The following is a 70,849-nucleotide window of genomic DNA, read 5'->3' as shown; positions in this document are numbered from 1 at the left end:
AACAGTGTTAAAACATGCTTCAAATGCTAAACCATATGAATATTACCAAAATGCAAAACAATAGCAACTGTGTATGTGTGTGCATCTAGTGTGCGTGTGGTGTGCATAAGGTGTGCATGATGTGTGCCTAGGTGATGCATGGCAAGGCATGGTGAGGCACAGTTGGGCAAAGTATGTAAAACGCACACCCAAGGATCAAAACATGTTAAACAAGTTCAATCAAGGGTAAACCTAAAAATTGGAACTCATTTGAGTCCAAAGCAACTCAAAAATGCCATTTGAGCATTTTGTCAAACACATGGAATGCAACACTACACTACACATATGGACAATGCATGAACATATGAAAATATGCCTAAATACAAGTCCAAATTGCCACAAGGGGCTAACACAGATACAATCAAGTCAAATGGGGCAATGCCCAATCAAGATTTTGAAAAAAATTTGCCCAAAATCAATAAACCCAATCCTTTTTCGAAAATCCCCAATTCAAGACAAACCTAGAATTTTTCTGCATAATCTAGAAAAGAGTGAAAAGATTGTTAAGAAAAATACCTTTGAAGAGATTTTGCAGAGATTTGAACTTGAAATTGATGGGTTTTGAGTGAAAATCAATTTGGGTTTGAGAAAGGTTCGAGTGAGGCAAAGAGAGGGAACTTAAAAGTGTTTTAAAAATCTGTCACATCAGCTATATAAAACTGAAAACATGCATTTTTCGCGGGTTAGATACTCGAGAAATAACTCGCAAAAAACACATCTAAAGCACAAAGCTTTTCGCAGGAAGCTTTTAGTCGCGAGACAATCACAAAAGTCTCTATCTGAAATTTTGTGTTTTCCAATTTTTGCCTTAAACTCTTTTCGTGGGAAGTGCTAAGTCGCGAGTTTCTCACGAAAATGCCTCTAAACAAGTTTTTGAAGAACAACACAAAAATGCATTTTGAACAAAAACTTAAAGCACAAAAGCATAAAAGAACTTTCAAAAATATATAAAATACTCAAAAATCTTTTTGGGCTTGATCGACAAGCAATTGAGCATACACATTACATTTGATCATGTACAATCACACAAATGAAATAAACATTAATTGAACTAAAACTTGTGTGTTATAGGTGAGTATCAAATGTGGAATAGTCCTTAGACCAGAGTGAAGCTTTAATGATCAATTCAATCAAGTCATACACAACCAGTACTAAGTCAAGTGATCTATCTCAATTATAGAAGTAAACATATATGACCTCCCACAAGAAAATGATTACAAATCTTAGAAACTTTTCATTTGGCTTCTATACAAATCATAACATTTGATCATTTTTGAAAAATACATCTCATTTTGAGATCGGTGCTTGAAATTTTTGATATTTCAATATTGAGAATGAGCCTTTGGCTTTTTAAGCACCATACATTTCAATAAAAAGTCGCTTTCCCTTTTTCCTAGTCAAATACTAGTATGTGCAATGGTTTTTGCAGCTCATTATTTCTTTTTCATTTTGAGATTTACATTTGTTGAGCTCTTTAAGCAAAAGCATAAAAATAAAGTGGGAAGAGATATAAGCACAAGTCTATGCAAGTATCAAGACCAGCAAAACTATTGACCAATCATTCGTGACAATCTTGAAGATCGATTTACAACAGTCACACATAAATTTCAAGATTTTTCCTACAAAGATAAATGTGCATACATAACTAGCTAAGCTCATAAATGCACTACACCATTAGTAAGAAGATACTAGGCCAAACTCACATGTAATATACACAACACAATCAATCAAACTTTTTGAAGATTTTTCAATTTTTATGGGTTTTTGAATTTTTCAACACACTTAAAAACAGAACATGTAAAGTAAGATCAACAAAAACAACAAGTACAAAGCAAAACTTGTAAAATAAACATGCTATAAACTAGAAGTAATGACACAAGAGGATTATGTATGTCGTGATGCATGAACCTATGACCTTAAACATCGGAAGTATTAATCCATGGGCATAAAGAGTGATCATGCATAAGTACCCTTCTTCACCCACTCTTTATGAGTGTTTTGGGTGAGAGCCTCAGATGGCGGGGTATGACCAACATAACTTTCAAATCTCAAAGTAAAGCTAGCAAGGTATAGTGATATGTTCTTCAATATTTCCATTACATCTCCAATGAGATGTCCCTTACTATCTCCTTTAGCTTGTGCTCCCTTTGGTCTTCTCTTTGAAATTTCTTGGCCACGCATAGAGTCAGCCTTCTTGAGTGCATAAAGCTTGAAACAATTTGGCCTTATGTGCCCTTGTACGCCACAATGATGACACACATGCTTCACTTGAGGCCCCTTTTGATTTTTGGGTAATGACTTCCCTCTTTCCTTTGGTTTTGCACCAATGGTTCTTTTTACAGCAGTAGGGGTCTCAATTTCAGGCTTCACTTCTTTAAGTTTCTCTTCATTCTTAGCTGGTACGAACCTTACTTCCTTCTTGGGTTCGTTGCTAGAACTTCCGTCTCCGATATAGCCCAAACTAGTCTTATCATGTGAATAGTTTTTAGAGGACAGCACATTGTCAAGTTTCTTGGTGGAGATGTGCTCAACCTTGACATTAGCTTGAATAATTTCAAGTTCAAGAAACTTGATCTTAGAGTAAGCTTCAACCAACTCTCCCTTGAGTCCTTCTACTTCACACTTTGCTTTCTTGAGTTGCACAAGTATACACCTATGTTCTTCTTCAACCTTTTTCACAACAAGGTTCGTAACTTTAGAATATTTGCCACAATCTTCCAGTAGAGAATCATATGCTTCTTAAAGGTTGTTCTCGCCTTCATTTTGGCATACGTCTTCATCTTCCGATTCTTCAATTTCCTCATCCTCAGAAATATTACCAAGGTCATCAACCAAATTGCTCAAATCATCCTTTGAATCAACGGAGGCAATGGCTATAAAGGCCCTATAATTTCCTTCACTGTCACATTCTCCTTCCGTATCTGAATTTGAGCTTTCAGAATTGCTAAGGGTAGTAGCAAACACTTTACCCTTCCCTCTCAAATAGTTGGGACACTCCTTCTTGAGATGTCTATGACCGTTGCATTCGTAGCACACGATTCCTTGAGGGGATTGAGAATCCTTCCCATCTCTCTTCTTGAACTCCTTTATGTCACCTTTGGGGGATGAAAACTTTCCTTTGCTGAATGACTTCCCACTATTTTTCATATTTAGAAATTTGTGGAAATTCTTTGCAAGGAATGCTACCTCCTTCTCCACATCATCTTCTTCAGAGGAGTCATCCATTCTCTCGATGATGGTCTTAAGAGCAAATGATTTGCTCAACTTGTGGGAAGGTAGACCGAGCTCATATGTTTGGAGAAATCCAATGAGTTTTTGGATCTTGATCTTATCCAAATCTTTACTTTCTTCTATAACTGTGACCTTTGCATGGAAGCTCTCTGTTAAGGACCTCAAAATCTTTCTCACCACCTTGGCATCCTCAATCTTCTCTCTGAGATTGAGCTTAGCAATTATGATTTCATTGAGCTTGCCATAAAATGAATCAAATGACTCATCGTCACCCATCTTGAGCTCTTCAAATCTGGTGGTAAGAATCTGGAGCTTTATGTCCTTAACTTTCTTGGTATCCTCATAGGTAGTCTTAAGAATCATCCAAGCTTCCTTAGCAGTCTCCACATGCAATATCCTATGAAATTCATCAGTAGACACACCACAAAATATAGCATTAATAACCTTACTATTTGCATTTGCCAAAGCAAGAGTTGTCTTGTCCCATTCGAACTTGGCTATGTGGGTTTAACATACCCATTCTTGGCGGAGTCCCATACCAACTCATCTATAGCACATAGGAATGCCCTCATATGGACTTTCCAAAACGCATAGTTGCTCCCATCAAAGAATGGTGGAGTATTGAGCGATTGTGATCGGTCCATCACAAAGGGGTCTAGGATCACACTTAGGTAATAAAATCACAACAAGTGTACCTGCTTCGATACCAATTGAAAGCTCAAAAATGTGTTAAAAAACATAAGAGCTATTTAGACCCCCAAATTAAATATTACGGCTCAATTGATTTTACTCTAACTTATACTAAGTGCAGAATAGAGTAAATGCAAGTGGATAAACAATATAACTACTCTAAGCCATAATCATTAAAACACAGTAGTAAAATGAAAGCTAAAAGAGTAGGGAAAAAGAATGCAAACACAAGATAATACGCCGATCTGTTATCGAAGAGGAAACCGAAGTACTCAGCGTAAAAACCTCTCCGCCGCCCTCCAAGCGATAAATCAATCCACTAGAAAATCAATTGGGATACATGAGTAGCAAGAGACCCTTCAAGCCTAATCTACCCAATGCACCTAAGCCCTCCAAGCTCCTACTCCAACAAGGCTTCTCGGAACCGTGTCTTGTCTAGCTCTCCAGTTCCCACAATACGCCCGATTGCATCCGCCAAAGCTTGGCTTCTTCCAATGATTCCCAGCACCATCAAAACCTCACTTGACATTCAGAATGGGTGTAGTAAGTGTTTGGGCTATCAACCTTTCAAAGATATGAAAATGGAAAGGTAGGAGTTAAGGAAAAACCACAATGGATTGTGTAGAGAAATGTGGGTATAACAATCTCTAACTCTCAAGGATAGTGGCTAGGGTTTTCTCTCAGAAGCACTCCTCAACATCTGTGGGTAATGGGGGTATATATAGTGTGGGTACAGATAGTGTGTATCAAATATGACAATTCAACAAAACAAAATGTTTCGCGAGTATCTCGCCCAAAGGCCTTACTCGCAAAACACTCGCAAAAACCAGCTGTCTCCATCCTGTCTTGACTCTTCGCATTCCAGTCATGTGTAGGGTACATGCTTCACTTCACAAGAAGCCTACTTGCGAGCTACCCACGAAAACTGCTTTAGTCTTCAATTGCCTTGAGTCTTCACACACACTCTCTCTCTCACACACACAACCCTTACAAATAAATCCCACATAAAGTACAGGGTATATAAAATTGAACAAAATTACAATCAAATTTGGCACGAAATTAATGCCAACATAAACTAGTAGTAAATTACAACTTTACACAATATTTGGAGTCTTTTTTATATGTGTTGTTGTAGTTTAAACTTGGTATTTGAATTGTTAAATTGTTAATTCACAGTTTCATTGTTCATCTATTAATCATGAATAATAATTGATATGAACTTCACCAACAATTGTGATGAAACCCAATAACAATGATGGTTTGGAACCCCAAGATTTGTTGAGCCTTGACCCGTCACCTAACCAGATGAAAACCAAGACTACGATAGAATTGAAACGCCACACCAAGACTTCCTAAGAATCTCTCAAGAATCAAAGGTGATAAGTTTGGTTGTTTGAACGCCACAAGATTAACTTGATAAGTTCAAGAGTTCTTTTAAGAACCAAGAGGATCACAAGACTCACAAGGAGAATAATTTTCTGAATACCAATCTGTCCTCTTTAAAATTCGTACTACCAGATATATACTTGGAACAACCCTCCAAGAATAGGTAAAAATCATAATTACAACTTCAAAAACAACACAAAAATTAATATAATCAAGTTTCCACGTTTTTTAGTTTTCTAGGACTTCTAAAGGCAATCAAAATAGCTAAAGGACTAGAATTAACATGCCCAGCCAATACCAAGACATCTTCCCATTTAATATCCTTGGAACTTAACAAATTCACACCCTTTTATGGTCAGACCATGCTACCAAGACATCTCCCCATTTAATATCCTTGGAACTTAACAAATTCACACCCTTTTATGGTTAGACCATGCTGGTTGTGAATTTGCATGCATTGGCCTCTTCAATTGCTTTGATGACATGGACTAAGCCTTGATTATTATTTGAGCTCATCTTGGTCTTTTTAGAATCAGCCCAATTCTCTTGGACTAGCCCATTTAGTGCTTCCTTGAAACGTTTGGCTCTAAGTCTTGTAATTGGACCACTAGAAAATGACAAAGGGTCTTGTGCATGTTCAGCTCCATTTCCACTTGTATAATCAGCATGTCCAACTCCTTGGTGTGCATCATATTGCTATTTGCAACCATCATGATATGGTATCAATGATGTGATCATTCCAAAAGCTTTCCTTTAGAGTTTAGATAGAGTCTATTTTATGATTAAAAAAATTTACAATTAAAAGACTTTTGAAATTACATTTTTTTTTTTTTTTAAAGATTATTGGATACATTGGATCTTAAATGACTTCTATTAAACCCCATCCTTTATGGCATCATTAAAAAGAAAACTCATATAGATAGGTATTAAGATATTATTTGGAACTATCATAGTGGACTAATGTATTACACATGGTACGGATCTAAGTGTAACATCTTATGCTATAAAATAAAAATTGGGCCTATGGTTATCTTCTCTTTGCCAAAAATTGTTAAATTCTCATTAATTGTGATAGTCCACTTTTAAGTAAAATAGAAACTCTTTTAACTAAGTTTTAAAAAATTTAAAATTCTATTTCAAAAAAATTTCCAAAACATTAGATTTTATTTTAATTATTTTAATAATTTTATATTGTAAAATAATAAAATTTATACATTACATACAATCATTACTTCAGTTACCTTCTAAATGATGGACGATATGAGAATGCAATTTGTAGATCTAATATCAAGATAACATAGATTAGATTGGAAGTGGATAGTAGATTTAATTGCAGTTGAGTATTGTGTGAAATCATCACCATAGAATAGCCCACGCTGGGATGTATTATGTGGAACCAATGATATGAAAGAAAAAGAATTTTTCTAAACCATTATATTGAACAAAAAATTACTTATTTTCATTCATTTTCAAGTTATACATTTTTTTAAATCAAGTCATAGACCTTTTTTTTTTTTTGATGTGAACTACGACAATTTTAATAAGAAGAAGAAAACATTACATCAGAAGTCACTAAATGCTCCACAAAAGAAGGACAAGATTCTAACCAAACGACAGACTCAGATAAAGACTTTGCATGCTGGGCTAACCCATGCGCTACTTTATTACCACACCTTGGCACAACAGGAAATGAACATTCTCTGAACCGAGTAGCTCGATATACATTTTTTTAAATCAAGTCATAGACCTTTGAGCAAAATATATACTTTTAATTTTTATTTAACTATCTCGTGCATCGCATGGATTAGTGACTAGTAGAGTTTATTCTCAAGCAAATTATCTTTGCTATACAAGTGTAATTTTCATTAAATTTTATTTGTTTAACGTACAACTATTCTTTTTAGAGTAAATTGCAAATTACACCCCTGAAGTTTGGGGTTGACTGGATTTTACACCCCAAAATTTCAAATACTTAGTTTTACACCCTAAAGTTTGGTTTTGTTAGCAATTCACCCCCCACGGTTAATTTTTTCTGTTAAGTGACACATCATCATGCTAATGTGTTCTATTTTTGCCAAATAAGCATCAAAACTACGTCATTTCAACTATGACCAAGAGAAAAGCTAGCACAAATCAAAACTACGTCGTTTCAGCCTAAAGTTAAAATACTATCATCTAGCTTAAACGACACTGTGAAGACCTAACTCTAAAATCCAAAACGCAACCCACGGATCCAGTTCTTGAACTCGGTGAACCCCACAAACCCAGCTCCTTTGCTCTGCAACTTCTACCGTGAGTCAGTCCATCGAAGGCTTCGATAATTATCATTATCAAGGCTTGTCTGCTCTGCAACTCCTCTGCTCTGCAACTTCTACCATTTGTCTGCTCTGCAACTCCTCTGTGATGCATCATTATCAAAGCTTGATCAAGGCAAGTCAAAACCCTTTTAAGTACCCAATATTGCTCCACATCATCTCTCATGACCAAAATTATCTTGAGCACTGAAGCTTGGATCCAAAGGTCTTCGTAGGATCACGTGCATTTGGAGGACTTGTTGTAGATATACCAAGAGAGAGAAGAAAAAAAAAAATAAAAAAAGAAGAAGATAATGTTATCTCATTGGCGTAAAATTTATAGGTTTTTTTTTTTTTCCTCTTTAATGAGTTAAAAAATTTATGGGGAATTCTCTTCTATCAATTGACTGGATGACCAATCACTTAACTTAGTTTAATTTGCATGGTGAAAAAAGAGTGGGATATTTTTCAGTGATAAGAATTTATTTTTTACTTTTTTTGTGAGTAAGAGATTAATGATTGACACCCATATTCACTTTTTTTTTTTTTATAGGGGTGGACTAACTCATGGTAGAAGATACAGAGCAGAGGAGCTGGGTTTGTGGGGTTAAGTTGAAGAATAGGATTCGTAGATTGTGTTTTGGATTATAGAGTTACGTCTTCACTGTGTTGTTTAAGCTAGATGTTAGTATTTTAACTCTAGGCTGAAACGTAGTTTTGATGCTTATTTGGCAAAAATAGAACACATCAGCATGATGATGTATCACTTAACAGAAAAAATTAACTGTGGGGGGTGAATTGCTAACGGAACCAAACTTCAGGGTGTAAAACCAAGTATTTGAAACTTTGGGGTGTAAAATCCAGTTAACCCCAAACTTCAGGGGTGTAATTTGCAATTTACCCTTCTTTTTATCTAAAAAAGGATAGTTGTTCTCTTAGGTCTATCCGAAAAAGATCTCTTAGGGAATGAGTACACGTCCTGCCATTAAAAAAAGTAAAATCAATTCTAATTAAACTCAAAGTCCCAAATTCAAACTCTTAAAACTTAAACTTTCCATTGTGTGTCAACTTAAATTTTAATTGTTGATAAATTATCACCATTTTTTTAGGAACCTAACATTTTAAATATAACATTTAGGTTTGCTGGACTTGAATTTCTTTGTTTTTTTGTTCATGTTGATAAAAATCGTGTATTACAAAAATGAAAAATTTTAGATTATTCATAAAGTGAAAAGGGAAAAAAAAAAAATGTTAATATCAACATTAAGCTTTTGTGTCTTTCCAAAGATAAATAAAGGAAAAGTTGATAAGAATAATTAAATTTTTGTGTTTATTTGAAAATTAGTTGAGGAAAAGTTGATAAGAGCAATTAACTTTTTGTTTCTACCTAAAAATTTCTAAGCCTTTAGAACAATTTGGTGAAGTCACTTGGCTTAACCCATAGCTTCTAAACCCAACTTTTATTATATCTATATTATATATAAGAGAATTTCCTTCTTTCAACTGGACTTTTATGCGGTTCAAAATACCCTCATTAATGAAGCTTAACATTATTTAGAAATAGGGTCATAAATGTCAAATAACAAATTTCATTTTGAATTCAAAAAGAGAACCCCTAAAATTTAGAACTTTTTTCCCTTCACGTTCAAAAAAAAAATTATAGTTATTGCTTATTTTTAAAGTTTATCCTTTTTATTTGTTTGAAAAATAAAAAATATGCATTTCTAAATTATAATAGATGCAAATTATTGACCTTTACTCAAAAAAATAGAAGAGCCTCTAAGCACGCGCAATGTACCATGATTAAAGGCTAATAGTATATATGATAATATGATATGATATGATATAAAATTTTTGAAATTAGTGTTTAAATTAAAGTTACAAATTATGTTATTTTAAATAAACTAATTAGAATTCATCATTTTTTTTTTTTTTGATACCATTGCAGAAACAAACATTAAACAAAGTTAGCATTTACAACTTGGTTCATATGAGACCAACAGTAGTAAATTGGCATTTTGGTGGCCAACCTAGCTAGAAAGCGAACACGACCAAGAATAACCCCAAAAACAAAAAGCAGCTTAAAGACTAGCCCTTTCTGCAGTAAGTGGTATAAATCTGCAATCATGGTCTTTTCTTTCCACTTTGGCTCCCTTTCCATGTTGGAAACCTAAACTAATCCCTTACAACTACTTAAAAACAAAATTTGCTGCAATCCAAGGTCCTTAGCTTTGAAGATAGCTTCCATCAAAGCTTCCTGTTCTGCACTTGAGGAAGTTCAAGCAGCATAGCTAGCAACACCTGTAAAGATAACATCTCCTTGTAGATTTCTGGCTTCATAGCTGTTGACACCGTATTTTGTCCGCCCTCAATTTGCGTGCCGGACCCCAAAAAATCCAAAAATAATATTTTCTCTCCATGGGGCCGCGAGAACATCTAGAATGATGTAGCGCAACCCATTCGGACACTGAAGCTTCCAAAGTGCCTTTTCAGCTAAAATAACCAAAATGCCCCTGGTCAACCTAGGGTTAACCGAAGGTCAAACAAGGTCAAAACCCTCATAAAACAATACTTTTCATAGTTTTACATCAAACGCAAGCTTTTCAGAGATTTTTGGCAACTTTGACCAAGTTGACCCTCGGTGGGCCCTAGAAACTTTAATTTTGATCCAGCCATCACAACGGATTGAAACCAATGTCATTACGAAAATTATCAAATTCTCAATCCAACGACTATTCATGGGTCAAAATCGAAGTTAGAACGGCTGAGATATCATAAAAATTGGAATAACACACCCATCGATGCACCACTAACTTCTGATAGCCATAACTTTTGGTCGGACTGTTGGATTTTCAAGTTCCATACCTTTTTAGAAACAGGAACTTAAGATCTTTCCAGGGGTGTCAAGATCAACCCAATCCAAGACCTTTTGAAGGTGGCGGCCCTTGAAAAGTCACCACCTCGTAAAGCGTGCCAGGGCTATAAAAGGCCCCAGGCACCCGCCAGACCAAAAAAAAAAAAAAAAATTCTAGGTCCTACTCTCTGCCTGGACGTTTTCTACACATTTTTCCTCTCTCTCAAGCACAAAAAACACATCAAAGCCTCTGGATTCTTCCTTCTTCACCAAAAATACAAAGTATTGTTTTTATACCCAATCTTCTTCTCCCTAGTTCTACACCTTGGATTTGGGGTTTAGGGGTGTGGATGTAGCTTTTTAGCTACTATCCACACCCCTAACTTCCTAAATATTTTTCTGGCATTTATCTTGCTATTTTATGACTTAATAACATGATTTATTGATTTCCTTAGCATGTTTCTCACTTTATCTTGCTCCTAGCATGTTCTTAGTTTAGATCCATGTTCTTCCATGCTTGTTTACATGTTATTTGTCTTGATCTACATGCTTTATGCTTTATGCCATGTTTTCCTATGGTTTGTTCCTCTTTTTGTTCTATGTTAATATTAGGTTACATGCTCACATGCTTGCATGATGTTGTTAGCTATGCCTTGCTCGGATCTATGTGTTCATATGTGTATTTCCTTGCTATATGGTTAGATCCTTGTTTTCACATGCTTATATGCTTGGATTCATGTTCTTCCATGTTTATGTGCTAGGCTTGTACATGTTGGTGTGTATGTTTCTATGCGTACTTGTCTTGATCTATATTTTCACATGCTTATGTGCTTGGATCTATGTTCTCTACATGCTTTATGCCATCATCTATGTGCTTGCATGCTTCACGCCATGTTTATGTGCTTAGGCCTAGACCTTGTTTGTCATGTCATGTACTATTGTAGCCCTTTTGTTCCTTTTATCGCATTTTCTTTTGTTTTTGCCTAATGATTAGGACCCGTTCTAGACCTTATGGTCTTTGTCATTGTCCACACACCAAGGCCCACATCAAAAGGGTTTGGATCATTCCTATTTGCATGTCTATGCTTGCCTGCTTGTATGCTTTATGCTTGTGTTAGCCTCTCTAGTTCTAGGCTTTGCCACGCTTAACGCTCTTAGCGGGTTTGTGGTTGTGTGGTTACATTTGACGCCCATGAGGCCTTGTTTGGATGTAACCACTTGGGATGCATTACCATGATGTCAGTTGCTCCGTGCACACCTTTCCCCATTTTCGCTCCATGCAATGATATGCTTGCCATGCTTGTTTGTGCCACCCGTTGGCTTTCTATGCATCTTTACATGCTTGCTTACATATCCATGCATGAGTCTTGCTTGCTAGCATGTCATTCATGCTTCAACACAATGAAGTTATGGACATTTGGTCCAAATCTACATTTGTCCCCTGTGGACACCACCTTTTGTTTGTTTGCTTGCTTTCTTGCCTTGTCGGCTTTCTTGTTTATCTGTTTATCTTGTTGCTTGTCATGTCTCCTACCACCTGCTATGCTTGCCATGTCTATCATGCTTATCTACTTTATGCCTCTTTCATATATTCTTTGCATGTTTTTCCTTCCATTGCTTGTCTGCTGGTATCTTGTCTTTGCCTTTGCATGTACACATATGGAGCGAGGATGCATGGAGCTAGGGCACGATCTCCCAAGCACAAGCAAAAGGGGCGAGGATGTAAGCATGTTGATATAAGCCAAGTGGCAATGTTCAATAGTTTTAGAAATCTAGCCTCTCCCATTTGGTTATGTACTTTTTTAAACCCCCTTCCTTTCTCCCTCCTTTCTTTCTTAGAGGGGTTGTATTAGGTATATCATGTCGTGTATCATTCGTCCTCGTCTCTAGAGTATGGCAACCCCTGTTTACTTTCCTGTACCTATATTTTGGGCCATGCTCTAGGGATGTAGGCGTTTACTTTCCTGCTTTGTGTGCTTGCATTGTGCATGATGCATGTATATATATATATATATATACCTACTCGCCCCTTCCGGTGTGATTGTCACAGTCAATGTCACCTAAGGCGAAGCAATGCCTAATTTTGGCCGCGAAAGTGAGGTGACATGTTGCTGGGTGGATTTTCACCGTGGAAATTGGGTACTTTACTCGAATGCCTTAGGAAAGCATAGATTGGGACCACATCCATTCAAAAGCCAAACCTCAAAACCCCCATGCATGCAAAGCCTCGAAAGCTAATGCCAAAATCATGTTTTTATTGCCAATCTCCAAAAATTAAGGTTTTATCAAAATAAAAGACTATCCTTGGACAGGCATTGTGGGGTGCCTAACACCTTCCCCACATGTAACCAAACTTTCAAACTCAAGAATCAAGATTTTTTTTGCCATCCACATTAGATTAGGAAAAATACCCTTTTTCTTAGCCTAGGATTGGTAATAAAATCAACTAGAAACAGGTGACCAATCACACCTTAGAAAAATCCAATGATTAGTGGCGACTTCACTTACTTTTGGTAATTCCCTTAAAATTTGGCCAAGATTACTACCACACCTCCAAAGGTAGACAAATACCCTCCTCCACCGAGAGAGAGAGAGAGAGCACTTGAAGCTCTGTGTGAACAACTGCACAATCATCGAGAGGGGCTTCCAACGGGCCCCGCACACGTGGGAGCGTCACCATGGCGGGTGGTCGAACGAAGGCTTAATGACGGTTCTCTGTTTCGAGGCCAGGCGTCGACAATAGGTATATGCACTTCTTTTTTCTTTGTTGCCTCTTACTGCTGCAATCTTAATGATCAGTTGCTACTATCCTTCACTTGTATGAATTGGATTTAGCTTAACTAGGGCCATAAATGAACCAAGCTAATCATGAACAACTTGGGTTCAGCTCGATAAAAAGCTTGTGCATGTTTATTTGTTTATAAATAAGCCAAGCTTGAGCCTTAGTTTTAGGCTTGTTTAATAAACAAGCTGAGCCCAAGCAAAAAGAATTGTTCACAAACAAGCTCGTGAGCTATTAGGCTTAATACACAACAATTGAAGCATAGACTCATTTATAAGTTTATATGTGTTAGCTAAATATACTTATTACACATATCTTAATAATGACATGGCTAACATGAGACCACTACCTATATTACCTTAATTTTTTCCTTCCCTTTAAACTGATTAAGAACCACTTTAGACTATAGTTACATTTAAAAATAAATAAATAATTAAGTAGGCCACATATGATTATTCCCTATCAATCATCTAAAGTAAAGTTATGAAACATGTTAGTATTTTCTCATTCATAATAGTTACAAACAAGTATTTTTCTAGTCCTTCACCATCTAACGTGAACGTAAAAATTGTAAATAAGGAATGATGAATAGATGAATTATTCACAATTGTTGAAGCTGTAAATAAGGAATGATGAATAGATGAATTTAGTTATGTAAATTATTAATTTGAATAATGGTTAATCATAAGTAAGACTAGATGCATGATAAAGTGAGTATACTATTTTCTTTTTCCTCTTTCTTAATTTTAGAGATTTAAGCATTTAATAATGTAATTTTTTAGATCTCAAGCTTAATATCTTGACCTAAGCTCGAGTTTGAGCTTGATATTAAACTTGAGTTTGGCTTGACTAATTAATCAAGCCAAGCCAACCTCAAGCTTTTTGGCTTTCCCACGAGCTCAAACTCAAACACTATTTTTAGGCTTGTCACAAGCTTAAGCCAAGCTCGAGCTTTTGATTTTTCCTGACGAGTCAAGCTTGAACATGCATTACTTGACAAAGCTCGGCTCGTTTACAGCCCTATGCTTAACCACCTGCTTCTTTTGAGCCATAGCCTTTGTAAATGTATCCTGGTACCTACAAGATAAATTTTAAGCAGTTAAAATCACTTCCATTGCGTTAGGCTGATTTCCTTCATAAACCACCAAATTCTTGTGGTTCCATATAGTCCATAGGGTGGTGAAGATGGCTTGGAGGTAACCCATTGAGTCATGCTCCATCTTTCTATGTTTGAGCAATAAGTTTCCAACCCAACTCTAGACAGTTAAACTGTTTAGTGCAGAAGTGTGAACAGCCAACAATGTGCTATGCCAAATAGCTCAAGCAAAAGGACAATAAAGAAAGAGGTGTGAGGTGGATTCATCCTCTGAACTACACAGAGGACATGTGCTTTGGATAGGAATTCCTCTGTTTTTAAGAGCCAAAAAAGTAAGGATATAGTCATGCATAAGTTTCCACACAAAGTTTCCAATTTTTAGAGGTTGTTTCACCTTCCAAATGAGTGTCCAAACATCATGAGAGATAGAATTATATCTATGTTGGTTTGAATAGGTTGAGTTATAATCTTTCTGAAGCAAGGAATAAGCTTTATGAAATTTGAAATCCCCTAAGGTGGAGTGTTTCCACAAAAGTTTATTTGATATAGTTCCTGTCCTCGAAATGGGGTAACTCAAAATCTCATTGCAAGAGGGGTATGGGTAGAGGGCTTGAACCAAATCTAGTTTCCAAGATCTAGAATTTTGATTGATGAGATCAGCCACAGTACTAGTTTGGAGCCCAAGGTTATTCGGATTTTGGTTTAAGTATGGAAACCAGGCATGATGTGTGAGAGGTATATTGATACCCCTGCCAATCCACCACCTGCATTCTTTTAAGTTTTGGATTTTCCAATTTAAGGATACTTCTCCATAACTAGGAGTGGTGAGGTTTAGGGGAGCAATCATGAATAGAACATCTAGGGAAGTGTTTAGTTTTGAGAGCTTTGGCTAGGAAAGATTAAGGGTTATGATTAATTCTCATAGATTGATTCATCAAGCTGAATTTCTTTAAACCAAGGCCTCCATCTCTCTTGGGTTTGCAAATCTCATCCTAGTTCAATAAATGAATTTTTTTCACTCCTAAGTCATGACCCCACCAAAAAGCTCTAGTAATGAAATCCAACTTGTCACATGTGGTTTCAAGAACTTTAAAACAGGAAAAAGTATATAAGGGCATGGATTGAAGGACAAAGGAGATGAGAGTGGTCCTGCTAGCCTGTGACAACAATTTAGCTTTCCATGCTTGGAGTTTTGAATTGAGTTTATCCACTAAGAATTGGAAATCAACTACTCTTTTTCCCCTCAATTTGAAATCAATGCCTAGGTATTTACTAGGAATTTGTACCAAATTAACCTGTAGGGTTGAGGCTAGAGTTTCCTGATCATCTTTGGGCATATTAGGTGATCAAAACAAATCAGACTTGGCAAGATTAATACATTGTCCTAATAGAGAGCAATACCAATTCATAATATTCTTGACATTTTCAATGGATGTGTTGTCCTTTTTGAAGAACATTATTTAATCATCAACAATCAACAGATGAGTGAAAGAGATTCCATTTCTTCCTAGTTTGAAACCCTTAATTTCCTTATTGTATTAAGCTTTCAGAAGTGCTAAGGATAAAATATTAGCACACATGAGAAACAGGTGGGGGGACAAGGGGTCTCCTTGTCTGAGGCCTTTATTGGGTTTGAAGGATTGGGTGATACTACCATTGACTAGTAGTGTGTATTGAACAGTGGAAACACATTCTGTAATCCAATTCACCCAATTAGGGCTAAAATTCATGGACACAAGGACTACTTTCAAAAAATTCAAATCCACTCTATCATAGGCTTTGCTCATATCTATTTGTAATGCACTAAAGCAATTCTTTCAGCCTATTTTTTTCCTTAACATATCAAGAATTTCATGAACTATCAAGATATTGCTAGTAATGGTTCTCCCTTGTATGAATGCATTTTGAAAAGGGGTGATGAGATTATTCATAAAAGGTTTAAGCCTATTGACAAGGATTTTTTATATGACTTTATATATGACATTACAAAGACTAGTAGGCCTAAAATGTGAGACATCATCAGGGAAGTTAACCTTTGGAATGAGAGTAACATAAGTATGGTTAAGGGCTTTGAGGAGAGAACCTGAGTGGAAGAAGGCATGAACACTGTTGAGGATATCATTCTTGACAACGCTCCAATATTCCTAGTAGAAAAAAACAGGGATACCATCAGGTCTAGGTGATTTGTGAGGTCCCAATTGGAATATAGTATCTTCAATCTCCTTATTTGTGATTGGTCTATTGAGCAGGGAGCATTGCTAAGTAGATAACTGAGGAATAGGCAAAAACCTTAGATGTTCAAGAATACAGTCAAAGCCAGCAATGGTGGATTCCTCATATGATAGCTTGAAGTGATTCACCAAAATATTCTCAATCTCTACTAGGTCTTTAGTATTGTTCCAATCAATTTTCTTAAGATGCAAAATTTTGTTTCTAGCTCTTCTCTGTTTCACAACAATCTGGAAATACTTAGTGTTTCTATCCCCCAAAATAATCCAGTCACTTCTAGCTTTTTACACCCACATCACCTCCTCCCTGAACATCAAGGTCTTGAGATCATCACGGATAACTCTCTCCTTTCTAGCATCCTTCACATATCTAATGGAGTTTTGAATATCTTGTAATTGGACAGTTTTCTGCTAAATCTCCTTCTCCACTTTTCCAAAAACTTGCTTATTCCATTGTACGAAATCTTTCTTGACATTAGAAAGTTTGTTTTCCAGCTGATATGCTCTAGAACCAGATGTGTGAATACTCCAGGCTTGTTGGACCACATTCTCACAAGTTGGATGAGTAGTCCACATACACTCAAACCTAAAGGGTCTTCTGTGAAAAGGAAGGTGGAGCTCAAAATCCAGGATGATAGGCCCATGGTCCGAATGAATAATAGGAAGATTTTTGAGTGCATAATTCGGGTATGTATCAACCTAGTATACACTTGCAAAGGCCCTCTCCAGCTTTTCCATCACAAAATCCTCTTCTTCTCTATTGTTCATCTAGGTAAACCTCTATCCCTTCGCCACCAACTCACATAACTCCAAATCAGAAATTAGTTGTTGGAAAAGTGTAGCTCCTGTGATTGTACCTTAAATGAAGGAAAGCTTGTCTTCCTTGGTGAGGATTTGGTGAGCCACTTAGGATGAGCCATCAATTTTAAAGTCCTTATTTTGTTCCAAACTTCTTCTTTTTTGGATTGATCGAGTTGTCCATAAAGAAATGTGGTCGATAAGGGGTTACCTTTATTATCTAGCAAATCAGTGTGCACTAGATGCTTGGATTCATACACAATCTAGAGATTCTGTCTAGGCATCCAAGCCAACAAAAGACCACCACTCAACCCTTCTCTTGGTAGTTCCCATCACTTAATAAAACCACATTTATCCCAAACCTGTTTTCCTTTATCTTTTGGTAACAGAGTCTTCATAAGAAACATTAAATCTAGTTTGGACTTGTGGGCCTTTTTTTGACATTGTAAAACTGTAGAGGATTTGCCCAAGCCTCTACAGTTCCAATTCAATATCCTCATGGCTGTTAAGGAAGTTGTTGGGGGCCAACTTCCCGTTGCCCCCATTTGGATTTTCAGAGCTAGAGACTTCCAATCTATCTTTAAAGGCCAGTACATTACTTCTCGCAGTTTCTCCATTGCCATTGATGCTCACTTGAGTTCTACCAATATCCTCCTTTTGAGGGAAAAAAAAAAAAAAAAAAACCAGCAAAGTCTTTGGCGAATGTTTCTACCCAATCTACCTATCTCCTTTCTGAACCTCTTTTTAGAAGCCACCCTTTGAGTTGAGGGTTTTGAGATTGCTTCCCACAATTCATCGCAATGAGAAGGAGGTAAAGGGCTTGGGTCTAACTTAGATGAATTCAGGGAGGATGGACTCGGGCTAAGAGTGGGTAAGTCTAAGTTGCTGCATGTACCCAAATCTAGCCTTGAAGTGGAGATGGGCCAGAGAGCTCACTTGTTTTAGGCCCAAAGGGAAAAGGGACTAGCTAATGTGCACGGCCCACAACCCGTTGTTTCATATTGTCCCTCAAATGGTTAGCTTCATAAGTTTGGTTTTGTGTCTGAGTTAACCAAGGCCCATTGATGGAGCTCCCAAGTTCAAATCTAAACCGACCTCTATTTACCCTTTGAACTAGATTCTCTATGAAAGAGTCAGGGGATTCAGGTATTTGACCTCTAGCCCAAGCTGATTTGAGCATGACTTCAGGTTGTTTAACATTTAGGTTGTCAAGATTGAACATAGTAGCTATGAGAGAATCACTTTCCGTTTTTGATGATGATGGATGTGTGTCCCTAATTTCCCTTTTAGTGATGAAGGGACCTGACCCTTTACCCAAGTCTATCTTAAGGTAGAAGACTTTGGGGTATTCCATGAAGGGCGTGTAGAGAAAGAGGATTATGGTGTATCATTTTATGGAAGGGGTTGGCACGAGGTGGTAGGTTAACTGTGGAGTTAGGGGCACTTGTGTTCATATGGTTAGGGGATGAAACTGGAGTGTTAAAGGGGATGGAAGGGATTGAAAGATTACCCAGGTGTAGGGAGTGAATGGCAGAGTTAAGGATGGAATGATCTGTATCAAGTTGGATGTTTGCATGTTGGGTTGGATCAAGGTTTAAGTTGTTAAAAGTACTATGTTGGAGTGTATCTAGGTTTGGGTAATGAGGATGAGGAGATGCTTGAGAATGGGATGAATTGGATGGAGTTGGTTAGGATTTTGGTTTGGGATGGAGGGATTATGTTGCACTGCGCTTGGATGTGGGTTGTGTGGGACATGTTGGTGTTGTTCAAGATTGCCAAATCTTATCTAAGAGGTGCATCTCCTTGTACGATTGTAAAAAGCTCTAAGCTCATTAGTAAATTGTGGTTCCAAAGCATCAAAGCTGAATTGTACCTGGTGGAGGTTCTAGATGCGATAGCATTGACGAACTAGCATCATTTCAATGTCATCCATGCATTAGGTGCATTGACTTCTGGTATAGCCAATTAGACCACATCTGGTACAAAGTTCATGAACTCTCTCATACCTACACCTAGAAAGCACCGACGCGGCTCCAAGGTCGTTGCACCGGAGTCTGACGCAGCCCAATGCGGCGTCTAGCGTCCAACTCGCCGACTCTCCCTTTTTTTTTTTTTTTTTTTATTTATGCTGATTCGCACCGATTCGGCCAAATTCTCGCCGATTTGGGCCAAAACGGGCTGATTCCGGCAGAAACAGGAACCGATATGACCGATTTCGGCCTAAACAGCCACCGAAACAAGCCGAAATAGGCAGCGGCTGCCATTCTTCTGCTTCATGTGGCCTTGTGAGAGGAAAAAAAAAAAAAAAAGGAAGAAGAAGATGAGAAGACACAAAAATAAAATGGATGGAAGAAGAATAAAGGTATGGAACAAAAGAATATAAATTAAGTAGGTGGGAAAGTCAATTATTTAATGTGGGTGGGCTTGGGAATTGGAAAATGAGTAAAGAAACCTACTTGAAATGTGGTTTTTTGTTTACAATTACCAAAAGTATTGATTTTATTAAAAACAAATCATAAATAATTGTTTTTTAATAATAAATTCTACCATTTATTTGAATTTTTTATATAAAAATATTAAATTCACTATATAAAAATATTTTTAATAATTTTTTAATTATCGAGTCCCGCCGCACCCGCACCCACCTTTTTCAAAAATTATCGAGTCCCGCACCTGCACCCGAGTCCCAAAACGCACCCGTGCTTCATAGACCTACACTGAATCCACACTTGGGAGCCATCATCCAAACGCAACACAAAACCAACATTTACAGGGAGCCACAGGTCCACGCGAACTCTAATTCGCATGAAGGGAATGTTTCTAGGCATTCGATCCTCCCAGTCTACCCGCTTAAATATACCTATGGTTGGCCCATTCTTTTAGCTAGCTCCAGATACTGGTACTCCCAAGGGAAGGCCATGCAGATTTAATTAGAAAAGAATTTAACTTTAAACAGATTTTGATTATATTAGGTTTGAATTATCCAAAGAAATTCTAAAAATTGTATTTGATAAAAACTTTTGTACAAATATGGTGAACTATAATAACTTTTTGACATCAACATGTGGTTTCTGTTGCAATGCTGTCATCGTCATCATATTTGTAATCACCATTGGCCCATGCTGAGTCACCACTCCGATACCATTATCATCAAACCAGCCACCACGTTGCGCAATTTGCCTTTTATGACCTCTTATTATTATTATTACTACTACTAATTAATGGGGTTTGGGCAAGAAGTTATTATGTTACACTTATACACCTTTTGTATTACACTAATTAAGTAGGTATCATAAAAAAAATTATGATTATATATTATAAAAAAAAAAGTAGATATCATATTATTCCTTATTAACAATTGGAATTGTGATTATCTATACCATCTGTAAGAGGATTCTCCTCTTTGAATTGAACTTTTATGTAGTTCAAAAATACTCTCGTTAATGAAATATAACTTCTTTTAAAAACAGGGTCATAAATGTCAAATAACAAATTTCATTTTGAATTAAAAAAGAAAACTCCTAAAATTTAGGATTTGTTTTCTTTACTTTCATCTTTTTATTCCCTAAAATTTAGCTTTTTTTATTCATTTTTCATTTGAATAAAAGTAAAAAAACCCCATTTAAAAAATTAAAGTAACCACTGTGCACTCTTGTCGCAATAGTCACTCCATAAGTATAAGTACTTGAGGGATGTGGGAGGTAAATGCCAAGGTTCAAGTTTTCGAGAGAGAGTTTTACAAACATATACACTTAGATTAGGCTAAAGTGGAATTTTTATCTTGTATAATATATATATATATATATATATATAAATATAAAAAACTAAGAAAACTCCTAAAATTTAGCATTCTTTCCTACTCAAATTTATCTTATATTTCCTATCCAAACTTTTCTCTATAGCAGTATATCACTTTCAAATACACGTTCAAAATATCTCTAAAATTTATCTTTTTTATTTTGTTTGAAATATATATATATATATATATATATATACATACTAGTATTATGCCCGTGCAATGCACGGCTTAATAAAAGAATTATATATAAATTTTAATATATATTGTGGGGGCCAATTAATCAGGAGGTACTATTAAGGCTGTGCTAACTGGGCCTATGGCCCAATCTGAGGACATCAGATCATCCGAGGAAGTCCAAATAAGATTATAAGGAGAACGGAGTAAAGAGAAGAGTAGAAATAATATGAGATAAGTCCAACGAGTGTTCGAGGATAAAAGCCATCTCGGCAACAAGTGTCCGAGGTCGGTAAGAGTGCCATATCATCATGGGTTTTCTTCGAAGTTACATCATCACTAAGAGTTAGACGTTGCACAAGGGATAAGAAAGGAGAAGGGCAACAAATATCTTCAAAAAGCTGCTACCTCCGCATTAAATGACTCCCAACCAACTCTCTGGCCGCATTAATGTGAAAGTGATGCCTGAATAGTGATCAAGCAGCCTTACAGCTACTAGTTGATGGTTCTGGGAGGTGTTGGATGGGACAGGAAGGAGTTCCCCGAATCTAACCTACACGTGTGTGGTAGGGATGATATCAAGATCGTAGTATATAACATGGGAAGATGTAATAAAAAGAAGGACCAAAAAACAATCAAGTAATTGGATGACAAGATTGTGAACCTTAGTATAATTTTATGGTTCAAGAAGACAATATAATATAAACTCCTCGAGTTACTCCGAGGATGGATTTTCTCATTCTACTTGTGTCTAACAGTCTTTAATTACCAAATTTAATCGTTTTTCTTCTGGAATATATCTAGTTTTTTCATTCACGCTCTACAAATTTATTGTTTGGGCCGCTTGGGCTAGAACCCAATCATATTTCGGGTCCAATCCCATTTTAGTCCTTACATATATATATATATATAAAATTAAATTTAATAACAAATAAAATAGTAAAAATATTTTAAAGATCACGGCAAGTTTTAAATTTCTAAAAGCTTTTAGTAGTAAACGGGTCGGGCTTTGCATAGTTTTGGTCATAAACTTATAACATGAATAATTTTATTGATAAACACTAATTAATGATTGAGGAGAAATGCTATACCCAATTGGACTAAGAGATAACTTTTACTTATTCAAATACCAATTAAGGTGAAATTGGGTGAGGAACAACAAATAATATTATAACATACCGGCATAATAACATTTATATTTAATTGAAATGAAGCACTTGCATCTCAAAGTGTCAAATTAATATCAACACTAAACATGCTAAGATGTTTATGTTAATTAATGTAAATAAGCATAAAATTAATATCAACATCTAACACCCTACTATTGCATGAATTATGATTAAAATTGACCTAATCTTTTTACTTTAACTCCAAGCAATCATCCCGAATTTACAAATTAAAACTACCCAAATTTATAAGATTAAAAAAAAAAATTGAAAGAAAAATTCACAATAACACACATAAATAAATAGACACAAAGATACTCTAAATTCAATAATTACAAAGAATATTAATTTCTAAACATTAAAAAAATCTGGAATTAGAGTTAAAGTAAAGATACTCACATGAAAATTGAATTAACTTTGACAACAAGGGGGAGGCAGCGAAGTCATGGAGATTTCACATCACCTTAAATATCCATTGTTTTTACATCACCTTTTTTATATTTAATCAATTTTCTGTCTCCATTCTTTGTGCAGTGGTGTTCATTATCATAGTTTTGGATGCTCAAATCTTGGTCTCATGGCTACCTGTGGGATCTAAACATATTGGAAAAACAAATCTTTCAAAAAGTGAATAAGATTTTTGTTAAAATTAATTTTTTAGTTTTCATGGAAGATATACAATTGATTTTGAAGACCATAATAAGCATATAAATTAGATCAAAGTTAACAAAAATAACTTAAACAAAAGGCCACCTGCACACAAAACATATTCAATTTGATGAAAAAAAAAATAAAGAAGGGAATTTTATGAAAAAACAAAAGAAGAAGGCAAATACATACATGCAAGTTTCATAGGTAAGGTAAGGATGAGAAGGAAAGAATACATCAAGAAATCGTATAGTAGGAAAAGGGAAAAATATACCAAATAGTATATATACCCCCACTTTTATATTAGATAATTTTAAGTTGTGAAAAAATTGATAACTTAATAAGAACAGCAAGAAAAATGAGTTTACGTAATTAAGAAGTTTATGTTAATTACATATTAGTTTTTTTTTTTAATCCCAAAAAAATAGTTAATGTTATTAGATTGTTATTAGATTTTTTTTTTTTTTTAGTTTACGTTAAAGTTAATAAATATTAGCTTTTTTTTTGTTATTTGTTACAAAAGAAAAAAAAATTGAGAAGAAAAAATAATACTTTTAAATTAGTTACTTTATTATTAGGAAATAGATGATGTAGGATAAATGTTTATTCCAAAAAAAAAAAAAATACTAACGTAAGCCAGTAAAATTGTTACTTTATAAATTTTATTTTTATTTTTTTTAAAGAAGAAGTTCATTAGAACACTTATTGTTAATTTATCCAAAAAAGTTGATAAAAAAAATTGTTTTTATCTAAAAACTTAAGTGAATGAATTTATTGAAAAATCTAAAAATATTTCTGCAATTTGGTAAAGTCACTTGGCATAACCACAACTTCTAAGTCCAACTTTTATTATATAGTGTATGATACGATATATATATATATATTTATATATATATATATATATATATATATTTATATATATATTTTTTTTTTAAATTATAATATATGTAACTTTTACCTAAAAAAATAGAAGAACCTTTGAGTATAAGTAATGCATACGCTTAAGAGGCTAGTATTATATAGGATTGTGATCATATCAAAATATTATAGGATTGTGATGATTATATTAAAATAATGGTAGAACTTTCTCTGGCTCTTCTATTTTTGGACTTAGGGTGCAATGATCGTTGACATGATGTTGTATTTGCGGCTAGCGAACAAAGAGATAGGTGTTATATAAATATATATAGTTTACCAATATATATATATATATATATATATATATATATATATAAAGAAAAAGAGACCTTTTCAACAATATCATGCATCAGTAACTCGGTCAAAACTTTTGAATCCCAAATTTAGGTTTTAGCCATATCTATCTTTGATAGAGTTTAGGATATGTTTGAATACAACTAAAAATGCTGAACCATGACAACTTGGCAACAGGCAAATACTTAAACAAGGCGGATAAGATTAGCATTCCAAGTTTTTTTTTAAACAAATTGTCAACTGAAAAACAGGATTAGTCAAAAGTTCTTATCTTTTTTATCCATATTGTGTATGGTGGTGACCCTAATATGTCATGTGAAGTTATTATCCTTGAAAATAATATAGAATCAACACTATTTAAAATATATATATATATATATATATTTTCTTTAAAAATAATAATAATGATTGTGACAAAATCTAAGCCATTCATTTAATCTTAGAATTGTATTTATTTATTTTCATTTTGGGATAGGACGTTAGCTTAAGAATTTTAGAAGGTTAGGATCAACGGTGTGTACATTTAATTGTGTAATCTCTTCTTATCCACTAACAAAATTAGAGAGGATTGGCAGTGTGAACCGAAATCTCTGCTAAATTATAGGAAGAAAAAAGGAAGATAATTTAGAGGAAGAACACAACTGTGAGAGAATGGTATTTGGTTTAGCATTAGAGAAAGAGAGGGAGAGAACAGCAGAGCTATGTCTAAATATATCCATCCGATTAGTCTGTTTAAATCATCGTAACCAATATAAATATCTCTGAAGCTGAGGAAAGAAGCATCTATTTTGCAAAGATAAGGATTTCTACCCGCTGGCGCTGGCATTAAAGTGGCGGTGTCCTTGTTTCTCTATTCTCTATTTATTTGTTTGTGTAAATCCTGGTAACGTACTACCAAAGATTCCATGAAAATGAATATGTTTTTATATGCATTAAATTATATGATAAATTAAATAAATACATATAGTCAATGTATGTTATTGTCATACACATATTCTTATCTTTCCTACTACTTTTGTTTTACATATGTAGTGTAGTATAATCAATCAATGGGTTTGAAATTTTAAATACTAACATTTATTGAGCTTTGTTTCTTTACTTGACCTTATTTGATTGATTGACTCTAGCTGTGATGTTTTTTCCTAGCTGTCAGTGTTTATATAAACATATATATTCTGAACTTTTCTGTTCATTTAAAAACAGATTCTTTGCAAAGATAAAGATCCTCAAGAAACTCTTGAGAGATGGCAGGTGGATTTGCGGTAGATCAAAGCGCTCTTAAGAGGGCCCATCTGTATGAGTACAAAATTACTGGATATTTCGTCTTTGCTTGCATAGTTGCAGCTCTTGGAGGGTCTCTTTTTGGGTATGATCTTGGTGTTTCAGGTGAGTTTTTTTTTTTTTTTTTTTTTTTTTTGTTCTTTCGTTTCATTGACTCACGATTTATGTTAAAACTTTTGGCCTGTTCTTTTGTTCTGGGTTTTCATTCTTATATAACATACGGGTTATGTTGTTTTTGCTGTTGATGATATTGTTTGCATTATTGTTATTTTTATAATTAGAAAGAAAAGCACAGAAAAGAGAATGATAATAATTGTAATTAACATCATGATATTAGTCAATATCACCCAAACAAATCATAGATTTTTAAATCATATAAAGGTTGGTGATACTAGTGAGATTCATTTGAAATTTTGACTTGAGAGATTTGGGAAAAAAGAAAAAAAAAATTGAGCCTCCTTTTGGTGTTGGAGGCACATGGTGGGGTGAAGAGAGAGAGAGGGGAAGGAAAATGGAGCATGAATTATGTTTTTCTTTTCTCTCGTTTGGTAGAAGAGAAAATGTGGGTAAAGAAAAATGGTAGTGCCTAGGATTTTCCACCGGAACCCTTCAATGTTTTTTTTTTTTTTTTTTGGCAAATTACCATTCTATGAATTAGTTCCAATTTTTTTTCACTGAAGTTGCTCTCTTACAAGTTTTTTTTTTTTTTGCTACATCATTATTATATATATATGTGTGTGTTGATCCAACATAATAATTTTTATAATTAATATTTTACATAACTAATTATGTGTATCTATGATTTTAAAAATATTTCATGATTTTTCTTTTAAAAAAAAATTATTGTGCCTATCCATATAGGCATATACTACTAATAAAAATTAATTCCTTCAAATATTTTCTTAAAAAAGAAAAAAAAAAAAATTCTGTGATATGGGCATAAGAGTTAATGCATACATTACAAGCTACCTTTTCTATGGTCTCATTTTTTTAAACCAAAATAAATAAATCATATTAATTATCAGTAATTCCATTTTTCCATCTTCTGAACCAAAACCATAGGAATATTAATGGAACACACATGGCAGCTACATTATGATCTCATGGATTCCATTTTCCAGAAAGTAGGTTTGGAATAGCTAGTTCATGTGTTAAAGACCTTCAAAATAGCTTCATGACGTGCAGCCTCACCTACCGTTGCACATATCCCTTTTACTGAATTCTTTTTTTATCAAAACAAACAAAACAGATCTATAAGAATCTTTATTTCCCATGCTTGGGGAGATAGATACCACAATCTCTATTGTATGTGAATGTCATTATTTTCTTAATTCCTATTTACAAAACAGAAAGAAAAAAGATACTTTATTTTTCAGTTTACAACATGAGGGGAAAAAGGAAAAGAGGAAAGAAACTCTTCCCATATAACATTAGGAATTGAAATGCTTTATGCTGATTTCAGGTGGAGTAACTTCCATGGATGATTTCCTTAAGGATTTCTTCCCTTCCATTTATAGAAGGAAGCAAAAACATCTCAATGAAACCGATTACTGTAAATATGACAATCAGATCCTCACTCTCTTTACATCCTCTCTATACTTTGCGGGCCTAGTCTCCACATTTGCAGCTTCCCATGTAACTAGAACATGGGGCAGGAGAGGCAGTATCCTTGTTGGTGCAACCAGTTTCTTCTTAGGAGCAGTAGTTAATGCTGCTTCAGTGAACATTGCAATGCTGATAATTGGTAGAATCTTACTTGGTGTTGGCATTGGATTTGGAAATCAAGTAAGCCTGATTCTCAACAATTAACAAAAAATTTTTTTTTTTTTTTTAATAGAAGAATTAACAAAGAAACTTGAAATATATATATATATATATATATATATTGCAGCAACTTCTCATTCACAAACTGCTTTCTTCCGATGGTACAGGCTGTTCCCTTGTATCTTTCAGAGATGGCTCCTGCAAAAGTCAGAGGAGCAGTTAATCAACTGTTTCAATTAACTACTTGCTTGGGGATTCTGATTGCAAACTTAATAAATTATGGTACTGAAAAGATCCATCCATGGGGCTGGAGATTATCTCTTGGTTTGGCTACAGTCCCAGCAACTCTTATGTTTATTGGGGGTATTTTCCTTCCTGAGACCCCCAACAGTCTTGTAGAACAAGGCAGATTAGAAGAAGCAAGAATTGTATTGGAGAAAGTCAGAGGTACCAACAAAGTTGACGCAGAGTTTGCTGATCTCATTGATGCAAGCAATGCAGCAAGAGCAGTGAAAAAACCATTCAGGAATCTCCTAGCAAGGAGGAATCGTCCCCAGTTGGTAATAGGGGCTTTGGGGATCCCAGCATTCCAACAACTCACTGGCATGAACTCTATCCTCTTCTATGCACCTGTCATATTCCAAAGCTTGGGTTTTGGCTCAGATGCATCTCTATATTCATCCATTTTCACCAGCGGAGCACTTGTTGTTGGTGCACTTATATCAATGGCATTGGTGGATAAGTTTGGTAGAAGAGCTTTCTTCCTGGAAGCTGGTTGTGAAATGATGATCTGCTTGGTAATTGCACTTTCATGTTTTTTGTCCCTCAACTCTTTTCTAAGGAAACTTCACTGGCATAAGTACTCACACAAGTGTGTTTGATCTCTGCAGGTGTGTGTGGCAATAACTCTGGCTTTGAAGTTTGGAACAGGAGAAATCCTCCCAAAAGGAATCGGCATCTTTCTTGTTCTTGTGATCTGCTTGTTTGTCTTGGGTTATGGAAGGTCTTGGGGACCTCTCGGGTGGCTAGTTCCTAGCGAGCTCTTCCCGTTAGAGACAAGGTCCGCTGGTCAGAGTGTTGTGGTCTGTGTCAACCTCTTCTTTACAGCATTGATAGCGCAGTGCTTCCTTGCGGCACTGTGTCATCTGCAATATGGAATTTTCTTACTATTTGCTGGATTAATTCTCATCATGAGTAGCTTCATCTACTTCCTCTTGCCAGAAACAAAGCAAGTTCCAATTGAGGAGATATATCTTCTCTGGAAAACTCACTGGTTCTGGAAGAATATAGTAAATGAAGGTGAGGAAGCCACAGACTTGAACGGAAAATCTGGAGGACAAGTTTAAACTTTTATAGGAAAATGTTTCCTGATTTTATTGATACAAGTTGTTTCTTGGAAGCATACTTATGTATTTTGAATGCATTAATTTTTCGTAAATTATGTAAACCTGGTGTTGAATTTTGAATTTAAAAAGTTTCAAGGATCGAATATCAATGTGTGTATGTAGGACCTCTGGGAGATGTCTAACACATATATATAAGACTATGTAATCAAAATTTTCTGGTTGGTTTATTTTTTCGTCCATTCTTTCAAATTTGGATCGAGCAACAAAATTTATGTAATTTTACATCTCAGAACACACCCTTTATGCCAATAGTTTAGCAAGTTCATCTACTCTTAAGCTTCCATGTGGTACTACATCTTGATAAAGTTCATCAAAATCATTGTGTCTTTTGACATTAGAACTCTTGTTCTCGCTTTTTTTTCCTGAGGGATCTCGTATGTTATTCATCACTTTCAAATCTCCAGTTTCTTGTCCCACTACCTCCTTCAGCTTTTGAACTGCTACCTTTCTTGGTCGATGCCTAAAAACAGGACCAGGTGGGGCAGACTTGGCAAAGGTAACTGCTGTTTGATAAATAACATCCGCATCCAAGGAAGAACCATCCAAAATAACTGCACTCCCATTTTCAACAGCTTGCTTTTGCAGTAGGAGAACTCCCGCTATGCAGGGTGCACTCAACCTTGCAGGCTTATTGAGATCAGCCTCTTCTGAAACATCTAGCAGGCTGTCATGAGTAGTAGCATCCACTAGAAGGGCTTCCACCCTACTTCCAGTGATCCCTAAGGTTCCTGCATTGATGCCATATCCCATTGTTATTGTCTGAAGTCCTTTGTAAGTGCAGCCTGCTTTATCCAATATGGCATCACTTCCAGATTTATTGCTCATAGGCTCTGAATTATCATCGACATTGGTGGAAACCAACATGGTTTCACTATTGCAGCCATTCCTCCTAGGTTGTGGTCCATCATCAGAACAGCAGCCTGTGATATTGGATAAGGTTTCACTTTTATATGTGTTCCTCACATCTGAAGCCGCATCAGCACCAACAGATGGCTTAACATTTTCTATTGAGGATAGATCCTCACTTGCCTCTACAGTGTCCATTGGTGACATGCTGGTTTCAATTGTTTTGAGACTCACATCTTTCAGTGAGATTGCTGATACCTCTTGGCCCTCATTGACATTGGATTTTTGGGCTTCCTCATGATCGTTATCTAGTTTTGGAAGGGAAGACTTCCAATTTCCTCCTCTCCACATAAGTATGTGCTCATGTTCAAATGAGATAAGCACACATGGGACAAGATCCTGCAGTCAAAAAGAATTAAGGGAAACATTTTTAACCTTTTTGAACTTTGATTAAAGAGCGAAGTAATATAACAAAGAAAAATTTCCCAGACCTTGAGTTTAGCACCTATTCTTCGGTAGTCACTCCCATTCACCCCTTGACAACTTATACGCACTAGTTCACACTCTTCAAATGCCTCTCTGACATTTTTTACTAGGTCACAGTACACACCATTTTTCCCTGCGAGCCATACAAACCAAAAATAAAATTCTTACTTTACTGGGGAGCAAAAATGAATGTTTATTATTATTATTGTAAAGTGTAAACTGTAAACAACAAAAGACTCACTTGAGTTGGGAGAGAAGGAAGATACCTAGTTTGCATATTGGAATAAGTTTCCGTCCCTTTTTGCGCATTTCAGTTGCTTCTTCGAGTGTTAGACCCGGAGGAACCCGCTGAATGAGCCTTGGATATACAGGGGGAATAGGTTTCCACAGCATGAGAGGAAAGCGGGGACGAGTTCTATAGTTGTAGTTTCTTCCTCGGAAAAGGTATATCACCCCACCTTTACTAGAAATAACCTTCCCCCAGCTTCTTTCCTGTCATTCATAATTAACAACTCAAAAGAAGATTGTACACAAATTAGTATTGACAATCACACACATAATTGTAATCGAGGAAAGGAAAGGTTTGAGAAGTAGAAGAATCATGAAAAAGCACCTCCAATTGGTCGCGCACATTGTCCATGTCGACTGTACACACTCCCTTGCATTTTATCTTGCATACTCTCCGCCGCTTCCAGTGAGCATGTATGTTATCCAACATGTTATGTGTCAAACCATCTCTCCCTAACAATAATAACAAACAACTACTTAACAATATATAAATACTACTAGTATTTTAATTTAATTCAAAGAATTAAAAATACCTATATTCAATTGTCGTGAGGTTTTCATGCACCGATTCACCAAATCGTTGATTTCCTCTTTACTCAACGGCTCGCCCAATATCTCCTCCCTGGACCTGGGCTTGACGTACCGGAGGAGGGGGGGACCCGACCCAGCCAAGAATGGGCCGGGCGCCTGGACCGGTTTGACGCCCTTCTTGTGTGGCGGAGGAAGCTTGAATGAATCAAACTCCTTGAGCTTCTTCTTGCTTGGTGGCAATGGGGCCCGCCCAGTCCACGGCCGAGGCATCGTGCTGGGCCCAAACGGCACATACGGCGGTTCTCGTAGCTTTATAGGCTTCGCTTTGGGCGTCTCGGTGTAACTGTACTTGAACTCAAACGGAGCTCCGTCTATGATATATGAAACGCCGTCGTCTGCGATGGTCACATTGGCTTTGGCTTTGGATTGTACTGGAAGTGGTAGCCTTGGATTAGTTGCTCTGTGGATTTGGCGAAAGGCAGGGTGGGAATCGGAGGAGCTAGGGTTAGGGTTAGGGTTTTTGGAGTACTTGGATTTTTTTCCTGGGATGGAAGGGGAGGAAGGAGAGGAAGGTGTGCCAATGGATTTGAAAGTTTCGTTGTTGCTAGTGGTAGTGGCAGCTTCGTGATTATTGGTGATTCGGCTGGCAGAGTTGAAGCGGCGCTGGAGGCGGATATCGTCTTCGATTTCCTTCTGTGCTCGACGCCGGTCTTCGAATTTATCGGCGTTGGCGTTGTTCCAGCGGGAGAACCTCACCTCCGTGGACGGCCGGTGGTTTTCCGGTGGTGGCGCCAGAATTGGGAACAGGAGGATAGGACATTTTAGCGCCATAATAATAATAATAATAATAAATAATAACACTTAGTTACTACAGTACTACTAATAAGAGAGCGAGTGAGCTGAGCTGAGCTGAGTGCAGTGCAGGGAGGAAACAGTCTTTTTGGTTTGTGTCAGTGGCTTCGGCGTAATATTCTGAAACAACAAGGGTACTTTCTTTCTGGTAACTGTAAAAGTAGACAGACAGAGACAGTCTTCACTTGAGAGTTGAGAGTTGAGAGTTGTTACTTTCTTTCTTCAGTAAATATAGAATTGCAATGGTAGTTGGGGGTTGGGTGAACCATGAAGATTAGTGAAGAAGGCCCTCCTCCACAGCCACAGCCACAGCCACAGCCACAGGTACTTTTCTTGATTCCCAACTTTTCTTTATGAAATAAAATAAATAAATAAATGGTTGTAATTGTTTCCTTGTCTAGTAAGCACCCACTTCTGAAATGTTTGTGCTTCATTGCCTTTGCCCCATTGTTCTGTTGATTTTTATTATTGGTTTTACAAATCATATGTGTATCACCCAATCATTGTGGAAATGAATATAGACATTCCATTGTTCAATTTGGAAATGCAAATGCAAATGCAATGCATGATTGGCTAATTAATGTCGGTTTTATTTATTTATTTATTTATTTATTTATGTTGTTAAAGAAAGACGACGTGCTTAGGATTTTTTTTTTTTTTTTTTATATGGAATTTCACTTGTTAGTTTTTATTCTACCAATCTTTTAAATTTGTTCTTCTGTTCTGGAAAGCCCTATTATGATTTTTACTAGTATTAATTTAACTGCTTTTGCTTGATTGATATCTGATCATTCTGCAATCTAGTGAATTGAGCTCAAATTCTTATAATATATGGATATTGCTGTCCTTGCCCAGAGGCAGCGGCGGCTATGTCACTTAACGATCTGGAAACTTCTGTTGATCATTGGAATCGTAGTAATTGCTGGTTTGGTCGTTTCTCAGTGTTTTGCTTTTGCACTTCTCTATGGCAGAACATTTTCTTTATATCCCTCTAATAAGGTTTCAGTAGTTATGGGGGTTCGCAATGCCACAGTTTTAAGCAGTTCACAATCAAATAAATCTTTTGTTCTTGATGATACTTCTGGTAAAGAAACTGGGTATGAGAAAGAAACAAAAGAACCAGATAAACGCAATGATCCAGCTTCAGTTGACAAGGTCAAGGATTTCAAACTTGAGAAAGATGACCCTAAAGCAAGCACAAAGCTAACATTGAGCAATGTTCAAAATCAAGCTGGTATCTTGTCAATTGTATCACAAAGAATTTCTACAAAGGGCATGGGAAGCTCTGATGCAGATTCAAGGACTTTAGACTCATTAATTGCTGACAAGAATTCTGTATCTTCAGTGTGCAACGTTAAACAAACTGAGGGATGCCAACCCAAGGATAGAAAGATGAAGCCACTGCAACTTGTTTCCATCACCTTCAACAATAATTCTACAATGACAAGTATTTCTAGTTCGGTATTGAAGAGGTGGGAGAAGCCGCCAATATCCATATCTCAGATGAACTCAATATTGCTTAACGGTCATGTGTCTTCTCATTATGCGGTATGGCACTAGCAATGAGGTTTCAATATGAACAGTGAATTGGTTAAGTTTTCTAGATTTTTTAACTTAAATTCTTATTATTGATAGAGACCAAGGTGGTTTTCTGTACGTGATCGTGAACTCCTATCCGCAAAATTACAGATTGAGAATGCTCCTGTGATAAGGAATACACCAGGGCTTTATGCTTCTCTTTTTCGAAATGTTTCTATGTTTAAAAGGTATATTCATTTTTATTTATATATCTTTAGTATATAGTATTTTCTATTATGCCTAATTTTCTTAAATTTTAGTGAATTAGGCGTACAGATTCATTGATGTTTAAACCAGACTAATACTTTATGACTAGTTGTAAACCAGATTAATGCACCGATAAGAAAGAGTAATTGATTCAAGTTAAGAGAACAAAAAAAGTTAGAGGAAGACCAAAAATAACATTAGTTGAAGTTGTTAAAAAGGAAATGTGAATTAAGGAAATAACAGAGGCTATGACTTCGAATATAATAGAATGGAATGTAGGAAAAAATATATATTTGGCTGATCTGAACTAATCTGTTGAGGATCCGTAATTGACCCAAAAAATTTGGGACTAAGGCTTTGTTGTTGTTTTGGGGTGGGAGGGCTCTCTCTTAAACTCAGAGCATTATCTGTTTGTGGGCGGTAAGACCAACAATATCTGTGACAAGCACTGAGAAACCAATAATTTCATTCAATAGTTTTGATTGTAGGCTTAAGAAGAAGAAACTTAGCAGAAAAGAGTCTTGTTCCCATAGACAGGTTCTTCCATTTCATTCAATAATTATTACTGACTTATTTATTTTTTTTATATACAATTTGAAGAATGAAGACCACCGATGACAGATGTACCTCTGTGAATTGTATTTATGTCAATGAATCAATCCTTTCTTTACAACTCCAAGGACTATGCTGAATTATAATTGAACGAATATTTATATTTTGACATCTTGATAATTTTCAATCCATTGAAAATGTTGGTAATTTTCTAAACTACTTGAAAAAATCACTAGGCACCACCTGATCGTACTTATTGACTGAAGAGACACGTTGTCTTGTGCCCTCTTTTTATAAGTTCATCCTTTGAAATTAACCAAGCTAAATATGTTATACGTCCAACTTGCAGGAGTTATGACTTGATGGAACATACACTCAGAATTTATATCTATAGGGAAGGAGAAAAGCCCATATTTCATCAGCCACGGATGAGGGGAATTTATGCCTCAGAAGGATGGTTTATGAAACTGATAGAGGGAAATAAAAAATTTGTTGTGAAGGACCCCAGAAAAGCTCACTTGTTTTACTTACCCTTTAGTTCACAAATGCTGAGGACTGAACTTTCTGGAAAAAATATACACGGTCAGAAGGATCTAGAGAAACATCTGAAGAACTATATAGACTTAATTGCAGGAAAATATCATTTCTGGAACAGAACTGGTGGGGTAGATCATTTTCTTGTTGCTTGTCATGACTGGGTATGCTTTCTGTGCATCATTTATATTTTATAGTTTTGTTGGATAATATTGTATATGGAGAGATTGTTGTTGTAAGGAGAAGTAGCTCTGGGCCATGGCTTGCTCATTTTATGCACCTTGTAGTTTGGTCTAGGCAGGACATTTGATTGGGAGCAATGACCAGCACTGGTCAAAATTACTTCTCAAGCCATGAGCTACCCTACCTGCTTTACAGATTATGCCTTAATTGGAATGTTGAGGTAATAGGAATTTTGTGTAAGATTTCCAACATAATGAAGGCCCCCAGATTTACCTCTGGTTTACTAAGAAAATTATGATAAGCATGAGCAGTACTGAATTGTTCCCTGCTATCCTGATCCTAATGAAGCCCCTTAATATTCTGACTAATAGATGAATTAATGTATCATATGAAATTTCAGGCCTCCCAAGTCACAAGGCAGCATATGAGTAATTGCATCAGATCTCTTTGCAATGCCAACGTTGTGAAAGGCTTTAAAATAGGGAAGGACAGTACTCTGCCAGTTACATATATACGTTCTGTGGAGGACCCAGTAAAAGATCTTGGAGGTAGACCTCCTTCACAAAGATATATTCTTGCCTTCTTTGCAGGAGGCATGCATGGTTATGTTCGACCAATCCTGCTGCAGTACTGGGAAAATAAAGAACCTGATATGAAAGTTTTTGGTCCAATGCCACGTGATATCGAAGGCAAGAAAATCTACAGGGAGTACATGAAGAGCAGCAAGTACTGCATCTGTGCCAGGGGTTATGAGGTTCATACACCTCGAGTAGTTGAATCCATTTTTTATGAATGTGTCCCAGTCATAATTTCTGATAATTATGTGCCTCCTTTCTTTGAGGTGTTAAACTGGGAGGCATTTTCAGTGTTTATTCAAGAGAAAGATATCCCAAATTTGAGAAACATTCTGTTGTCAATCCCACAAGAGAATTACCTTGCAATGCAGTTGAGAGTAAAAAAGGTGCAAAAGCATTTCCTTTGGCACAAAAAGCCTGTGCAGTATGACCTATTTCATATGGTGCTTCACTCAGTATGGTACAATAGAGTTTTTCAGATAAACCCCAGGGGATAGTGTGACAAGAGTTCTTGATATTGGAAAAGAAAGAAGATAAGCCCAATTATAGATTAACTGGTAAGACCAGGGCAAAACAAGACAAAATGCAGAAACATGGGATGTAACTCAAGTATGCCAATACAACCACTTCTATGCCATTGTGATCCAAATGAAACTGACAGTTGAAATGTACAGAGCTTATGGCATGAGCACCATCTTTGTGTAATCTGCCTCTTAGTTGCCACTCTTTGATCAATTTTGTTAAAAGCTTGTTGCTATACTCCTGTTAACTCATATTTTCACAATGCAGCCACAGGTGAGTTGGATATAAAATTCTTAGCTCCAATGTGATTCTACCAGTGAATTTTGGTATTTCTATTGATTATCTAGCTAGGTTCCCAGAATCCAGATTGGTTGTAATGAGTGAGTTCTGATACATACCCTAAATGGTACACCTGTAGCTTTGGGCTGGGCCTGGGGTATGTCAATGATACACCATATTCATAATGTGGAAAATTGAATGTGTGCATTGTGTTTTACATGATATTATGTTCAAGATAAAACTTAAATGAGTTCTGCTCGTTCTTTTGTTGCTATCATGAGCTGGTAATCATTTGAATATTGTAAAGAGTCCATATAATGTTATAGATGGTCAGACCAAGAAAAAAAACGATGAGAAAAGGATGAAAACTTCACTGATCTCATTAGACCCTTGACCCTCATGTCCATTGACTACTGGATAGAGTCTGTATTTTTTTGATTCATGCAACCTAACCAACAAGTGAAGAAAATAAAGCATCTGTTCAAGATCTCTGGTAATGCAAAAATGCAAAATCAAGACAGTTGCTGCCTTTTCCAATAGTTCTGTGGCATTGCCTTCACAGGAACAAAAAGAACTGAAAGATTTATGCTTTTCATACCCTTTTAATCTTCATCTTCATCTTCATAATAGTTGCTTTGATTCCAACTCCGAGCACTCATCAAAGCTCCCATGATATCATGCCCTGAGGACATAAAAGTCCAATCAATCTGCCTTGCTGTTGTATGATACGCATCGTACGAAGTGACAATTGAAATGGGGATTGCCAATAGGTCACGAGCCACCCTAGAGAGGATTGGATATTTTGAGCTCGAGGCTCTCCACCAACTAATAATGTCAAAATCCTCAATCCATGGTAGGACAGGTTCTTCCAAATAAAAATCCAGTTCTGACTTTGGGTGCTGACCTTTAGGTTGAATGAATTGTTTGTATTCAAGTTAAATAATGATAGGTTGAATGATAGAGTTTGCATTTAAATAATGGATAATGTTATTAAATAGTGCAAGTTAACTTCAATCATTGAGAAATGGTAAAAATTGGATTTTTTTTTTTAACAGTTACAACATGCTACTAAACCCACGACTTGAATCCTTTCTTTTTAAGCCTCTGAACACTTTGTTCATAGAAAGTGCTAATTAAGCTACAAGAATTGATTATGCAAACCAATATATTTTTTGTCAATTTATCAAAAAGAGTCAAAACAAAATAATTGTGGCTTTATGAAAATGAAAAGGTTTACACATAAACAAAAAGTTTGAGACATGTTGACGTGTGATTAAAAAAGTTACGTTAATAGTTTGTTCAAATGAAAACTAGTAAAAATTTACCGTAAAAAATATTAACAAATATTTTTTTTATACACAGTAATTATCTAGGAAAATTGTAATATTAATAGGATTTTACATTAATAAATCAATTTAGGAAAAATTGTATGAAAAAATAACTAACTATTTTGACAATTTTTCGTAAACTATTTGAACAAACCCATATTAATATGATGGGCTCCCGTACGTGATCCAGCGCAAAATGTCAATCCCACTCTCAGAGTTAGTGGCACTCTTTTGAAATTAAAAACAAAAAATTAATAAATAAATAAAAATTGCTAACTAAATAAATAGGAGTAATAGAAAAAGAGAGAGAGAGAGACAATCCTTTTGGCCATCCATCAATAATGGCGGTCAGAAAGCTTTTAGGACCATTTGTTTCTTTTTTATTGGTTCAATTTTCTTTTCTCTTCTCTTCTAACTTCAAGAGGCAATTCTCCAGCTTAAAATTTTTTTTATTTTTTTCTGTTTGGCTTATGAGAGAACTTAACTTTGTAAGTCTTAACTCTCCAGTCCAGCGCATGCAGAGTTGTTACAGCGTAGGTGAGTTCTTTGTTTTTTTGCTGCTTTATCATTGAATTTTTTGGATTAAACTTGAACTGTAGCTAGAGCTTGAGCTAATGAGCTATTGCTTCAATTTGGTTTTGAGTTTGTCAATTTTCCCACTTCGCTCTTTCTATTGTCTCTATTAACTATCTAACATTCCCATAATTTGGTTTTCTTTTTTTGGGGTGTGGAAAGGGTGTTTGGTTATGTGTTTTGTGGCTGCTCTAGGAACTTAACCAGCATTAAACGAAAGGAGATTGTAGATTGAAATAATTTGTGCTTTGTGGCTGAATTTTAATGCTCTGGGAACTTAAGCAGCATTGGACAAAGGGAGATTTAAGATTGAAATAATTTTGGCAAAAAATGATACGAGTAGCAAACTATATTTAATTGGGTTGTGGGTGCATGTGCATTTCCTGGGATGGACTCATTTCAGTTTCATAAGCTAGTTCACAATAAAAAGCAGAGATGGGTTTTCATGGTGGTGGTATTGGCTTTTACTTATCTATTGTTTCAGTCCCTGCTGCTTCCATATGAGAAAGCTATTCGGTCATTGTTGCCGGATGATGAGGTTCCGATAGGTGGTGAAAGTAGCTTTCTGAATATACATTCTGCTGCCAAGTCTTTGATGGTTCATTATCCATTACTGGTTAATGCATCGGAGTTTAGTACTGATTTGATGTTAGTTGGGGTGGTGAAAAATGAGGATAATCCTGATGCTGGAGGAAAAATTGGGCATGGTGGTGGGGTATATCACAAGGCCATTGATATAGAGAACGGTTTTGCATCTGAAGTGAAAGGCATATATGATGGTCGTGAACGTGTTGTGGATGGAAATTTAAATGGCGGTTCTCCATCTGAGGTTTCTGTATATAACAATGAGAGTTTAGCATTGCATAATGTTAAAAAACAGGAAAGTATTTCAGTTCTGGATGAGGCAAATGAAGGTAGAAATGGTGTTTCTCTAGAGCAGTTTGTGAAACCAAATGATGGGGTTTCTATGAGCAAAAATATAGAAGTGAATACAAGTCTGGCTTCAGAAAAATATGAGGGAATAGATACAATCATCCAGTCTCTTCCATTGGCACCTCCTGTAACAGCTTCACCAATCACCATCACCTATCTAGAGAACGTGGTATCAAATGCAACCTCCTCAATTGGTTCTGCTGTTCGGCCGGGTGATGGTGCAATTTCGAAAAATGATTCTGTAATGACGAATAGTACTGCAAAGAAGGAATTGAGGTGTAACATGCCACCAAAGTTGATAACATCAATATATGAGATGAACCGCATACTAGTGAGGCACCGAGCTTCTTCACGTTCAATGGTAATGAATATTTGTTATTTTTAATTAAACTTTTCACCCAAAACTTTAGTTCTATGCAGGAAACGTTTACTTCTTCTAATTGATTTTGTAGAGACCACGACGGTCTTCTATACGTGACCGGGAAATAGTAGCTGCAAAGTCACAGATTGAGCATGCACCTGTTGCAATAAATGATCCAGAACTTTACGCTCCTCTCTTTCGAAATGTTTCCATGTTCAAAAAGTAAGCCTAATTTAGTTGTATAGGATTGATACAAATATTAAGGTTGAAAGGTAGTTTTCCATTTTCATAAATGGGTTCTGGCAAAAGTTTTGGTTATCATCACTTACAGGGGCGGAGCTACAGCAAGGCTTGGGGGGGCCATGGCCCCCCCAAAATTTTAAAAAATTATTTTATATTATGTATAAGTATTAAAAAATTTAAATATTTAGCTAAAAAATAGAAGTTGGCCCTCCCAAATGTTTGAGTTAGTTCAATGATGCTCTTAAAAATCAATAGAAATTTTCAATTGATCTAGTAGTTATAAAGACAAGGTAGTTTTTGTTTTCTCTAATTCGTTTTTTTTTTACATGTTTAATATCAAACTAGACAGTTTTTGTATAGTATTGGAGTTTAAAAGATGATAAATTCCCCTAAAAAATTATCTTGCGAATATACAAATGTGAAAGTTATTAATTTTATATACAATATATTTATAAATTATGACATACTCTAGTATCAAAATATTAATGTATGTGCGTTTATGCCTGAGTGTGATGGTTTATCTTGACTCGAAACTAATATATTAGTAACAAAATTTGGCCCCCCCAAACAAAAAATCCTAGCTCCGCCCCTGATCACTTAGTACACGCTTTACTTTCATGAATGATGTGTAATGAATATTACTTTAGGACATTGCTTAGATGTAGAAAGAGAAGAGATAAAACACCAAAGAAACACAACTATACTAGTCAGTCATTTATGCAGTGGCCATAATCATGGTAAACTTATTGTTATACAAATTTCACCAAATGAATAACCAAATCTGATAAAAGAGACTCAGTACAGTGAAATAAGGGGGTCCAGCTGATTCTGTTCAGGCTTCTTGACATTAACAGATGTTGAACTGCAATTGTATTTTTGACAGCTCTTTTATATCTGTGCCTAAATCTTGCAGCCAGCTTTTTGAAAACAAGTTAAGCCTACTGATGGTGCTCTTTTGAAAAATGAGTTTCATTTTCAAACTTCCATTCGATTTCTTTTTCAGAAGTTACGAACTCATGGAACGCACACTCAAAGTGTATGTCTACAGGGATGGGAGCAAACCCATCTTTCACCAACCAATACTAAAAGGATTATATGCCTCTGAGGGATGGTTTATGAAATTGATGGAGGGAAATAAGCGTTTTGTTGTGAAGGACCCTCGAAAGGCTCACCTGTTTTATATGCCATTTAGTTCGCGGATGCTGGAATACTCCCTTTATGTACATAACTCTCATAACCGGACAAACCTACGGCAATATTTGAAAGACTACTCTGAGAGCATTGCAGCAAAATATCCTTACTGGAACAGAACCGGTGGAGCAGATCATTTTCTTGTTGCCTGTCATGACTGGGTATGCTTGCTGTTTGACTTTCCTTTCTCTTGTTTTCACTATTGTACTAAGATAGTTGAACGGTAATATAAAAGTGGTCTAAGTTTGACAATTCGATGGTGACATTTTTCATGTCAACTATCTCCCATCACATTGTATCAATTCAATGCCAAATCACAGTATTCGCTTTGCTTTAATCATTAAAATGTGGAGATCTGATCTGGTGAACTTTTTTCAAAATGGTATGTATATAGTGAGTTATGCAACAATTGTGTATACTGTATACTAAAGTAGCTCATATCACACCACTTTAAGTCTATTTAAAATCAACTAAAAACAATATGGGTGTTTGTGTGTTGGTTTGTGTTTGCACATGTATATTTAATATGATTCAATATTGGACTCTTATAGGCTCCATACGAGACAAGGCATCACATGGAACATTGCATAAAAGCCCTCTGCAATGCTGATGTGACAGCAGGCTTCAAAATAGGAAGGGATGTGTCTCTTCCAGAAACCTATGTCCGAGCCGCCAGAAATCCTCTTAGGGATCTTGGAGGAAAACCACCATCTCAGAGGCACATTCTAGCCTTCTATGCTGGGAATATGCACGGGTATTTGCGTCCTATCTTGCTGAAGTACTGGAAGGACAAAGACCCCAAGATGAAGATATTTGGTCCAATGTCTCCTGGTGTTGCAAACAAAATGAATTACATCCAGCACATGAAGAGTAGCAAATACTGTATCTGCCCCAAGGGTTATGAGGTGAACAGCCCACGCGTGGTTGAAGCCATCTTTTATGAGTGCGTGCCTGTGATTATATCTGACAACTTTGTGCCACCATTTTTTGAGGTTTTGGATTGGGGAGCATTCTCATTAATTCTTGCAGAAAAAGACATTCCCAATTTGAAAGACATACTACTTTCAATACCGGAAGAGAAGTATCTTCAGATGCAACTTGGGGTTAGGAAGGTTCAAAAGCATTTTCTCTGGCATGCTAAGCCCTTGAAGTATGATCTTTTCCACATGACTCTTCATTCAATTTGGTATAACAGAGTTTTCCAGATAAAACTTCGATAATGATGTGTTTTTCTGATAAGCATTTAGGATGTAGAGCACAGATAGAGATGCTAGACCGTAACCCATGAAGTGGGAACGAGGCTGTTAATTACCATCTCCTTTTACATCCTTATTGTGAAGCTATAGAAAGAGTTTCTGTTTGCGTTGGGAAGGAACATGTGGATCACTTGTAAATGGATTGTCACAATGATGCTTTTGTATGTGACTTGTAACAATGTTTTTAGTGAGATTCAGAATTTTTTATTAAAAAAAATAAATAAATAAAAAGAAAAGAAGAGAAAATTCCTGCATTCCACCAGACCAATACGTGGTATCTTACCATTTTCAATTGCCCAGCTCTTTTTACCAAATGAATCTTTAATTGACTTAATATCTATATTTCATTTAGAATTTATAAGGACATACCAGAGAACCTGAATCTGACTGAATCCTACTTAAATCACTGAAGACGATATGAACTTGCAGCAGTTTATTTTATTTTACAGTTTTCTATTGCAAGCATAAGCATCTAGTTTGATCATTCAAGTACTTCCATTCCTCTTATTTTGCTGCATTAAACCCGGTGTTCTCCCTTATATTGATAGTAAACCATTTTAGATGATTTTAAAGTAGAGATGGTCTATTGATGAAGACATTGTAGTTCACAAATATAGAAGTGAATATAATGCCACATAATTTAAAATCGGTTGCCATTTCGTTTACTACCATGTACAACTTAGATGCGTGGAAACTAAATTTTCACCATGGAATGTACCCTTTCCATTTTAAAACAAATGAAAAGGATCTTAATCTGTTAGAATAAGTTATCAATGCAGCAAGTGAAAGTGGAGTTGTGCATATACAATCCTCCAAAATTCATGTTAAATTTAAATACTAGCTGCTATAGTTGCTTCCACAGCCTCCCAAAGTTTCAACTTTATGATGGATGCACTAGGTAAGTATGGCGAATTAAAAATTCTTCATAGGATTTCTAAAGTTGGAGTCTCTGCAAATTAGCAAGTAGTTTTAAAGCTGCATTTATTTATATATTTTGTGTATCAGCATACCCAATAACACATATGTACATGTAGATACTATTTACATGCAGCAGACAACATTGGCTGCAAAACTGAAATTTGGCGAAATGAACTTTTATATTCAGCATTATGTATATGGATTCATTATCATGCCACATTTCCTGATGACTCCTACCCAGTGACTTCCAACAAACCAACCAGAAAGCAAAACACAGCCAAATTTTTAGGATTTTTTTTTTTTTGGGGGGGGGGCGCTAAACTGAGACTTCCTTTAACCAGCAAAAGAAACAGCAACAGGGCAATCAACTTTGCAAGCATGAGAGGAGGGGCATCATGCTTATTAAACCTGCACGCAAGTGACGGACGGATGATGAGAGCAAAAAATTTTACAATCTAATTGTTTTCCTTAATAAATGTTAGCTTGGAATATTTAGGCAAACAGAACCCAGAAAACAAAAAATAAAATAAAATTTAAAAAAGAAAATGACAGAGAAAGAGGGATGCCTTGAGACTCTAGAACATCATATGGCTATTTAAATAAGCTAAAAGATTGCAGGAAAAGGCTTCCCCCGTATAAACCATAACAGCGCCAATCAATTCAATATTTATGTATATCTAAAAGCAGAAACGTAACATTTATCGTTGCTATATTCCTGTTGAGCCACATCAACAGTCACATCATCTGTCTATTTCTCATTTCTCTCTACTACTTCCAATCATAATTTCACTTTTACCTTTTCATCTCTCTCTTCCATTCTATACATATTTTCTCACATGAAAAATGTTATTACTCTCTCTCTCTCTCTCATATGTTTTATTTTTGTGTAAATTATTTATTTTTTTTATCTCTACTTTGGATTGATGAATTTATGCGTTCTTTAAAATTTAACTTTGGGTTGATGAAGTTTGGATTTGTGTTTTTAAGTTATTATCCTTTTTTTCCTATGATTGTTAAATGTTATTCTATTGCTTTTAAAGATAGTACAAGAATGTTATGTTATTCTATTATATAGTATGACTTGGACTATTTGGTGTTTGACTTATAACTATATATATATTACTCTTCATTTTCTCATTTTATTTTCTATCTCTCTAAAAGAGGTGATTATTCTCTCTCTCTCTCTCTCTCTCTATATATATATATATATATATATATATATTATTTATTAATGTTTGCAACTTTACTTTAGGTTGATGAATCATTATATTTTTTTTTATAATACTATTTTGGGTTAATACAATTTGGTAGTGTGTTTGATTTTTTAAGTTTTCCATCACAAGTCTTCTCTTCCTCTCTTATAACTTTTGTTTGATTTTTTTTGGACATAATACTTAGTTATTTTGGAAGTGATATTTTGAATTTATATCAAAATACAATCTTAGCTATGTATTTAAATGTGTCTATCAACTATTAAAACCGTTCAAGATGAATATGTATATACAATATTTTTGTTTTAATTTTTCATTAATTTATTATTTAGTTATGACATTAAAATTAAAGTAAATGAATATGTACAGATAAAACTACTTAAGATGAATTTATAAAGCCAATATAGTTATGTAGGGGCAAGATTTGGAGCTCAAGCCCAAATGTATGGAATCCTGGTCTAATAAGCCCAATACAATGAATTTTGTAGAGTATGGGTCAAAGAACTAGGTCTAGATGAGTTGGGCAACAGCTAGCATGAAGTTAAAGATCAATCAAACACAAATAAAAGCCATTGTTGCCAAAGGATATTCGGTTCGAGGAGACCAGAATTTCACGTATACAGATCACAATATTAAGATTGTTTAACATGCTACAGTATTCTCTCTCACTCCTTTTCTGCCTTTTCTCTTCATGGGAGCTCTTCCACATTATATAGCTCTCTTCTGATCATCTGGACCTTACACTTGTTGATCATCTAGATCCCCAGTTGAGTACCCATCCCATCAGACACCCCTTTCACCCATCTGTAAGTTGTGGCAGCCAAGGCAACACTGTTCAGGGGTCTTCTTCACATTAATGCGGTCAGAAAAGTAGCTGCAGTGCATTTAATGTGGTGGTGGCAACTTTTCCTTAGATATTTTGAGTTTTCTTCCCTCTCACGTGTTCAGGGGGTGCATCTCAATTGCTGGAATACCCACCTGGTCTACGTTTGTCGTGTTTGAGGAGGAGTTACTCCTCGGACCTTCTTCCCTTTGTCCCCCACTGAAGAGACTTGTAATGTGGATCATCTAAGTTGTATTCTCCTCCTCGGACTTGTTAGTGTCCTCGGACTTGTTAGTGTCCTCGGACAATGCCCAAGGCCCAATACATTATTTTGGGCCCTAGCCCCTACAATAGCCCCTCAAAACTCTGATTTTTCTCTTCCATCTAAGGAGGAAAGTGGGGTTTTGATTTTTTAAGAGATAAGACCAACTTATTTTTGGTTCGTATGTGTGGGAGTGATTACTTCTGTCACGTCATAGTTCACGAGGCGCTATTAATTACTTCAAGCAGCTTTGTGTCCCCCACATCCAACGGCAAAGCGCAGATCCAACGGCTGGCGTTCCTTCTAGTATTTTGAGCAGGAGTAATCTCTTCCATCTTCTCCTGCTATATAAGGCCTTGGAGGAAACCTCTTTGCCTTTCTTTTTTACGAATATTCAAGAACTTCATAAAACTCCAGCGCCCAATCTTCAAAAAACGCACCAAACTCTTGAGTTTTCGTAATCATTTCCTATAAGAAGCTTTTCTTCAAAAAGATCTCTAAAAGTTTCAGGGATTATTATACAAGTACCCATAAGTTCTCATTCCTTCATATTACCCCTTTTTCCTCTCGGCCTTCCTCCTTGGACTTTCAGTTCATCTAAATGGGTAAATTCAAGCGTTTAGTAGATACACCAGCCGCTATGGAGGCTTTTAGAGCTAGGTACCGTATTCCACATGGAGTGGTTTTAGATTATTGCCCGCCGGGCCGAGTACTAACCGATAGAGAAATGGGTCAAGTCGTCATTCCCATAATCACCTTCATAGAGGGAGGAATGACGCTCCCCATGCGTAGGATTACCCGAGACTATTTGATTAACCATAGGTTGACCCCTTATTAATGCGCCCGCAACCTATTTAAGGTCTTGGTTGCATAGATGCCCTGAACAAGCAGATGGGCTTAGGGCTCACATGGCACGATGTGGTTCACATGTACGAGTGCCACAAGCTTGCCAGCGCGGGGTACTACCTTAAATCTCGATCCGAGGTCGTTAAGCTAATATCCTGTCTTCCCAAGTCCAATAAGGGTATGAAGGATGACTACCCGATTGCCTCGGGGGAATGGAGCGACAGTCTTCATTGTCCAAATCAGGCAGGAGATCCAGGTGTGGTACCTTTAGGATCAGTCCCCTTGGAAGGGGATTTAACCTTTTAGCTTTATTCCTTTTGCTTGGCGCTTCATTTTTGTTTTGGTAGAAAATATCCTCTTAGCGATTTGACCATAATTCTCTTCTCGGCTGTTTTGTAGATAAAGCCCACGTTGCTCCGTAGCTCAGTCATACCAACGTTCAGGCCCTTAATTACCTCTTGAGGTCGGAGATTTTTGTAAGCGAGGACAGATAATTATGTGCCACTCATCTGATCTTGGGTTATGAGCCCCTGTGCCCGCGTCTTTTTGGATGTCGGCCAATCAATCAGAGCTGGTAGTTCAAGGTTGTCTCAGATCGACGTTTCTAAGCCGGGATTTTTGGCTCGAAGGGACCTTCCGCTGATTACCTTGCCCATTCCACAGAACCTTCCACCAGTTGCACAACCACCTCCCTAAGACCATCCCAGAGCCGCAGCATCTACTAAAGAGGAGATTGAATCGTCTCTCCTTTCATTAGAGGAGGAGATAGACGAGTTCTATTTTGAGGAAGAAAATCCAAAGGCTCCTCTGATTAACCTCTCGGACGCCGAGGGTGAACCAGACAAAAACTCCGGCATTTGCACTTCTCCTTTTGTGATCACCTGCCCGAACGATTCCTCTGACAAAAAGGTAGATAACATGGCTTCGAATAAGGGCAATAAGAGCTTAAGGGAGCTTATGGCTGCTCAGGGTAAAGGGTTAACCTCGAAGGCACCCACTAAGTCTCAAGCTCCTTCCAACCTTCCTCCTACCCCTCCACAGGTTCCCACCGACCTTGGCCTTAGTTAACCCTGACTTGAAGAAGAAGAGGTCAGTCGAGTCGCTTGAGGAAGGCGAGGTGGGCCTTTGTCATGGTGCAAAACACCAAAAGGTGACCCGGGAACCTCGGGACAAGAGGGCCCCGTCGGTGGAGAGTCGTGATGAGCTAGAAAGGGTTGAAGTGTATGTGCCACAGCGAACTTGGAGCCCTCGGCTCGAGGTGGATGGGTCACCGATTCCTTGGAATGCTTCGGTCAGGGAATACCAGAGGGGCCGAGCAGGGTACATCACTAAAGCCCTGAAGCAGCCCATGCTTCTTCCTAGGAACATGGATGCTTACAAGCACTTCTCGCAGAGCGAACTCTTCCTGTCCCTGAAGAGGGACCTTGCGATGATAAAGCAACTTATCCCTTTACAAGCATAAATACCAAATCATATTTTGTTCTAACTTATGTCGTTTTGTGATCTTTGGGTAGATTACTCAGCAGGTTTTTATGGCCGAGGAGTGGTATCACGATGCTCCCAAGCTGGTTGACGTTGAAGCCCTCTCTCGCGCTGAGATAGAGAAAACACTAGGGGCTATCAAGCAAGAGCAGTATGAGTTGACTGAGAAGTTGAAAGAGGCACAATCAGGGCGTCTAAGCGCTGAGGCTAGCCTGAAAAATGCGGAGAAACAAGCTGAAGACCAATGCCAAAAGTTGCACGTGACTGAGATCAATCTTGCCATTGAGAAACAAGCTGTCCTAGATCTCAAAGCCGCGTTACAGAAGGCCAAAGAGGAAACCCAGCTGGCCAAGGAAGCAGCCGAGGCTGAGAAGAGGGCTGCCTATCAACTTGGCATGGAGGAGACACAAGTAAGGCTTGCCGAGGAACTATCAGAATTATGCAGTGACTACTGCAGCATTTCATGGGATAAGGCTCTCAGCATTGTGGGTGTCCCTGCAGATTCTGCTTAGAGGCTGCCTGATAACATCTTCTACCCCCCAGAGATCCAAGAGGTCCCTGCTGATGCCCGTGAAACTTCTGAGCAACCTGCGGCTATCCCAGATGCCATCCCAATAGCCAAAACTACAAAGGGACCTAGCCAAGTTACCGACCAAGGCGAGGAAGCCGAGGGAGAGAAGGGCAGAGGCAAGGGCAAAGGGAAAAAACCCTCTTCCAAATCAAAGGATCCTTCTAAGGAGAAGGTTGCAGAGGCCGAGGGTCATGGGGTTAACCCCCAAGCCAAAGACGTTCCTCCTTCTCAGCTAGAGTAGAAAGAAGATCCTCCTGCTGAAGTTTAGCCCCTAGGTTTTTTTTTTTTCTTTTTTTTTCTTTTTAGTATCATTTTGAAGTAGAATTGTATTTTATTTTGGTTTTCAAAGACGTCTCGTCCAATAGTATTGTATTATCTTTATCTCCTAATGTGAATGCTCTTTCTTTCATTCTTTGTTTGTTTGTTTGTTTGTTTGTTTTTTTTTTTTTTTTTACCTAATTTTGTTTGGATTTTATTGCATTGTTCGGAGTAAATGTAACTGTGCCTTCAGTTAGAGTTTACAATAATATTTTGCCAATATGACTAAATGTTAGGAGTAAAACTGTGCAATGAATCTTAGGTAGTGAAGATTGACATGCCGACAGTCCGTATACTGCACGTAAGTATAGGTTTAAATTTGTTTTGGGCCTGTTTAGGCTTCAAGTCCTGTTTAAAAATCAACATATATGCAATTTAAGATTATGAAATGCACCCACTTTAAGACCCGTTTGAGTTGTTTAACACCTGAATAGATATTATAAGTTATTAATTTTCCTTAAGCCTGTGGTCCGAGGAGCCATGCAAGACTTGGGTTCTGTTTAACACTTGGATAGATGCTATAAGTTATTAATTTCCCCTAAGCCTGTGATCTGAGGAGCCATGCAAGACTTAGGTTCTGTTTAACACTTGGATAGATGTCATAAGTTATTAATTTCCCCTAAGCCTATAGTTTGAGGAGCCATGCAGGACTTAAGTTCTGTTTAACACTTGGATAGATGCCATAAGTTATTAATTTCTTGTAAGCCTATGGTCCGAGACATGTATTTAATATCGAAAGCCCCTAGAAGTGTGTTCCACATGGAAATTCTTCCTGTGTAATTGGCACTCCGAAGTACCGACCTAAGGGGAAGCTAAGTTAGAACAACGACTATGTGCGCCTGGAAGTAGTGAGGGAGTTTTCGCGTAGTGTGCACTACTGCCAAAATCGCCTTCTCTAGTGGTAAGTAACATACCTTGGCCTCATATAGCGATTTACTTACATAGTAAACTTGCCGTTGTATGCCATTGTCAATCCGTATTAACACCAAGCTCACAGCGTGAGGGGCCACCGTGATGTAGGCGAACAAAACCTCGTCAGCCTTAAGGCTAGACATGATGGGTGGCTGCGACAGGTATTCTTTAAGTTGCTGGAAGGCTAAGGCACAGTCCTCAGACCACTCAAATCCTTTCCATTTGTTCATCAAGGGATAGAAGGGCCGACATCGGTTTGCAAATTGGGAAATAAACTGATTCAAGGCCGCGATCATTCCAATGAGTTTTGGATTTCTTTTGGGTTCTAAGGAGCTTGTAAATTATGGATCGCTTTGATCTGATCTGGGCTCACCACAATTCCCCTGTAAGTTACCATATAGCCTAAAAAATTTGCTAGACCTGACACTAAATGAGCACTTAGAGGCATTGAGACATAGTTTGTGTTTTCTTAAGATGCCAAAAATGACTTCGAGATCTCCCACATGCTCGGACACCACTTTACTCTTTACTACCATGTCGTCTATGTAGACTTCAATACTCTTGCCCAGATGCGGTTCAAACATTCTAGTCATCATTCTCTGGTAGGTAGACCTTGTATTCTTCAAACTGAAAGGCATCACTTTGTAGTGGTAGTTTCCAATAGGAATCATGAATGCCGTTTTTTCTTGATCACCCGAGGCTAGTGGTATTTGATGATAACCTTGAAATGCATCCAAGAAGCTCATTCGAGGATGGCCTACAGTTGCATCCACCAACTGGTCTATCCGAGGCATTGGGAACGGGTCTTTTGGGCATGCCCTATTCAAGTCTGTGAAATCTACGCAAACTCGCCACTTCCCACTCTTCTTTTTTACCACTACTGTATTGGCCAACCACTCGGGGTAGAAGACTTCTTTGATAGCCCCTGCCTTTTTGAGCTTTGTTACTTCGTCCCTAACAGCATTGGCATGCTCTTTTGATGGACATCAGGGTGGTTGCCTTTTGGGAATGGCAAATAGGTTAACATTAAGGTGGTGGCAAATGAAGCTCGAATCAATCCCTGGGGACTCGTAGGCGTCCCATGCAAACACGTCGACATTTTTTCTAAGAAACCCAATCAGTTCTTCTTTCTCTGAGAGGGGTAGTTTTGAGCCAACTTGAAAGAATTTCTCTAGATCAGCATCAACAATAATCCTTTCTAGATTTTCGCATTTCACCTCCTCGGCTGGCTCATCAATGGGTATTGCCAAGGTGGTTGATTGCTATAAGTCCTTTCTAATAGAGGCCAAGAACTCTGTATTAGATTGGCGTGAGATGGCAGCCACCATGCACTATCTTGCCATGGCCTAATTTCCCACAATCTCCTCGACTTGGCCTTCCGACGGGTATTTCACCTTTTGGTGAAGCGTAGAAGAAACGACTCCCAAGGCGTGGAGCCAAGGTCTGGCCATTATAGCTGTGTAAGGCGAATAGGTATCGACCACAATGAAATCTACCTCCACCACGTCTAAACCGGTCTGTATGGACAGTCTAATCTGTCCCCTCGATGTAACGGTTTTCCCTTCGAAACTCACTAAAGGGGAATCATACGCCGTTAGGTCTTTAGGCTTTAGGTTCACCCCCCTGTACAGGTCAGGGTACATTACTTCCACAGCACTGCCCTGATCTACCAGTACTCTCTTCACATCAAACCCCCCAATCCTGAGTGTAACTACTAGAGCATCGTCATGGGGTTGGATGGTTCCGATCTTATCCTCGTCTAAGAATCCCAACACAAGTAAGGCTCCTTTCTTGGACTTTTTGGACTCCCGATCGTTGTCCTCGGTGGATAGCCGAGCCACAGACATTACTCTAGAGGGAAAAGAGCCGGTTCTTCCCGAAGCGGCAAGGATGACATTTATCGAGCCCATGGGTGGTCTTAAAGATATGTCTCTCCGGGGTTCTTGGTTTGTCTAACCCGGATGACCACTAGAAGGATGTAAAAGGTGTCTCAATTTCCCTTCTCGTACCAACTGATCCAAGTGGTTCCATAGGTTCTTGCAGTCTTCGGTAGTATGTTCGTGGTCTTTGTGGTACTAACAATACAGACTCTGGTTGAGATTTGAAGAGTCTCCAGCCATCTTATTTGGCCACTTGAAGAATGGCTCATTCTTGACTTTCTCTAAAACCTGGTGTATCGGTTCTTTGAATACAGCGTTAACTATTTGCGTGTTGGTTGATCCTAATTGGCCTGCGAAATCTCTCCTTGGATGGTTATTGTTGTATCGTTCAGACCTAAAATCATTCCTCTTATGAGGGATGATCTTTTCCTTTCCTTTCCTTTGTAATTGGTCCTCTTCCACCCTTTTGTATTTGTCAATCCGGTCCATAAGTTGACGAATGCTGGTAACAGGCTTACCAGTCAAGGATTTCCTCAAATCATGCTTAGTGGGGAGACAACTTTTAAATGTGCTGATGGCGACATCGTCATAGTTGTCGTCTATCTCATTGTACATTTCCCAATATTTGTCCGAGTATGCTTTTAAAATTTCTCCTTCGCGCATGGACAATGACAACAATGAACTCAGAGGCAGAGGAGCCCTGCTATTCATAATGAAACGAGAGCCAAAGGCTTGGGTGAGCTGCTTGTAGGATCTATGGAGTCTATTTTCAAGCTGTTGAACCACCTCATCGCCACGAGTCCTATGCTGGATGAGAAAACCTTGCACATCAAAGCCTCATTTTGAGAATGGATGGTCATTCTTTGATTAAACTGGCTCACATGCTCCACAGGGTCCGTTCGGCCATTATAAATGGTGAACGTAAATTGGTGGAAATGCCAAGGTAGTCTAACTATCTTGTGCGTGAAGGGTGACTTAAAGATCTGATCCAGAGCTTTATTCATGGCCTCATTACCTAGGCCCTTACCAAATGGGCTCTTGTGTCTCCATCTATGATGGTGCTCGTCTTCATAAGAGAAGGTTTCGTTTGGGGGAGTTCTTGATCTCCGCCTATAACTAACATCCTCCTCATCATTAGAGAATATGTCGGAGCTGGAAGGGGACCGCCTTCATTGTGCATGGCGCAGTCTCCTTTTCAAGTCGTCTATCTCTCGCTGCATGGCCTGACAGTTGTTTTACCTCTGGAATATGTGACTGCCCACCTGAGAGGGGCTTCTGTTCATTTGGGTAACATGCACACTCCCCTCTAGATTTCTTTCGTTTTCCCGATTTAGTTCAATTTCAGGGTCAGGGGAATTACCCTGTTGTTGAGACCCCATGGGTTCTATTCGTTGGGGACTTGCCTGGCGCGGGTTTTCCTAGTGTAGACCTAATCCTACCATGTTTAACTATTGCACTCACTGGCACACAAGTTCCTCCCCATAGACGGCGCCAATTGTAGGGGCAAGATTTGGAGCCCAAGCCTAAATGTATGGAATCCTGGTCTAATAAGTCCAATACAATGAATTTTATAGAGTATGGGTCAAAAAACTAGGTCTAGATCAGTTGGGCAACGGCTAGCATGGAGTTAAAAAGATCAATCAAACACAAATAAAAGCCATTGTTGCCACAGGATATTCGGTCCGAGGAGACCAGAATTTCACGTATACAGATCACAATATTAAGATTGCTTAACATGCTACAATATTCTCTCTCACTCCTTTTCTGCCTTTTCTCTTCATGGGAGCTCTTCCACATTATATAGCTCTCTTTTAATCATCTGGACCTTACACTTGTTGATCATCTAGATCCCCACTTGAGTACCCATCCCATCAGACACCCCTTACACCCCTCTGTGAGTTGTGGCAGCCAAGGCAGTACTGTTCAGGGGTCTTCTTCACATTAATGCGGCCAGAAAAGTAGCTGCAGTGCATTTAATGTGGTGGTGGCAGCTTTTCCTTAGATATTTTGAGTTTTCTTCCCTCTCATGTGTTCAGGGGGCGCATCTCAATTGCTGGAATACCCACCTAGTCTGCGTTTACCGTGTCCGAGGAGGAGTTACTCCTCGGACCTTCTTCCCTTTGTCCCCCACTGATGAGACTTGTAATATGGATCATCTAAGTTGTATTCTCCTCCTCGGATAAGTGTCCTCGGACAAGGCCCAAGGCCCAATACATTATTTTGGGCCCTAACCCCTACTAGTTACATATTTAATATTGTCAAAGAATTAAAAGTTAAAAAATAAATAATAAAAAGAATAATGATATGGCCAATGATGCGGCGGATGTGAAGGCTCAATAGTAGCGTAGTAACAAAAATGCAGTATGAAGATCCAGTTAAAGAAAATTAAATCTTAATAAATGAAAGTGTATGTAGTAAAAAAAAAAAAAAAATGTTAGATCACGCTCTCTTTATATTGTTATACAAATTATTTTCTTTTATTTCGATAGGTAAAGTGTTCAATTTCAGACATAAAGTCTACTTTTTTTCCTACATATTATTTTAAATATTAAAATTATAATATGGTAAATCCTTTTCGAAATATCTAAGAAATATGCAGTTCCAATTTCATGTATCTATATTAGTAAACAAAACCCAATCAATAGTTCGAAACTACTCCTACTATAAGAAAAATTATAAATATAATAATCTTTTTTTAAGAGAATGAAAATTTTGAATAATATATTTGAAACTCAAGCAGTTTAGTTGTACAAGAAAAACAAATTAAGAAAATATAATGCACAATAACATAATTTATCAAAATATGGACCGCCTAAAAAATGAATATTATCAATAAAAAAAGTCCAAATAATAAAATGATGATATATTTTTTAAGATAGATAAATGAAAAATATTTTTAGAAATTCTTTAATTTTTTGGAAGAACAAATTATTTTCTACAAAATTTGGAGAACAAATTAATTATATATTATACCATAACTAAAATATAATTATTTATTCTCACGCATCGTGTGGGTCTACGACTAGTATATATAAAAGTGGAGACCTCATGCACTTTGCATGAGGTCCTGCTCTCATTAATCTCTCATTGTTTGTTTGAGCTTATACCACATGTTTCTCTCTTTTTCATGTCTTTTAGCATACCCACCATTTTAGTATTAGAAACAAAAAAATAAAAATAATTAAGGACTAATAGTAACAACTAACCAGACAAGGCACTAGGGAGAGATAGAGAAACACGAAAATGCTGTGGGCTGTTAAATGAAACGCATTATTTCACTATTACCAAAATAAAAGACCTGAGTTTAACAAAAAATTTGTAAGAGAGAGAAAGAGGAATTTGAGGGGCCACCATCTCTTTCATATTGGCCTCCCACCACCATCAAGCCACTGAAATCTCTACGCATAATATTTTTTAACCATGGTTTTAAATCATTTATATGGCACATGCATAGGCATTTGCTCACACCATATCTTAATGTCGCACTATCGATGAGTGGAAGGCTCGAAGAGAGTTGGTCATACTTTCATTTCATGGTATGCAATATGTGAACACAATACAGATTAGTTGATTTTCATGGTCCTGTTACTCTTTTGCATTTATTTTTTATTTCATGATTTTTTTTTTAAGTAAACTTACCTTGAGAAGGCTACAAATATGCAATGAAGCTACTAAACTAATTTTTAATATCTCAAAATTTATATATTTCTTTACTCAAATTTAGATTTTTTTTTAATAATTATAATATATGTACAACATTCCTCAAAACTGTTTTACATTAAATATTACAAAACTATCCGTGCATCACACGGGAAACTTACTACTTTACTAAAAAACCTGTCTCATTTCTAAAGCCATAACCCAATTACTGCTCACATTTTCTCATTTAGCATTACCCAATTATATCATATCTTTTCCAAATAAATTCTTCACCTACACACCACCACCAAATTGGAAAATTAAATAAAAGTGAAAAAACCATTTTGATCGCTACATTTTGGGGTCATAATAAATTTGGTCCCTATATTTTGGTATCGGTCAATTTGGTCCCTACTATTTTAAACTTGCAGTCAATTTGGTCCCTACCATTAACTCACTAACGAAAAATGCTTATGTGCTAAAAGTTTGTACAGATGGCATAATTAATATTAAAAATTTGAATTAGATGATGACGTGTCTAAGTTCAAGTGGCCATTTCAACACTTAGGTGGCAAAAATAAAAGCCACATAAGCTTTTATATATATATATATATATATATATATTTTTTTTTTCTTTTTGTCTTTTATAAACCTATAATTTCACAAAAACAAAACTGAATCTCTCTAATTTAGAAATGTTTCATCTCTAGTAATATTTCATCTCTCTCTTTCTTTGTGTGATAATTCTTGTGATCTTTGATTCATGGCCAAAGAAGCCAAAGCCAATAGCAATCGTTGTCATTCCAATGCTATAGCCAATCCTCCAACTCAAATTCTATCGCTTTGACCAACATACATGTGTGATGAGGAGCTCGCAGGACCTTGTTGCTGCACAAGGCAACGACGATTTGAGGCTGGATCCATGCTGGTCAAGCTTGAGACGAGGAGATTCGAGTCAGGTGGGTCGGGATCGATTGGATCTAGTTTTCTTTGGGGTTTGTGGCCACAGATCGAGCTTTGTGGTGGATCTGGGTTTAGGATGGTGTTGAACGATTGAGGTTGTGGTGGTTTTGGGTTTGCAGGCGAGGATTTTGGGATTAGTTTGAAACTTTGAATTTGGGGCTTTTGTTTGAAATTTCTAGAATTAGTTTGAATCTGGGTTTGGTGGATCCTGCATTTGGGTTTTCTTTTAGGAGATGATTTTGGGGTTAGAAGATTTAAGATTGTTGGACTAATTTAGGCCCCATTTGGGAGTTTATAAGGGAAGAGAATGGAATGGAATGAAACGATCATAAGGGAATGAAAAGGAATGGAATGGAATGGAATGTATTTAAGTAAGGGAAAGGAATGGAAAAGAATGGAATGGAATGAAATTAAGTAACCTTAATTGGATGTTTTAAAATAAAGGAATGAAAATGAATGAAATGTAAGTAATCTTGTTTGGGAGCAACATGGAGGGAATGGAATAGAATCATTTTATGACAATATTACTATTAGACCTCTATTTTAAAATAAAAATTTAAATATATAGCGGTATTTTGGGAGTTTTAGTAAAAAAATCATTAAATCTAATTCCATTCTCTCTCATTCCTCCCAATTTTGGGGAGAATGGAAATTTGAGGTTTTAAGGGAATAAAGAGGAATGAGTGTTCCCTCCAATCCATTCCATTCCTTCCTACTTAAACTCCCAATCAAGGGAATGAGCTTTCCATTCCCTCCATTAAAACTCCTAAACAAGGGAAGTGAAGAATATTCTAAAATAATTCTTTTTATTCCTTTCCATTTCATTTCATTCCCTCCTCTCAAACGAAACCTTAAGGTTGATATAAGATTGTTGGACTAATTTAAGATTATTGGACTAAATTATTGTTTGGTTACCAAGAAATTGCAAGAAAAGGAAATATATATATATATATATATATATATCAATTAAAAAAAATGAAATTATGTCAGGTTAAGAAAATTGTGAGAAAATTAGAAAAAAAAATACAAAATAGAAAAAATTGGTAAAGAAAAGAAAAATATTTTTTAAAGTTAATGTGGCTTTTTTTTGCCACCTAAGCGCTGACATGACCACTTAAACTTAGACACATCATCATTTGATTCAATGTTTTAATATTAAATATGCCAACTGTACAAATCATTTGTCACATAAGCATTTTCCGTTTGTGAGTTAACTGTAGGGACCAAATTGACTATAAGTTTAAAATAGTGGGGACCAAATTGACTGATACCAAAATATAGGGATTAAATTGACTGTGACCTCAAAATGTAAAGACCAAAATAATATTTTCGCCTTAAATAAATAAAACTAAGATTGGGGATCACAACCCACGTCAATCACAACACATGATAATAACTCAAATGTCAATAACAAAAAGAAAGATTTGAGTAGCCTACATTTATTTACTTATTTTTTAATTCTACTTTGATGGTTGGCCTCCTTTACAATCATCTCTTTCTTGTCTCTTAATGTAACATTTTTTTTTTTTAATATAAGTTAACATAACAAAGATTGAGTTTTTGTTTTTTGTTTTTTTGAATTTGCATAAAAGATGGAACATGAGGATTTTTTATTTTTATTTTTTTATATATATACAAGATAGAATTTCTACTCTAACTTAATCTAAGTGTATATGTATGTAAAGCTCTCTCCTAGAGACTAGAATCTTATCCCTTAACCCCCACACCTTACAAGCACTTATACTTGTGAAGATAAGGATTGAGATTGATAGAATTAAGATAAAATTGTATTAACAAATGATGATAGGAAACTGATTGTAGGTGTGAAACATGTATGGAATCATAAAAAATTTTGTTTTGTTTTGTTTTTTTTTTTTTTTTTTTTAATTTAGCTAAAATTTAAGAGTTTTTAAATTTGTAATTTTACATGGCTTTTATTTAAGTTTTATAAACTGGTATATTTTGAAGTATTTTGAACATTAAAATTGAAGATCTCAAAATAAGAAAAACTTAAAAAAAAAAGAAAAAAAAAGAATGAAGCCTCTTAAATAATAGTATAAATAGATAAATTCACCGATATATCAATTATAAAAAAGAAAAAAGAAAAAAGAAAAAAAAAGAATTGGGTAAATTATGTTGCAGGCCCTCCATTTGTCAACCATATATCTAAGAGATGATTGCCAAAACACCACAGGTATCCCGTATTGAAAGCTAAGCCTAAGCTATCCAAGAATATCATTAATTGGCCAAAATGGGAAATAAACCCTAATTTTCAAACATTATAATTAGTAGGCCACGTTTCCAAACTATATTTTTTACTAGCATCTTGAGTCTAAGAGACTTGATTTATGGCCTATAAATCGAGTCTCAAAGACTTGATTTTCATGGGTTGATCACGTTTGATGTGGTATTTTTTTCCACATGGCGTCTACCTGGAAATCGAGTCTCTAAGACTTGATTTATAACCCAAAAATAATTACAATCATTCATACTCAAAAGACCCAAAATGCAGAAATGGCAAAAATGCAGAAAGAAAGAGAGAGAAGAAGAAGAAGAAGAAAAAGAAGAAGAAGAAGAATAAATGGAGATGCAAGCTCAAGATCTGAAGCCATCCACCCGAGCTAAAGCCATCCACGCCGACCTAGGCCATGCGACCCTAGGCAGCGCAGCCCTGGGCAGCGCGACCCTAGGCAGCGCAGCCTCTCTCTCTCCTATCTGATCTAGGTCTCTAGATCTTTCTCTCTCTAATTTGATTGTGCTAAGATTGTTGTGTCTCTGATCTGATTGTGCTAGATTGTTGTGTTTCTGGTCTGTCTCGGATCTGATTGTGTTGGATTGTTGCGTTTCTTGGATTTCTTAAAAAAAATTTGGGTATTTCTGGGAATGGTTGAGAGACTTGAGACTTAAATTTTTTTTGGTTTATAAATTGAGTCTTAGAGACTCGATTTCCAGGTGAACGCCATGTGGAAAAAATGCTACATCAGACGTAATCAGACCATGGAAATCGAGTTTTTAAGACTCGATTTATAGGCCAAAATCGAGTCTTTAAGACTCGAGATGCTAGTAAAAAATATAGTTTGAAAACGTGGCCTATTAATTATAATGGGGATATTTGCAGAGTAGCTATGTAAAGGTCTACAATGTAGTGAGTTAATACGCGTTTGAAATGTATAAACAAACTAGAAAAACACCAGAATCGAAGAAGAACCGACGATGAAGAACAGACCTGAAGAACAGAGGAAGAACAGACCTGAAGAAGAACCAACGATCTGACGATGAAGAACCAACGATTTGACAATGAAGAACATAGGAACGATCTGATGACGAAGAACAACATCAAAGAACAGAGGAAGAACAGATCTGAGTGGGCGATTGGACGATCTGAGTCTGATCTACACGAAGAACTCAGAAGATCGTGAGGAAGAAGAAATCTGAGCTACCCACTTGCTTCAATTTCGTTTCCATGTTCTTCATTGTCATCATCCCAACAAGTTATTGCCTTTTGCCGGTGGAGGCAACGATAGTGGAGCTAGGATCGGACGTGGCGGCGGTAATGGAGGCTGGAGTTGGTGGGTGTCACTGCTTGTGTTCTTGGAGATATACTGAAAGAAGAAGACGAAGGCTGATCTGAACAAAAAAAAAAAAAAAAAAAAAAAAGGTGGAACTCGAGTTTATAAAACTCGAGTTCTATGTGGAATTTTTTCCACATCAGATGCCACCGGTTGGGTTTCCGCTTGGGTCTCGAGTTTTAAAAACTCAAGTTCTAATTGAACTCGAGTTTTTAAAACTCGAGATGCTAGTTTTTCAGTTTGTTTTGCAACCTAACAACTAACGATATTCTTAGAAAATTAATTCCAAATGGAAAAAAAAATTCTAATTATAATGTTTGAAAATTAGGGTTAATTTCCTATTTTGGCCTCATTGACTACTAGTTGGAGGGTCCCACACCCGCAAGTCCATAGTTAGCCAAGAATCCACCACGTCTGCAAAGCAAGACTTCTTCGTTCCAATTTGTCCCCTCAATCTCACTGCTTCAGGAGAGGGACTAGGGAGGGAGGACGGCCTCAATTTCTGGTTTTCACAGTTTCAGTTCCGAGCCACCGATTTTTCCCATTTAATTGAAAGCTTGTCTTTTTCTATTAAAAAAAACACCTCATCTAATTAATTTAATCAACTCCTTATCAGTCCAAACAAAAGGATAAACTAAAAGAATAAAGAAACAGACTTTCTTGCTGTTGAAACTTCACAGTGAACTTTCTTGCTATTGAAAAAAAGAAAAAAGAAAAATCACTTAATTAGGTGGGCCATATACAACAGACTCATTCAAAAAATAAAAAGCAATTGGATAATGTTCAATGATCATCTAGAGGTTGTTTGGATGAGTGAGTTTTGAGTGATATGATTCTGTTTTCATCACTCATCATCCAAAATTTGTGGGACCCACGGAAAACATTTTGTTTGGACACCATCACTCATGTTTGGTCATCCGGTTTTGGTGATTCTATCACTCAAAAAACTGAGTGATGAAGACCAAAAAGGAAAACACATTTTCCTTGTTTTCAAAACTCATCATCCATGACTCAATGGCAGTTCCGTAATAAGCTATCTCAGTGGGCCCCATTCGACCAGTGCATTGTCCCATCCATCTGACCGTTGGAGCTTCCCCTGTTACTCTGCATTTCTTCGAAAATTTTTTCCTAAAAAATTTCCCTCTTCTCACTTCCCTCTCATTTTCACTTCCCTCCTCATCCCCAGCGAGGTTCAAAACTCATCATCCATGACTCAGTGGCAGTTCCGTAATAAGCTATCTCAGTGGGCCCCATTCGACCAGTGCATTGTCCCATCCATCTGACCGTTGGAGCTTCCCCTGTTACTCTGCATTTCTCCGAAAATTTTTTCCTAAAAAATTTCCCTCTTCTCACTTCCCTCTCATTTTCACTTCCCTCCTCATCCCCAGCGAGGTAGCTCCATGGCACCACAATCCGTGTTTGAAGACTGAACCAGGCCTGAGAAGATCGTCCGTGTTTGAAGAACAACGCCTCATCGAAGCTCTGAACCAGGCCGGAATCTTCACCGGCGAGTGTAGCTCTCTGTCACCGTGTCCATACCTCTCTCTCCCTTTCCCAGGTGCAATATTATCTCCCAGGTGCAGTAAATCTCTCTCTCTCCCTCTCCATTTTCCATGTCCCTGGTCTGGTTTGGGTTTTTTGTTGGATGTGAAAGGGGTTTTTGATTTAAAGTACTGATGTTGGTTGTGGCTTGTGAGACATGTTGATTGAATTCTTCTCATATGGATTTTTAGGGAAAATTTGTATTATCTTACTCTAATACCATAGGTCCAAGACAGAGCATGTAAGTGAAAAAAAAAAAAAAAAAAAAAAAAAAAAAAAAAAAAAACAAAACAAATAATCATTTGTATTATACTCTTAATAACGTATAGAATGAGCTGTTATTTAGATTATTTGGACGGCTTGTTTTTTTCAAACTATATTTAGTCTTAAGTGAAATTTCTCTTGAAGATTTTGTGATTGGAAGCCTAAGAATGCAGGAGTTTATATACATTGTTATTTTTATTAGATGCATTTTATCCAAAAAAAAAAACAACGTATGACCATAGCAGACTTAGAAGTACTGATTTAAAGGGCCGGATAATGCAGATGAGCAATATTCATGGGGTTAAGCTTACCATTCTGCCTTGAAGAGAAATATGTGATTTTTCTTTTTTTACCTCCATTCTAATTAGTGCAGCATGTTTTAGTTGATTTTATCTGCAAATTATGTCACTAGCAATAGGTAGTATCTTTTCCTTTAATTTCTTTACATCTTAGTACGACAGCTGATTGTGAAACTGGCACTTGAAGAATTATGAAATAAATTGCTGTCTAAATAGGTTTTTTTTTATCTTCTTCACTTAAGTTGAGTGGTTGGTTAGAGATTCAAGTGGCCAATTCATAGAACTATGTATATACAAATATTAACATATGCAATTGTGTTGGGAAACTTGTATTAGATGGCACAAGAAACACAAGATGTTGACGAGAAAAAGTGGCCTCCCCACATTAAACATCTTTTCATTGACCTCATGGTCGATGAACAACAAAAGGGGAACATGGAACATGGTGTCTTTAAGCCCAAAGTTTGGTTATCAATTACGAAAACCCTAAATGAGCAAACTGGGAAGGGTTGCACCCCTAAGCAAGTGAAAGACAAGCATAATAGGCTTAGGCAAAAACAAAGAAAGTGGGGCCAGCTTTTGAGGCATACCGGGTTGGGGTGGGATGAGACAACCCAAACGGTGACTGCTTTTGATGAGGTGTGGGCTAATGTGATTGCGGTATGTTATATTTACTATCCTAATTCTTTGTATATTTGTTTGTAATTTTCTATTTCATATTAGCATGATTTTGATGTATATATTGTCATTTCAGGGGGATAATAAGGCAGTTGCATTACGGAAGAAAGGGTGTCCTAATTATGAGAAGCTTAAGCAACTTTTTGCCCCTAATACTACAACTGGTTCCCTTCAAATTTCCTCAAACACGCCAGCCCTAGATAGTGATGAAGAGTGTGTCCTGGAAGAGGAACTTGCCAATGAGGCACGTGAGGCATATCGTACCTAGTTGGATGATGATGATTGCTACAATCCCAACATGGAGGGCATAACCCAAGACGATCCCACTGTTGATGAGCAAACCCAACGTGCGGACAAACGTCCCATGGAAGAGCCTACTATCAAGGGGAAGAAGGTTGCCAAGAAGAATGATAGGGCTAGTGAGATGACCATGGCTCTTCAAGAGTACACTGCCTTGGCAAGGGAAAGGTTTTCCAAAAAAAAGGGAAAGTCTTTTGGTAGCTCTGATCATGTTGCACAATTTGCCGGTGGTGGCGATCCTTGCTCGCTTGGGAGAGCTTTAGAAGTGCTGAATCAGTATACTGATCTTGATGATGACACCTACCTTAATGTCGCCAAGGCTCTCCAAAAGAAGGAGAAAAGAGTGTTGTTCATGGGCCTGCCCGAGCAAAGGAGGAAGAGGTTTATGGAGCGCCACGCTCAACAGCCGGATAATTAATGGGGATTGCTTTTGTTCTACCTTTTGTTATGTGACACTCTATGTGAATCACTTGGTTTAGTTTTTTTCTTTTTGAGAAAACACTTGGTTTAGTTTTTAAGTATCATTTAAGGACTTTATGTATGTGTGTGTGCTTGGACAATATTCGACGTTTGGTTTTATTTCTCTTTGCTATCAATTGAACACTTTTATTTAATGTAGTTTTATTGTAATGTTAAAGTGTTGTGAACTATGCTTGTGATTATGGTGTTACTTAAATTAGTGTGTGGGCTTTGTTATGTACTTGGTGTTTTTTTATAGTATTATATATATATATATATATATTAATATTTTTATTTAGTTCATGTTACTTACATTGTAAGGTGAGTTCAGCTAACATTATTGCAATTCTCTTGGTACTTTATATTAATTTTTCCGTTTATATATTTCAATATCTTTGGTTCTAATGCTTTGGTTTTTTCAGGGTATAGGTATAATGGTCTCCCCCAGTGATTCTTTCTGGCAATATGATTTTAATAATGCTTATTTTAACTCTGATGATGATGACATGGACAATGGTGGTTGTGGTGATGACATGGACACTAGTTTGAGTGATGATGACATGGATATAAGTGATTGTGACGATGACATGACCACTGGTGCAGACACGGACTCGGAGTATGACAGCGAGGAGGAGGAGTTTTGGTTTGTATTTCCACTTATTGGCGAGATGGTGGCATATTTCCAACGGCATTACGACAAGCGCCCACAACGTACTAGCATTTTGACTAGAAGCGATTATATGGCTAAAGTGAGAGATGGCAATCCTACCAATTGTCATGAGATGTTTCGCATGACACTAGATCTATTCTATCACTTGGTTGATGAGTTGAAACATTATGGGTACTTGAAGGAAGGGAAGGGGCGTGTTGATGTGCAGGAGGCAGTGGCCATATTCTTGTACATTGTCGGCCATAATACTCGGATGCGACCTGTGGCAGACAAATTTCAGCATTCCACTGAAACTGTGGATCGCAAGCTCCGTAGGGTGTTGCGGGCTGTCCACACATGGGCCAACATTTAATCAAGCCTGATCTGAATGTGGTAGGCCTTCCAGAGCATTTGCGGGGGAATAATAAGTATGACCCTTGGTTTGAGGTAAATAATTTCATAATATCTTCCAAAATGGTTGTACACATTACTATATAGTATTTCAACTAATTGGTACTATTCACTGTAGAGAAGCATAGGAGCTATTGATGGAACACATGTTAGTTCTCGGCCTTCAGCGATAAGACTCTAGACTCATAGGAGTCGCAAGAGCACTGTTACAACCAACGTCATGTGTGCATGTGACCATGACATGCGGTTTACGTATGTCCATGGTGGTTGGGAGGGAAGCGCCAATGACTCCAGGGTGTTTGAAGAAGCTATTAAAGACCTGAAGCATGGCTTCCCATGGCCACTGGAAGGTATGCGTCTTTAACTTAAATCCTAACATTTGGTTCTGTAGGAAGATTCAAATACGGTTTTATACAATTGGTTCTCTGTGTTGCAGCTTGGGCTGCATTGTGTTGCAGCAGCTAGTGCACGGGCTGCCACACCAGTGCAGCCCAAGCTGCAACATTGCAACTTCTTGTTTGGGTTATTTGTAGGTTCTTTGAAATGGTTGTGACTTTGTTTGAGTTCCATAGTGAATTAATGATGATCTTTATATTGTAAATGTTTTCCATGGTTTGTGGCTATGTTTGAGTCCCTAGATTTATTTGTTTTCATGTAGAACTTTATATTGTAAATGTTTTCCATGGTTTCCTGGTGTGGCTGGTTCATGTAGAACTTTATCAACTCATTTGAGGGTTCTTGGCTGGTTGTTCTTGCCGCAAATATTTTCTATTAAAAACATTTTCCTAGTAAGAAATGTTTTGACATTTAGAGTTGTTGCAACACAGTGCAGCAGCTAGTGCAGCAGCTGCCACACCAGTACAGCAGCCCAAGCTGCAACACAGTACAGCTTGGGCTACACTGGTGCGGCAGCTACTAGTGGGCAGCTACTACTGGTGTGGCTGCACTGGTGTGGCAGCTTGGGCTGCACTGCATTGGTAAATTGTTTTTTGTTCCCCCTGTTTCTGTTATGTGACTAATTTTTCTGTGGTGAGGCCTAGTCCATTAAATCTCTAACTTCTCAGTTGAACCTTTATAAGTTTTTATATATGCATATATAGATTTATAAAAGAAAAACATTTATATATATAGGTATGTTTGTCTTAACTATCAGTAATGATAAATCACTAAACATTTTGTGTTAAATGCCCTTATGCCCTTGTGCTTTTATTTTAGAACATAAACTATGCCAAAGCTGCACTTTTTTAACAGTGCAGCTTGGGCTGCAACGCTGGTGTGGCAACTACTAGTTGCTGCACTATGTTGCAGCAGCTAGTGCAGCAGCTAGTAGATGCCACACCAGTGCAGCCCAAGCTGGCCATGGCTTTAGTAAATTTCATTGAGGTTTACCTCTTTTCTATTCTTTTAATTCTCTTTATTTTGACCAGCTTCCAGATTTCCCAAATAGGTGGATTGTGGCAGAGTTCAAAAATAATTAATTAAATTCAAGTTTCAAAGAGAAAGTCTTAGAAAATAACCGAACTTTGCACTGTCAATTATTTAGCTCCCTGCCCAAAACCTGAATTTGACCAAATGGTTGTGAACTTACCATAAATTACTAGTAACATTGAGCAAGCCATGCCAAGTTTGCAAAATGGACAACCCCATTTAACACCAAAGTACAAAATGAGATCAACAAAGGTTCTCAAGGTTCTCAAATGAGATCATACCTAAGAAGCCATAATCCATTTTCCATCAATCCAGTCCTGATGTGGCCTTAAGTCAGAATGCTTAAACTCTATTTCCTCATCTGTGTCCCTAAAGTAAACTAAGTATTTTGAGCCACCAAGAACCTTAGAAATCACACCCTCCTAATTTTCTGTTTCTGACCTTGCACAAGTTAAGTATTATTTAACCCAAGCAATCCTATAACCTATAATACTTGGGCTGCACTGGTGTGGCAGCTCTGCTACACTATGTGCTGCAATGTGTTACATAGTTCCTTTGCTTAGAATATAGTTCCTTTGCTTAGATTATTTTATTGATTTAATCCCCTTATTATTACTGATTTGGATATGCTATTCTTGTAGGTTCCTATTACTTGGTTGATTCGGGATACCCCATTGGTGCATCGTTTTTTCCACCACATAAGGCTACCCGATATCATGCCCAAGAATTCAGGAGGAAGAGTACTAGGCAACCAAAATCGGGGAAAGAGTTGTTTAATTATAGACACTCTTCATTGCGCATGGTGATTGAGAGGTGTTTTGGAGTCTTGAAGGCTTGCTTTCCCATCTTGAGCAACATGGCCAAGTATAAGCAATATCGTCAGCGTTTAGTTGTTTCTACGTGTTGTGCATTACATAATTTTATACGCATCAATAATTGAAGGGATGTACTGTTTAACACGTGGGAGAACCTTGGTAGGGATGATATGCAAACCGGAAACAATGGAAACTCTCTTGAGTTGAGTGCAAGTGCCAAAAGGAGACATGTGAGGGAGATGTCTAATGCATCGAAGAGAGCAATGGGTGAATTCAAGGATGATATAACTGACCACATGTGGGAGGAGTACGTGCAACGTCGACGTTAATGGTTGGCATGTCTAAGGATTCACCCTTTTTGTTGGGACTTGTATAGAGCTAATACCCAGTCCCATGACATTTTGTTGGGACTTTTGTATAAGTCTAGGTACCGTGACTAGAAGTCACTTAGCATGACACGTGATGCACCCTTTTGGACATTATGATGCATTTTTTTGTAATTAAGATTAACTGTACACATGCTTACATGTAATGGCTAATGTCAATAATCTATTGACATTTCTGATGTAATTCTTTTTGGCAATTTTAAAGTAAGTGTATGTAATACCTATTGGTAATGTAAGTACAGGTGGACATGGTCATATGTAATACCTTTTCGCAATGCATTTTATATGTAATACACATTTGCAATGGAGTATTTTTCAAGGACCAATTATTGTGTATCTGATATGGTTATAGGTGGATAATTATGTTATATCACCTTGTAAAATATATAGGAACTCAAAACAGGGCATGTAATCTTATTATTATTATTTTTTTTTGGTAGAAAGGGAAATTCATAAAACACTAACACAGCCAAAAGAGTTTCAAAACAAAGCTTGTTCACAATACAAACTAGTGGCATTAGCCTCCAATGTGGAATTAGCCTCCAATGTGGAATGATTGGGACAATATCAGGAGTTTCTCTAAGTTTTTCTTTAAAGGCTTTATCAAAAAAGTTTTTCTTTAACGGGCTAATTTTTTTTATACTAGTATTTTGTTTGTAATAAGTAATTTATTCTTTTGAAACATATTACAAACCTAACATATATATATAGTGCACTTTTCTTCTTTTTTTGAGATAATAACAAATTCTTAATTTTTATTTTGTTAAAAAGTGTAGATTTTCTTTTGATAAACACGTAGGTTTTTATTAATAGTACACTTATTATCCTGGTATAGCCAGATACAACACAACTGAACCAAGCACAATTTATTCTGCTTGCCCTGTTTTTATTCATATCAATGCTTAAATATACTAACAACACAACTGAATCATAAACAATAGGAATGACAAAAAATCAGAATGCTACCAAAATGTCTACCATTACAAAACAGCAATTATATGTATACGAATCATACAATAAGTCTGTCATTCAACACATACAATTGCCAGGTCGAACACCTACACTAAAAGGCACTCCCAACACATACAATACATTTCCAAACAACTAATAAAAATTAAAAAGGTCATGGCAGACACATTTGCCGTAATCCAACCTCCCTATTACCAAGTGAAGTCCATCTCATTGTTTTTTGCCATAGCTACCTCGGCCTCAAGCCTAGTAAATTTCGTAATGACAATCGGTGTTGTTTCAACTCCACGCCTACATGGGATGCCATCCAACCATTTAAAGGACTTACAATGTTCGTCACTGCCCTGCATATTAAACAAAGCTGGTAAGTACATGAGCTGAGGAGCATAGCAACTTTAACCATGAAACAACAATGATAGTAAGCGCGCAACTGATACTTATAGGCTTCCAATGTCTACAGCCATAAAACCGTCTACCGAAATTATGGAGCTGCAAAGATGTCCACGACACGCACTGATTCATGTCACACACATGCCCCCTATAGTTGGAGTTATAGCTACTGGCACTTGCCTCCGACATTGTGGTGAATCGTCCAGCCCTACAAGGCATATTCACTGTCATTCAACACATAGCCAACCATGTACTAAAAGTTTTCATCAACATGTATGCAGTAAGAGATGACAGTAATGCAGATTTTATATCCTATCTTGGTCAATGACACTAGTGCAGATTGTAGTCCTGCTATAGTTTTATTTTTATTTTCAGTTTAGCTTATTATCACACCCTTCAATTTAGAAAGAGTGCCTGCAAATTCTGACTAGACCAACCCAGCTAGCCTGCCCTTCTTTGCTTGTTATGAACTTATGTTGTTTGGGTGTTAATGTTTTAGGATGAGTGCTACACTTAATAAGATATGAAAATTTAAAGGCATTTCTTCAAATAAAGAGGTACAATGGTGCCTATAAAGTTACAATATTAATCAAATCCTTTATTGCACATCCAATGCTTCAAATCAACTCCAATTAGGTACATGAATTCGGGTAAGTAAAGAGTTCACATAACAATAAAATTGAATGTTGCAGTTCAAAGAGATAATTGTTTCTCAAAATTTTTTAAAAACAAATGTTCAAAGAGATAAAGAACGCATGTCAGATATATGTCTAAAATATTATACTAACAATTATCATCTTTTACCCAAACAAAACTCTCTGACCTCAACAGACCCATGGATTATAGTCGAAAGCAGAGGGAAATCACCCATTGTAATAAGCAAAAGATAGAGGTCTCAAAAGACAGAGGTCTTACAATCTTCATATTAAAAAAAACCTAACATAAAAATGTTCAAATCCAAGCAGAGTATTCACAGCATTTGATTGTTCAAATCCAATTTACAAGATCTGCAGTAAAATATTTATGAAATATAAAGGCAAAATCATGAGAACGGAGAGAAATTTAGTGCATGTACCAACAGAGGGCTCACGAGTTTCTCTTTAGCAAACCCACAGTGCCGCGATGAGTTTACAAGTTGAAGGTGAGGAAGATGAGCAACGTTGGATACCTGGGTTATGTTCAGAGTTGGGAGTCTGGGATTCCTTCGTGTGGGTTTTCTAGAGTTCGAGCTGAGGGAGGGATCTAACGTAGTGGAGGCAGGGAAGTGAGGGGCAACGAGATCCTTAAGCCAGGTCCAAATGCTGAGAGGAACTGGGGTATTGCGCAGACAGGTTCGAGGTGAGGAAGATGAGCATCACTTCGATTTATGATGCTGGGCTTTTGCACAGTTCCATTTTGATAATTTTGGGTTTCTGGATGTTGGGGACCGTTTTGGGGTGGAAAGGGCGTGAAGAGAGAGAGAGAGAGAGAGAGAGAGAGAGAGAGAGAACGCGGGTAAGATTGATAACCGTTCTGTACAGTAGATTTTTAATTGATATTTGTGGGATCCAGTGAGTTGACATAAAGGTGAGTGATGGAATTGAAAAACTCACTGAGATATTTCACCCAAACAAGCCACAAACAGAGTTATCAGAAATTGGGGTATTTTTGAGTGATAGTAATGAGTGATGAGTAATGAAAATTAAGTGATGAGTTTTGAGTAAACGGAAAAGATAAACCAAACAAGGCCCTATTGCTCCATTCCCACTCCCACGTCACTGTCTTTTCATTCGGTTGGTACAGTTCCCATTTATTTTTGTGATTTCTTTTTCATTAAATTAATTTACTTTTGTTTGTTTTTAATCTGAAATTTCAAACTTTTTTGGAAATAACGTTTGCGGGGGTTTTTTTTTTCCCCTCTATAAATTTGAATCGGTTTGGTTCTGATGAATAACCGTTTTCTGGGTTCTGCAGATTTGAATCTCTCTTTCAGTGTTGGGCTTAAAATTTTGAACTTTGACAGTGTAAGTCATTCACTCTCATCTTTATTTGCATGTCTATGCTAAGCTAATAAATTAGCCCCCTTTTTTTTCTTTCTTTCTTTCTAATGCCTCTTTCCAATTATTTGTTAATTTTCTCATCTGGGTATACTTTGTTATGTACTAAATTTGATTCAATTGTTGGTCTTTCTAGGTAAATGTGGGAACTGGAATGTGTTTGAATCTGATTTCTCTGTGTCAGTGATAGTGATAGTGATATAGGAATGATTGTTTTGATCCAAAGAGACATATGGTCATTTTGATATTGCTTTAAGCTGAATGTTCTATGAGATATGAAAGGGTTCAAACATTTCAGTCCTTGAATTTGAAAGAGGCCATTTCGTTCATTTCTCCCATTCCTCTGGTTTGACATCTTTTCATCGGTTTATTTGAAATACAAAGTCATAAAGCGTAAGTAATGATGCATTGCAACTTTTTATTTAGTGAGATTTCATTCTAAGACCTACCCCGCCTCTATATCAAAGTTTGAAGATAGTTGTATTTTCTTTAAAAGTCTCTATCTTGATTTTAATTATTTTTTATTCCTTTCCATCCAATATTATTCTATTCATTTCCATTCCATTCTTTTATAAGTTACTCATCCTAGGTGCTGGTTCCTTTATTATTATTTAGCTTTTTGAGTGTTTTCTTTAGAGATTCCTTTTGTATGCTTCAGCTTGG

The 70,849-nt window shown here is 36.8% G+C and overlaps 7 protein-coding genes across 10 annotated transcripts; 3 read left to right on the top strand and 4 right to left on the bottom strand.

The window, feature by feature from the left end:
- Positions 1–24,883: 24,883 nt before the first annotated feature.
- On the top strand, positions 24,884–29,015 carry LOC126713724 (sugar transport protein 14). 2 transcript variants are annotated; one of them, XM_050413570.1, is made up of 5 exons: positions 24,884–25,280; positions 25,601–25,783; positions 27,141–27,463; positions 27,610–28,239; positions 28,333–29,015. In XM_050413570.1, exons 2-5 carry the CDS (start codon positions 25,642–25,644, stop codon positions 28,786–28,788), a joined length of 1,551 nt encoding a protein of 516 aa, XP_050269527.1. In that variant the 5' UTR covers positions 24,884–25,280; positions 25,601–25,641; the 3' UTR covers positions 28,789–29,015. The 2 variants fall into 2 exon arrangements, with proteins under 2 accessions (XP_050269527.1, XP_050269528.1); XM_050413571.1 differs by lacking the exon at positions 24,884–25,280 and having other exon boundaries at positions 25,456–25,783.
- On the bottom strand, positions 28,991–31,830 carry LOC126713722 (CRS2-associated factor 1, chloroplastic). The gene is made up of 5 exons (XM_050413566.1): positions 31,002–31,830; positions 30,794–30,921; positions 30,447–30,672; positions 30,186–30,313; positions 28,991–30,093 (listed from the first exon to the last, which is right to left on the bottom strand). Exons 1-5 carry the CDS (start codon positions 31,828–31,830, stop codon positions 29,089–29,091), a joined length of 2,316 nt encoding a protein of 771 aa, XP_050269523.1. The 3' UTR covers positions 28,991–29,088.
- A 200-nt stretch (positions 31,831–32,030) lies between these two features.
- On the top strand, positions 32,031–36,543 carry LOC126713723 (probable glycosyltransferase At3g07620). Of its 3 annotated transcripts, none has more exons than XM_050413567.1 (5): positions 32,031–32,175; positions 32,707–33,399; positions 33,487–33,617; positions 34,538–34,886; positions 35,306–36,543. In XM_050413567.1, the coding sequence occupies exons 1-5, from the start codon at positions 32,119–32,121 to the stop codon at positions 35,975–35,977; spliced, it is 1,902 nt and encodes a 633-aa protein (XP_050269524.1). In that variant the 5' UTR covers positions 32,031–32,118; the 3' UTR covers positions 35,978–36,543. The 3 variants fall into 3 exon arrangements, with proteins under 3 accessions (XP_050269524.1, XP_050269525.1, XP_050269526.1); XM_050413568.1 differs by having other exon boundaries at positions 32,046–32,175; positions 32,713–33,399; XM_050413569.1 differs by having other exon boundaries at positions 32,050–32,175; positions 32,656–33,399.
- A 2,027-nt stretch (positions 36,544–38,570) lies between these two features.
- On the top strand, positions 38,571–41,777 carry LOC126699122 (uncharacterized). The gene is made up of 5 exons (XM_050396712.1): positions 38,571–39,476; positions 39,568–39,698; positions 40,723–41,071; positions 41,462–41,664; positions 41,771–41,777. The coding sequence occupies exons 1-5, from the start codon at positions 38,571–38,573 to the stop codon at positions 41,775–41,777; spliced, it is 1,596 nt and encodes a 531-aa protein (XP_050252669.1).
- Positions 41,778–41,847: 70 nt separating this feature from the next.
- Positions 41,848–42,088, bottom strand: LOC126713728 (uncharacterized). Its single transcript, XM_050413575.1, is given in 2 exon segments — positions 41,848–41,991; positions 41,993–42,088. Coding segments are annotated over 2 exon segments (240 nt in total).
- An 8,767-nt stretch (positions 42,089–50,855) lies between these two features.
- On the bottom strand, positions 50,856–51,356 carry LOC126699113 (uncharacterized). The gene has a single exon (XM_050396699.1). The coding sequence runs from the start codon at positions 51,354–51,356 to the stop codon at positions 50,856–50,858; it is 501 nt and encodes a 166-aa protein (XP_050252656.1).
- Positions 51,357–51,584: 228 nt separating this feature from the next.
- Positions 51,585–52,768, bottom strand: LOC126699104 (uncharacterized). The gene is made up of 2 exons (XM_050396687.1): positions 52,652–52,768; positions 51,585–52,196 (listed from the first exon to the last, which is right to left on the bottom strand). The coding sequence occupies exons 1-2, from the start codon at positions 52,766–52,768 to the stop codon at positions 51,585–51,587; spliced, it is 729 nt and encodes a 242-aa protein (XP_050252644.1).
- Positions 52,769–70,849: the final 18,081 nt, after the last annotated feature.

This window comes from Quercus robur, chromosome 2, assembly GCF_932294415.1.
Source record: "Quercus robur chromosome 2, dhQueRobu3.1, whole genome shotgun sequence".
Lineage (NCBI taxonomy): Eukaryota > Viridiplantae > Streptophyta > Magnoliopsida > Fagales > Fagaceae > Quercus > Quercus robur.
The sequence above is the reverse complement of the archived record's forward strand: the minus strand, read 5'-3'. Positions and strand labels throughout refer to the sequence as shown.

What these genes read in the sequence shown, in the direction of transcription:
- LOC126713723 (XM_050413567.1), top strand. Translation starts at nt 32,119, where the DNA reads ATGAAGATTAGTGAAGAAGGCCCTCCTCCACAGCCACAGCCACAGCCA. An exon ending in ATGTGTCTTCTCATTATGCG is followed by an intron (nt 33,400 to 33,486) that starts GTATGGCACTAG and finishes TATTATTGATAG; the next exon opens with AGACCAAGGTGGTTTTCTGT. An exon ending in AATGTTTCTATGTTTAAAAG is followed by an intron (nt 33,618 to 34,537) that starts GTATATTCATTT and finishes TCCAACTTGCAG; the next exon opens with GAGTTATGACTTGATGGAAC.
- LOC126699122 (XM_050396712.1), top strand. Translation starts at nt 38,571, where the DNA reads ATGGACTCATTTCAGTTTCATAAGCTAGTTCACAATAAAAAGCAGAGA. An exon ending in GAGCTTCTTCACGTTCAATG is followed by an intron (nt 39,477 to 39,567) that starts GTAATGAATATT and finishes TTGATTTTGTAG; the next exon opens with AGACCACGACGGTCTTCTAT. An exon ending in TTGTTGCCTGTCATGACTGG is followed by an intron (nt 41,072 to 41,461) that starts GTATGCTTGCTG and finishes GGACTCTTATAG; the next exon opens with GCTCCATACGAGACAAGGCA.
- LOC126713722 (XM_050413566.1), bottom strand. Translation starts at nt 31,830, where the DNA reads ATGGCGCTAAAATGTCCTATCCTCCTGTTCCCAATTCTGGCGCCACCA. An exon ending in CTCACGACAATTGAATATAG is followed by an intron (nt 30,922 to 31,001) that starts GTATTTTTAATT and finishes TATTATTGTTAG; the next exon opens with GGAGAGATGGTTTGACACAT. An exon ending in TATTCCAATATGCAAACTAG is followed by an intron (nt 30,314 to 30,446) that starts GTATCTTCCTTC and finishes TATGGCTCGCAG; the next exon opens with GGAAAAATGGTGTGTACTGT.
- LOC126699113 (XM_050396699.1), bottom strand. Translation starts at nt 51,356, where the DNA reads ATGTCTGTGGCTCGGCTATCCACCGAGGACAACGATCGGGAGTCCAAA.
- LOC126699104 (XM_050396687.1), bottom strand. Translation starts at nt 52,768, where the DNA reads ATGGGGTCTCAACAACAGGGTAATTCCCCTGACCCTGAAATTGAACTA. An exon ending in TGAACAGAAGCCCCTCTCAG is followed by an intron (nt 52,197 to 52,651) that starts GTGGGCAGTCAC and finishes TTTCTCATCCAG; the next exon opens with CATAGGACTCGTGGCGATGA.
- LOC126713724 (XM_050413570.1), top strand. Translation starts at nt 25,642, where the DNA reads ATGGCAGGTGGATTTGCGGTAGATCAAAGCGCTCTTAAGAGGGCCCAT. An exon ending in GTATGATCTTGGTGTTTCAG is followed by an intron (nt 25,784 to 27,140) that starts GTGAGTTTTTTT and finishes TGCTGATTTCAG; the next exon opens with GTGGAGTAACTTCCATGGAT. An exon ending in GTGAAATGATGATCTGCTTG is followed by an intron (nt 28,240 to 28,332) that starts GTAATTGCACTT and finishes TGATCTCTGCAG; the next exon opens with GTGTGTGTGGCAATAACTCT.